We start from the raw sequence: 72,089 nt of genomic DNA on the forward strand, positions 1-72,089 counted from the left end.
TTTTCCATTGAACCAATCAGATGAGAGCTGATATTTGCATCACCAGAGTCAGTTATTCACACTCACTCGCTGAGATGGAGACATCAAGAGTTAGCGCACTTATATGTAAGACAAATTATATTTTTTCAACTGTTATGACTTATTTTAATATTGAAAGAAAGCTATTGTCCTAATATAAATATAAATATGAGAGTAAATAAATCACAGTTTTGTTTTAGTATGACAAAAGATAATTTATATTCTTCCTGCTTTTGTAGATGTTTTATTGTTCAGTCAGACAATAATCTATGGAGATGTCGTCGAGATGAAGGTCAGACCAGGAGACAACATCACTCTTCACTGCGACCGTCTTGTAAATCGTAGTTACATTGTATGGATAAGAAACTGCTCTCATGAACATCAACCCTCTCTCATAATAGATCATACAATAATGTATGAAGATACCTTCCAACGTTTTAGCTTTCTTAAAAACCCCAACATTAATTCTTTTGATCTACATATTACTAACATTACAGTCTCTGATCTGGGACTGTACTACTGTGCTGAATATCAGAAAAAGGTACATAAAGATGATACAGGCTTTGTATACTCTTCTGATGTGTACTATTCCGGAAACAGAACAACACAACTTTCTCTTGCTGGTAAGAAAGCACATTTGACAGATTTTCTGATGTTATTTGTAATTTTTACTTGTAATTTTGCATGTGTGTAAAGTTTACCTTTCTCAGGGAAAAAATCATGCAAAAATTTATTAATTTTTATTATGATGTTTGTCTTTGTTTTTGTTTTGAACAAGTGTCTTCTGGACCCTTCACCACAGTCTCTCCTCCTCCTCCTGTATCAGACTGTTTCCTCCCTTGGATGCTGCTTCTTAGTGTTTGTGTTGTGTGTTTTCTCCTCTGCTTTATCTGTGTCTACGGCCTCTGTCAGAGAAAAACTACAGGTATTTATTTATACAATTTGTTTTATTGCCATCATTTTTACCTTTTTATGTGGAATAATAGCCTTTGACACATTTCCTAGTCATGCTAATATTTGCATAGACCAATTGTTTCGACATCTGTACACAAAATTACGTCTTTAGGCACAATCATGTGTACAAACGTTATATCGTCTGTACATGCATCGTCTAAACAAATATATCTCCCTCCAGCGTTCCATACTTTTTGAACGTAAGCACCAAATCTGATATTTACAGCGGATTGTGATGACTTTGGCATCTTTTCTTCATAGAAATCGATTGTTTGACCTCGGTGCATTTGAAATATTTTAAGTACTTTTTGAAAAACGTGGTGACTGTGTTGTATGCTGTGTTTTATATCATATAATAAATAAATGGGCAGGTTATTTGCCCTAAATGATGCCTGAATAGTGTAATAAAATTTGATTAATCCTTGCGGTTTAAATTGGAAATCATATCCCAGTACATGTTATCACTGCAAAACTACCACACCAATATATAATTTCAGACCTAATATTTTAAGTTTCACCTGCTGCTGGTAGAGGCGCTAATTTAGTAAACGCATCTTTTGGTCGTATTCTGGGGGAATGGACAAAAGATCAAAGCAATTGTATGGGTTGGAGGATAGGTTTTTTCTTGCACCTTTCAAATGCTACAATTATGTAGACATACAGTAACATAATAAAACATATAAAGGTGAACATAAAATTTTACACAAAGCAAACCTAAAGTTTCTGTTTCAGATTTGAATTGTAGATTTTCTCACTGCAGTGTATTTTCACAATTTGTGGATGTTTTAGGTTTTGAGAGTGCAAAGATGCTCACAGCAAATGTTATGAAGGTATTTCAATCATTACTATTAACCTTAAAACTTTATCATGTCAAAATGTCAAGTATGGTTAAACAAACGTATCTGTTATTGACTTCAGATGGATCCAACAGAGAAACATCAATGTGAGATGAGTAAGGCTGGAAAGTTCTGCCTTCATTCTGAAGTCACTTATAGACTCCTGCCATCTGTACATCACCATGAAAAGATGTGAATCTCTCTGATCAGTTTACTGCACTTGATTTGTACTCCGCTATCTCAATTATGAACTTGATTAATCATACAGTCTTGTTATTTCCATAAAAGTATATTTGGGTCTCTAGGTTGTCCGAAGCTTTTTCCACATTTAAATTTTATTTTAATAATAGAATTAATATTTGATGAGATGAAAACAAAGCTGTTTAAATAAACTTTCTGAAGACCAGGATGATGTGTGTTGTATTTTTTATTTTCAATATGTTTAGATGTTTTAGGATAAGCACCCAACAATGACCATTGTGGCCATATATCAGTGACATTCAGATCCTAAATTCCAGATAACATCAAGTTGTATAGCACATAAACTTTGTCATTATTGTTCATTTGGTAGTGGAGATTGACGGTTTAAACAAAACAACAATTGGATTGAAGTGCAGCATAAACCACACTGAGCAAACTTTCCTTCTTGCATTGCATGCATTTTAACCAACACACAAAACCACATATAAGGTAATAATAATGTGACTCTCTTACAAAAGTGTAACTTTCTGTTTGAAACTGCCCTGAGAATTTCTGGTTAATGCAACCTCTGCCTGACACTATTCATGTCTAATACAGACAATGTAAACCTTTTAACGGATACATCTACTTGTAACCTGGCCCAGCCCATGGCGTAGGCTATATAGGCGGGTGCCTAGGGTGCAAAATGACTGAATGGCGCTCGTTTTTGTTTACGTTTTTGTTTTTCAGTTTACACTAAGCATATTAGGATATAAAAATAAATGAAAATAGAAACTTATAAGAAATAGAAACTATATTAAAATGTGATAAAAGGCAGGTAGAATTAATCAGAGAAATATACAGGTAAGAGTATGTCAGTAATTGATGTTTATGTACTATTTTAAAATATGTTAACAGTATTAAATAATTGACAGTGTATTAGAATTAAAATTTACATTTGTATTTACAGCGGTATATTCAAATACAATAATACAGTTACAATTTATTTCAAAACTTGCCTAGGGGACCATCAAAGCCTGGGCCGGCCCTGCATGTAACATCAGACTACAAGTTGTAGTTTTAAGAGATACTTTAGACATCTTGAATCAGGAAACCACAACCTGTGATTGTTCTTGTGCACTAGCAGCTGTTAGCAGAATAGTGGACACAAATGCAATGGAAGATTTTGTGGTTTACACCCGGACTCAAAGCAACACATTTCTCATACAGTACACATTGTTGTATACTTTAGAGTAAACATAAGGTTTAACAAATGAAATTTGTTTCTCAAGTAAGTAATGCTAGAATATATATTTTTTAATTATTATTAGAACACCAAAGTACAGTTCAGTTAATAATTACCAGAAACTTTTCCTGCATGTATAACTAAGAGAGTTTTGGCGACCTCTGTTGGAAACTCTTGTGCCCTCAATGTTAAATACAAGTACACATTTGTGGTAAGTGGTTATACTTCCTGAATCATACATTAGCACACTTAAAATAAATTTAAAATGTACATTCAAATGATTTTAGCTTATATAGCTAAACATAAATTATCTTACATTTCTGAGGATTTCTACATACTGTATCAATCTTACTAACCAATATAATTGTTAGTGTATTCAGGTAGCTTACATTTTAAGGGGTGGACAGAAATGTAATAAATTAGCCTACTTTCATAATTTTCTGTTAAATTTGGCAACACTTTGTACCAGAGATGTTCACAAGTCTCTGAGCTCGAGTCCGAGTCAAGTCTGAAGTCTTTGACCTCGAGTCCAAGTCAAGTCTGAAGTCTTTGAGCTTGAGTCCAAGTCAAGTCTGAAGTCTCTGGGCTCGAGTCCAAGTCAAGTCTCAAGTCTCGTTGTAACAAATAAAACTCTAATAACAAAAAGAAATTATAAACATTTATAAAAAAAACAAAGTTGCACATTAAGTAAGGTCAGTGGTGTAGTCTAGATTTTTGTAGTGAGTATACTGTGATTTTTCCCTCTCACCCTTATGACACTCGTCCCAGCGCAACGCACCACTCACACTCACAGATGCATACTGTATGGATCTTCATGTAACAGAGCATTCTGAAAGTGTACTCATAAACAAATAAACTGAATGTGTTATCAACATGTCAATTTATTATAAGAAAAAAAAAAGAGTTTAACAGCCAATTGGTTTACAGCTGGGGAAACTGGACTGATTTTTAGACTGGTTTAGTGTTAATTAACATCTAACTCGGGGCCAAAACTTACTCAACTGTTAATTAAAATTAAATAAACTGTTTACAATCTTCAATCCGTGGCTAACACACGCATTGAAGAAGAAAAATATCCACTCTTTCAATAGCTATTATCTGACAACTATTGATAACATTACCATGTGTAATTTAATGGTGTAAATGTTTTTAATTAATACACATTTAAGATGACCATGAATTAACTCTAATTTGCATAGTCATTGATATAAAAAGCTTATTTTTTGCATATAATACAAGCATTGTCTAAAAATGAAAATAGGCTTTTACTTTTATTATTACAAGACCATCATGTAGCCTAATATTAGACACCAAAACCAAAGTGAAGAAAATTATCTTTAATTTGCAAGTCTGAACTGAACATCAACGCAGACATGAATTTCCTCACAGAAGTTTAAGATCATATACATCTTGAACGTAGATATATAAATGAACACAGAGAAGGGACGTTTAACACTGTGAAGCACAAGCAAACATGCTGAAGGCAGCTAAAAACCATCAGGATATAATCACGGGCTTATTTTATTGCACTTGAAACCTTATCTATTAAACTGGACTGATGATTTAAATGTTGTTTACTCACATGTGCGTTGTTAACTCTTGGATTTCATGTTGAAGCACTGCTCCACTCGTTCACTTCTCCATATGGACAATTCCTGTTTGTTTACAGTGTCGCGTGAGCAGCTACACTGCAGGTTCGAGTTCATTTGGCGCTAAGCAGACCTCTTGGTGATGTCAAAGTACCGCGAGAGCGATTCAAAGCAGATTTCTCCATGTGATAACTGAAATCGCTCTCGCAGTACTTTGTTGTCACTCGCCTATGGGTTCTTGTGGCGCCACAGCAGTCTGCTCCCCAGTCACTCTAGATCCGCTATAGTATTAATTTGATTTCATACGCCGATCGGATCGCGCAGTTCGGCAAGTACAGTATGACACAAAGTAGCGCAACTCTGGACCTGACTGGAGCCGGACCGGATACACTGAACCGCATGTGCGTACAGAAATCTGCTCACTTGAGCCCCTTTTTGTGGTTAAATTGTTTAACCATTTAAACAATTGCAAGCCTTAGAAACATGTTAATGATAAACTTACCCTATTTAAATTGCATATTAATCTGCAAATCACATGCGAGCTGAACCGCGGATCCGTCACAGCACTACCCATAGCTTCAGATGAATGCCACAGCAGCAGCTGCCTGCAGGTACAGTCGACATGTATGTTCGCGGCCGCGCGCGCGGAGCAAATACGTCACGTGTTACGTCGTGGGCAGGTTGTAGGTAACGGAGGGAGCTATGACAGCGAGCTCATCAGACGTTTCCTAAAAATAAACATTGTTCACGAGTCCCGCGGCTCGAGTCCGAGTCGAGTCTGAAGTCTTTGAGGGTCGAGTCTCAAGTCGAGTCTGAAGTCACTGTGTGTGCGACTTAAGTCGCACTCGAGTCCGAGTCTCAAACTCGAGTCCCCATCTCTGCTTTGTACAGCCATACACTATCATAGCATCAGAATTTTTTGTCTCTGAAATTCTGAGCTGCACTCTAGTGGACTGAGATGAAACTACACCAAAAATCTGCCCTGCTGTGCCGAATCACATTCAATTTAAATGAAGGGAATTTTAGACGCATTAGTGTTTAGGTATGTTTACGTTATATGCTTATATTTAAAAGTAGAGTAATATGTATATGAATATAATTGCAAGGTTATTAGGATAATATTAAAGTTAAACATTCTGGTTTTCATGTTTTGTGGGGACATTCCATAGACATAATGGTTTTTATACTGTAAAATCTGTATATTCAATTCCCTTCCCCAAACCCTAACCCCAATCATCACAGAAAACTTTATTGTACCTTAGATTTTCAAGAAACATCATTCTGTTTGATTTATAAGCTTGTTTCTGTCATGACTTACAGAGAGGAACGGGACCCAAGTGCAGGGAAGGGGAACTCGAAAGGGTTTATTTACAACAGAGCCTACGGGGGGGGGGGGGGGGGGGGGCTTATGGGCAAAAGACAAAACATTAACAAAGTTTCACAAGACTAAGATTAGACAACACACTAAGACAAAACTTCACAGGACTGACTTGACTATGTCAAAAATACCAAACAATACAAAACAATTCAGCACAGGACAAGACACACTGGGGCCTAAAATAGGAAAACTAAACGAGGCAACGAGGGAAGACCAGGTGCGGGGAGTTAACCAATAATGAATAATTAACAAGGAAACAAGGGGGTGGGGACAGAGACAAGACAGCACACAACCCAAACAAAAGGCCATGTGCTGTCACACAAAACATGGGTACCGCCACAATCCTGCCACATGTCCATGAACTACTATGAATAACTATAACAGACTGGCAGGATCATGACAGTACCCACCTTTAAGGGAACGCCTCCAGGCGTTCCTCAAGGGGGTACACAAGACAATGGACAAGACAAGACTATGACACAGACTATGACAAATGACAACAGATACAGTTAAATAACTAGAAAAACAAAGTCCAAAGTGATCAACATAACTAAACACTGAAATTAAAGTTCATAAGGGTGAGCAAAACAGAGGGTCCAGTGGAAAGTCCAAGGAGGCTTGGGCAAAGGCCTACACGGTGGCTGCGCAGGCGGCTGTGGTGGCTGATGCGCAGACGGCTGTTGTGGCTGCTGCGCCGGTGGGTGCACTGCAGACGGCCGTGGTGGCTGAGCAAACTGCTGTGGCTGAGCAAACTGCTGTGGCTGAGCAAACTGCTGGGGCTGGGGCTGTGCAGACTGCTGTAGATGTTGCTTAACAGACGGCTGAGGCTGTGGTAGTGCAGACGGCTGCAGGAGCTGTGGCTGGGCAGACGACTGCAGGAGCTGTGGAGCTCTGGCCCTCCTTAGCAGCTGGTCCATCACAGTCTGATCGGAGTCCGACAAACCCTGCTGGGTCCCTGACTGGCTGAATCGTTCTGACATGACTCACAGAGAGGAACGTGACCCAAGTGCAGGGAAGGGGAACTCAAAAGGGTTTATTTACAACAGAGCCCACGTGGGGGCAAAAAACAAAACATTAACAAAGATTCACAAGACTAAGATTAGATGACACACTAAGACAAAACTTCACAGGACTGACTTGACTATGTCAAAAATACCAAACAATACAAAACGATTCAGCACAGGACAAGACACACTGGGGCCTAAAATAGGAAAACTAAACGAGGCAACGAGGGAAGACCAGGTGCGGGGAGTCAAACAATAATGAATTATTAACAAGGAAACAAGGGGGTGGGGACAGAGACAAGACATGACAGCACACTACCCAAACAAAAGGCCATGTGCTGTCACACAAAACATGGGTACTGCCACGATTCTGCCACATGACCATGAACTACTATGAATATCTATAACAGACTGGCAGGATCAGTTGGAAAGTTTCCTCATGGGGATCTCAAAATCTCCCAACAAGGTAAAAAATTTACTGGTATTCCTATCTGTGTGGGGACAATTCGTCCCCACAACGTAATACATACCAGGTACACACACATACACATACAGGGCCCTATTTTAACGATCTAAGCGCATCGTCTAAAGCGCACAGCGCAACGTCTAAATGGGCGTGTCCGAATCCACTTTTGCTAATTTAACGACGGGAAAAATGTTTGTGCGCCGAGCGCATGGTCGAAAAGGGTTGGTCCTGTTGTAATGGGAGTATTTTGGGCGTAACGTGCAGTAAACCAATGAGAGACTCAGCTCTCATCCCCTTTAACTCTTTCCCCGCCATTGACGAGATATCTCGTCAATTAAGAGAAAACGCTTCCCCGCCAATGACGAGATTTTCCGTCTTTACGCAATACCGCTATTATCCACCAGGTGGCGCCCTTCCGCAACTTTTTAAAACCGGAAGTATTGCCCTATGGCGGTGTTCTTCACTCCCAACCCTGGAGAGCCGGTGTCCTGCAGACTTTAGCTCCAACCTTAATCAAACACACCTGAAAGCTAATCAATGTCTTCATGATCTCTAGAAAATCACAGGTACGTGTGTTTGATTAAGGTTGGAGCTAAGCTCTGCAGGACACCGGCTCTCCAGGATTGGGAGTGAAGAACACTGCCCTATGGCAAGCGGCTGCATGTCCGTGTCTGTTTTAAAGATCGCTCTGAATGGGATCTCTATGAAAAGTCCGTCATAAAAATTGAATTATTTCTGCTTTTTGCTCAAAATATGGTGTTTTTGCAAAAACCTACCCATATTCAAAAGCTGATTGCAAAAGAACCACTAAAGGTAGGATGAAACGTTTTTTTTTTTGTTTGAAAGCAGAGGGTCTGTTCTTTCATTTGGTATATTGTATGTTTATATATTTAAAGAAGAACATTTTCTGGAAGGCATTAAACTTTGGTGAAAATCATGAAAAACGCTGGCGCTGGCTGGCAACTTTTTTTAAAAACGCTGGCGGTGAAAGAGTTAAAGGCAAGTTGCGCTGGCGCTATCTCTTATCCCTATTTAGATGACGGACTTTGTAAACTGAAAAACTAAGCGGAGGAAGAAGATCCCAAGTTTAAGATTAATGTTAAATAATTGTGTTGTTTTTCACTTGTATTGAAATTGTTATTTTTTTATTAAAAACTTTTAAAACCCGTTTTCTTTTAGTCATGGAAGTAAAAAAGCAGGCTTTTAATTGCTTTAAATGTATGGCTATCCAATATCATCAAAACATAATTTACAAGTATGTAAGATAAGGTTTGTACTCTAAAAATACTTTATTTGTAACAAACAGGAGATAAAGAATTTACAAACGGCTCTCCTCACGTTTCAGCACTTTGGACAGCGTTTTTTTAGCAAAGAGTTTTTTTAAGCATTACTTAAAAATGTTTCTCATCTCACCATATCCGCAGGTACAGAGTCATCATATACAATAAATCCGTGAGGTAGCATAAAAAAAAAACATTTAAAAACAGATGCATTTGTTTAAAGCAAAGCATTTATTTACTTACCAGGCTACAGGTGAAGCAGCTTTTTGCGCCTTCTAACGTCTCATAATCGGTCCTCATTTATGTCCAAGAGACTCAATAATAATCTTTTACATTCAATCCTTTAATCTTTCATATTTAAAAGCATTTTTGTGCTGCTGCGCATTCATGTACTTTGTGATAAGCAAACCTGCGTTGTCCTCCCGTTTAAAGGCGCATTTTACTAATGCGCTCTTTAAATAACATAAAACATATTGCGCCATTGACTTTAGACCAGGTTTTTGTTGGTCAATGGCGTAGTCTATTTTAGTTGCCTCAAAATAGCAACCCGCCAACAATGCGCCTGAACACACCTCGTTTTTAGACCAGAACGCCCATGGGCGCAAAAGGGGGCGCAAATGCATTTGCTATTTAAACAACGCTGCGCTAAACGTGAAAATTAGGGTGGAAACTAGCGAAAGACACTTGCGTCGCGCATTGCGCTGCATTGCGCCGGGTGTAAGATAGAGCCCACAATGTTTAAATACTATGATTGGATTTTATACTAACCTTACTGCAGTACCCCATTGTATTAAAAATATATGTATAGACGGTTTTATCGGACGCACATGTCCTGTCATGTTTATGCATGAACTTAACTTCTGGTCTCTGTTTGTTTAATAGTCTGACTAGTGGTTAAAATGAACTCTGGAACAAATACCTCATCAAAAATAACAAATGTTTTGGTTTCCTAAAGACAGGGAGAGACGGCGATCAAGAATCACGAAGGGAGGTTTGGCAGCCAGTTTGTTAACATTGTATACATTATATAGTACACATTTTAGCCTACACATGAAACGTTAGCTCAGTGTCGCTTTATATAATCTTTAGCTATGAAATATGAAGGTTCCACATATGTTCCACGAAAGTCGTCGTTTATGTTGTTGTGCTGAAACCGTCTATAACATTTATTACAAATTGTACAGAATTTTTTAAATATATTTTCATCTAATGCCACATCCACAATATATTTTAAATTAAAAATACTTTGTATTCAAATGAACATAATACAATGAGAAAAAACATAATACGGTTTTTAGAGAATCCATTCATGGGTGTTAAGAATTCTATCACTGGATATAAACAAGAACACTAGTACAGTGGATGGTAAAGCATCATGTATTGTTCCTTCATTACATTATGTAAAGTTTTTTATATAAATGAACACAGATGTCATCAGTTAATTTTCACATCTTGTTCTTTGACTTTCGCTTTGCTTTGTGCAGTTGCTTTGGAATTTGAATGAATTTAATGAGCTTAATAAAATAAAGTGAAGAGCGAAAGCATGCCACCGTTTTCATATGAAATTTAAATGAGACTAAAGCCATCACAAATCCGTGTTCAGAATGGAGCATTAATTACAATCTTTAGTGGGGCTGGGCAGAAATTTCGGCGGACTAAAGCCTACCTAAAGGGCTACTGTATCTGAGATTACACTCTGATATTATACAAACTGTGAAACCTGTTCTCTCTCCAGAGAATACTTGCGGTACACTATCACTGTCTGTGGCCTGGAGAGGGCTGTGTTTGGTGGAAGAGAGGTTGCTGAGAGCAGCGCAGACAGGCTACATTTCTGTGTCAATCATCTTTTCTGCTCCACTGGTGTAGCAATGATTCACTGTTAGATTATTTCCTTGCAGTTTCACTCGTTTGTTAATGTACCACACTCACTCGCGGCAGCTCTGCTTGCTTAAACTTTCAGTTTCCTGGACAGGGATTAGCTCAAATCAGGTCTAGGCCTTGGTTTATTTATTTAAATTAGGATATTTAAGTCATTTTTAAAAGCATAATTCATAAATAAACACTACTGGTGTGCATCAATACTTGCACTTACCTGTAAGATATGTCACAGCAAGTTGTTTTCAATGAAGACAACACTAACATTTACGTTAGTTTTGGACTAGTCTTAAGCCCTTTCTGGGAAACTGCTCCTCAGTGTTGAGCTACGCGCATATGCGGTAATGCATGGAATGATCCACTTTAAACTATAATGGGGGCACATTCGTGCAGATGTAATAATAATGTTAAAACTTTTTATGGGAATATACTGAAATAATTGATTGATTGATTGATTGATTAATTGATTGACTGATTGGTTGATTGATTGATTGAATGATGATTACATTAGACTACCAAATTAAACAAAATAGGCTTCTGGGAATCATGATGATTACCAGGGGCAAAAAGTGCCAGCCCACCAAGTACACCCCTGTTTATTTCCAAGTAATCCTGCAGACTTTGATTAGATTTTTCAGTTGTGTTAATTAGGGTTGGAACTAAAATCTGCTGGACAGTGGCCCTCCAAGACCAGGATTCCCCGCCTAAAGGGTAAGTCGCCCTGTGGATGGGTGTTGATGTGAATTATTTTTACTCCTGAAATGTTAATGTGTAATAGTTGTGCTAAAATATTATGTTTATAATCATTTTATGACATGTTTCAAACAAAGACCTGCCTTAATCTAATTATATTATTATGAACATTATAATATAATATAATATAATATATACAATGAACTATTTTAAGCATTTTAAACTGCCCCAGAGAAATACATACACTCAAACTAACACTCAAACCCACAAAGGCTAATGGAAACATTTGTTCTTGGTGGCCTTTGATAGACTAAGAGATATGAGGTGAGAAATTGATGATGTGACACAGCACCAAAGCAAAGTGTTGAGCTCTAAGTGGTCTCAATGAAATATTTGTGGGTTTCCTGTTTTGACATGCTAAGATTTTGTTGCAGCACCGCTTTGCAGCCTCACACGAACTTGTATTGTTACACAGTAAGAAAAAAATTACAAAACCTGACCCTAGGACAGTATACCCTTTAAAAAGATACGGATATGTGCCTGTGAGGCACCAATATGTACTTTTGGACCATTTTTGATACAAAGGTGTACTTTTTTAAAAGGTACAGTGAAAGCTTTTGTACCTTTTTCTAAGAGTAAATGATATAACAAAACAAAGAAACTCATTCATTTTGGTCCTCCAGATTAACTTTGACTTAGCGGACCAATTTCTTTTTAAACAGGAAGAAAACATGTAACAGGCCTTTAGACATTTTTAAGCTTGTACACATGTTGGAATCAAAGTATACAGCGATGTTAAACATATCAGTTATAAACAAAAGTTAAATGTTGTCTTTCGTGTGTCTGCAGGTTGAGTGATGCCAGTGATGTCCAATTTTGTGAACCAATAAAAACAGAAACGCAGCCAAACAAAACGAAACTGTTCATAAGGACACTGGTGATTGGCTGATAACCCTCTTACACTTCAAATGTTCAACCCTAACCCTAGTTTTCCATTGGCTTAAACCAATCAGATGAGAGCTGATATCTGCATCACCAGAGTCAGTTATTCACACTCACTCGCTGAGATGAAGACATCAAGAGTTTCCGCACTTATATGTAAGACAAATTATATTTTTTCAACTGTTATGACTTATTTTAATATTGAAAGAAAGCTATTGTCCTAATAAATATATAAATATGAGAGTAAATAAATCACATAAAGTTTTAGTATGATAAAAGATATTTTTATATTCTTCCTGCTTTTGTAGATGTTTTATTGTTCAGTCAGACAATTATCTATGGAGATGTCATCGAGATGAAGGTCAGACCAGGAGACAACATCACTCTTCACTGCGACCGTCCTGTAAATCGTTACATTGCATGGATAAGAAACTGCTCTCATGAACATCAACCCTCTCTCATAATAGATTATAACATGATTTACAGAGATACGCTCCAACACTTTAGCTTTCTTAAAAACCCCAACATTAATTCTTTTGATCTACATATTACTAACATTACAGTCTCTGATCTGGGACTGTACTACTGTGCTGAACATGAGAAAAAGGTCAATAAAGATGATAAAGGCATTATATACTCATCTGATGTGTACCATTATGGAAACAAAAAAACGCAACTTTCTCTTGCTGGTAAGAAAGCACATTTGACAGATTTTCTTATTTGTCATTTTTTATTATTATTATTTGCATTTATTATTCTTGTTAAATTTACCTTTCTCATAGTAAAAATATGTTTACAACATTTGGTAAGCAAGATGTTTGTCTTTGTTTTTTTTTTTTGTTTTTTTGATAAAGTGTCTTCTGGACCCTTCACCACCGTCTCTCTTCCTCCTCCTGTATCAGACTGTTTCCTCTGCTGGACGCTACTGGTCAGTGTTTGTGTTGTGTGTTTTCTCCTCTGCTTCATCTGTTTCTACTGCCTCTGTCAAAAGAAACCTACAGGTATCTATTCATACTTTTGTTTCTTGTTATCATTTTGACTTTATAATGTGGACTTATAGCCTTTGACAAATTCATGTTCATATTTGCATTAACTAATTGTTTAAAGAAAGTGCTGTTCTCATTTTAAAAAAATCATTTCAGATGGTGGAACTGATCACAAAGAAAAGATAAAAAGTAGAAACACCTCTGAGGTATGAACATCACAAACATGCTCATGTTTTCCTACCTCATTGAATATTACAATAACTTGGTAGTGGAAGTGGCCAAAAATGTTATGCATAATAAAAATAATGTCTTATTGTAGAAACACTTAACAGAATTGATTCAGAATGAGAATATGTTTCTATAATTCTGTGTATATTTCAGAGTAATGATGATGAAGAGGTGTGTTATGCTTCCTTGGAGGTGAAAACCAGAAGACAGAAACGACCCAAGAAGAAACAACAGCAGAGTTCAGACTTCAGTATTTATGCTCCGGTCAGAACAGACACAATACAAAACTTCTGATGAGGATTCTGATGAACTTTCTGATGGTTAGAAAATATCCAGGTGCCGTTATCATTTAAACCTTTTGACATTATTTTACGTCTACACTTGAAAAAAAAACATTGAAATTTAAAGGATGTCCAACTGAAACGTCACCTATTTGGTCCACTGTGTCTCTACATAATTCTGCTCCAATATTTTACTTTTTTGGCTCTCTTTGATGTTCATTGGCTTTCACTGAATGTTAAGCATGGTGGGCCGTGGCTTCCGGCCCTCTCTCAATACAGAGATAAAATATGGTCAAGAATGAAAATACAATTATTAGAAATAGATAATGTTGTTTTGTATGTGTCTCAGGCCTTTTGTTAAACCACAGTGATGGCCTGAAAATAACAGGATGTTTGGGTTTCCTGTGTGCAGTGGTTTATAGCTATGTAATTATAGTATATTTCTCTTAATTAAAGGACTGAACGTTTTTTCTGGGCGTGCTAAGCATAGCTCAGGTATATGTTAGATTAATGTTACGGACCAAATAACAAAAACAATTGATAAAACTCATGCATGTGGTTCTTCAGTACAGATGTGTACAGAAGTGTTCATCTTAAATAAAAATCGTCTTGAAATGCGTTACACAGTTTTTTTATGGAAGGGTCTTAAAGTCTCCATCATATAGATAATCTTAACCACAAATGTTTCCACTTAACTTCAGCACAAACTGTATGAGACTGAAACAGACATGAAATGTTTGAAGGTGTTAGCGCTTGCTTATGTGGTCAGTTTGTGGTGCATTTGAGACGCATACTGTGTCGGCAGTTTTCCCGTACGCTCTTTGCACTCTTAAAACAAATGTGTTAAAATAATCATGTGTTGTCCTTTACTTAACACATCTCTGTGTTATTTTTGGAACAACATACTTTGCGTTGTTTTAATACATCTTTTGTTGTCCCTTTTATTTATTTGAACTCAAAATCAATGTGAAATGACACATAATGTGTTAAATAGGGTAACACAAAACAATGTGTTAAAATTAACACATCCTTTTTTTAGAGTGTGATAGTATCAGCAGCATAAACCATGTTGTTGGACAAAAGATTAAAAGATGAAAAGGAGGTATTTTGATAAATGATGGTAAGTACACTGTTGACGATACCCACTGACTTCTGTAGTATGTTTTTGTCAATGGGGATGGTCAACTGTATGCTTGTTTACCATCATTTATCATCATTTTGTATTCAACAGAATAAAGAAACTCATTCATGTTTTGAACAACATGAAGGTGAGTAAACAATGACAGAATTGGGTGAACTATCACTTTACAGTTTTTCTTGATTGCTTTGACCTGGTTAAAGAAACTAGGATCCACTCAGTTTTCATCATCACTATCTCAGCAGAGCAGAAGACACGTCATGCCAATGTGTTAACTCTTTCTCAATGGATTGACACATTTTCCTCACCCTTTTGCAAAACAGTTAACATGGATGTCATTCAGCAGTCCAAACTCCATTGTTTTAGCTATGGTAACCAAACAGAAACCATCTATTTCTTACTATTAGAAACTACCTAGATCAGTATGAACTCACTGAAGCACCTGTTTGACACTTCTTCACACAAATCTTCAAATAGCAATCAGGCTGCAGGCCTTGTTGTCTGACCGCTCTAAACCAGATTAGCCTTAACCTCTGGTTATTCCAATATTATTCTTTCAATATAATTTTTGCATATGAAATTATGGCACAATTATATAAAGCTGTCATTGGAGAAGAGGGTCAGTTTTGTTTTATGATAGTGGTCGTGAACCTCTGGCTAGAAATAATTAAGGCTACTAAGGGGACTAAATAAAGTGTGTTTAGAAATGAGCAAGCATAAGGCAGTTTTCTGAGCATAAAGTCCAACCGAGCGACCAAGCCCAGATCAATTATGATCATGGGCCCGCATAATTATTAAATATTAATAAACAGCCGATGCATAAGTACAAAGCGACATGTTTAGCCAAACGAACAGATGCAATTCCAAGCATGGCTAAATCTGAATAAACAGACATCCTGTGTTGACATGGGAGACTTTTGGTAGAATCCAAGTGCAGAAGTTTATCAACAAAGCCAGGCAAACAAGACAAAGGGGCACAAAACAGTAATCCAAAAAACAGGCAAAAAGGTCAGAACAAGAACACAGAACAATGGCTATATGAAAACTCGGTATGCAGATGAACTGACAATACTTATCAACATGAATGAGATAATGGCATGGTTATATACACACACAGATGGTATGAATGGTAACCTATCATTCATTACACATCCACCCACATTCTGTAATTGTTAATCGCCAATCAAAGGGGTTGATTAATTAATAATCAATCCGATTCGTATTATAAACAACAAGATTTATTAAGAGTCCGATAAAACTACTTAAATTACGTAATGTTAAAACGTCATCAGTAAGTGCCGGAAAAGACAGAGTGCGTTAGAATCCTTAGCCATGCTGATTGCTTTCCGAGATTGGGCCAATGGATGGTTATTAATTTTTCCTTACTGGGATGTTAAAGGGTCAAAAATGGTCCTGAAGAATCTCTTGTTGAAGAAAGGAGACTGGATGTGTGGAGCAAAACTGAAAATATGTTTTGTTGCCTTTTATAAACAGTGAGAGGAATTAATATTATCTTAAGTTTAAATGAATGTATACTAAAATATAAGAAAATAAAAATTTGACCCAAATTTGGAAATGCGGTGATGTTTCTTCTACCCTGCGGTGTTAATTTCTATTTCCACATGAGTGGATTCAGACATTCTTTCAGTTTAACAACAAAGTAGTCTAATACAGACAATGTCAATGTCAGTCAGCTGGAGAGCAGACGTTTCCCTGGTTGTGTCAGCTGCTGTCCATGTTACGGTATATTGTATGTGTGTCTGATGTGAATTTGTCATAACTTATAATCTTTGAAATTGCCTAAAGTGTATATTCTGAATCAACTAAATACACATAAATCAAATTATTTGGAAAGAAATTAGTGAACATGGAAATTTGTCAGGTGCAAAAAGCCAGCAGCACAAAACAAAGCAAAGTAAGTCAAAATCTATATATTGTATTTATTTGTTCTGTTTTGAGATGGCTTATTTTGATCCGCTGTACTAGTAACAATGGCATTGTGGCCCATTTTTATTTTATTTTAGGTGAACTTTAAGATAAGTGTATTATATTTACTGCCACTGTGACTAAAGCCCATGTCATGTATTCCACCAGACGAAGATTCATTGGTGAAAAATACAAAAATGTTTTGTTGTGTTTTACAACTAGCATTTTACACTATGTGCATGCTGTGTTAACATAAGAGTAATTGCCTGCCAGTAAAGAGCCTGAATAAGGCCTATTTGATTATTTATATTATTTAAGAGAGTTTTGGCGACCCCTGTTGGAAACTCTTGTGTGGAGGATTTGTAGAATTCAGAACATTGGACAGCGCTCAATGTTAAATACAAGCAGACGTTTGTAATCTGTATATTATATTATCTGTAAAAGAATATTCAGGATGTATTTAAAGAGACATATGCACCTTGCAGACAAAAAGAAGCATATATTTAACATGAACATTCAAATGATTGTTAGCCGATGTAGCTGATGTGTGTGTCTGACAGAAGCAAAAAAAAAATCCAGGACCTTGTGCAGTGCAGGAAACAGTATCAGCTTCTGCCACTTGGGGGCGTATAAAAAATCTGGAAAGCACGGACCTGACGATTTGCTGTGAGATCTCTCTCTCTCTCTCTATCTCTCTCTCTCTCTCTTTCTCTCTCTCACGCACGCACACACGCATGCACGCACGCACGTACAAATATATTGGTTTCCATTTCCAAATATATAATTTTTGGTAGTTGTAGTTCTAATAAAAGAGGGAGGCCTTAATATGCTTAATAATTTGTGTACTGATGTTTAACAAGAAGACAAATACAAACACTCAAGTCAACACCCAAAGCCACAAAGGCTAATGGAAACATTTATTCTTGGTGACCAATGATAATTTAAAAGATTTGGGGTGAGAGTTTTATGACACGATAAGAGTCAATGTGACAAGCTTTGTTAGTGGTCTGAATGAAAGGCTTGTGGGTTTCCTCTTTTGACATGCTTAGATTTTGTTGCAGCGCAGCTTTGCAGTTTCATACAAATTTTTACTGGTTCACTGTCAGAAAAAGGTACAAAATTGACAGTGGGACGGTACCCTTTAAAAAGATATGGATATGACACAATGGTTTTAGATTTTTCTGTCACTACTTAAAATAATCTGTCATAGACTAAAAATGTTTGAATAACGCAACTTCTGCCTGGTACTATTTATAACACAAACAATGTAAACCTTTTAGGGCATACATTTATCAGTATCCCAGGCCAGCCCGTGGCATAGACAAGATTATTGGGTGCCATGTGATTTCGAACTAATATAAATTTAGCATTTGTCAATTAAATTAATGAAAATAGATACTTTTAATTATAAGGTGTAAAAGTCAGGTAGCATCAAACAGAGAACTACAGGTAAGAGTAATGACAATCATTGCACCATCAAAGCCTGGGCCGGCTCTGCCGGTAACATCGGACAAGTTTGTAATTCTTGAGAGACGATTTAGACATCTTGAAATAGGAAACCACAACCTGTGTTTGTTTTTGTGCACTAGTAGGTGTTAGCAAATGCTTGTTTAGTGGACACAAATACAAAGGAAGATTTTGTGGCTATGTGAATTACTGTAGTTGTGCTATAATATTATGTTTATTATAATTCTTTATGACATGTTTCAAACAAAGACCTGCCTATTTTCCTATATAAACACACATATATATATATATATATATAAAATGAACAAAGAGTCAAAGAAATAACAAAAGAATAAAATAAACCACATTACTATTTTAAGCATTTAAACTGCCCTAGTGAAATACATAGACTCAACTAACACCCAGACCCACAAAGGCTAATGGAAACATTTGTTCTTGGTGGCCTCTGATCGACTAAGGGATATGAGGTGAGAAATTAATGACGTAATACACCACTAAATGTGTTGAGCTTTGGTCTAAATAAAATGTTTGGGGGTTTCCTGTTTTGCATGCTTAGATTTTGTTGCAGTGCAGCTTCATACAAATTTGTATTGGTACACTGTCAAAAATTTTTTTAATAAATATATGAATATGTAACATTTAGGAGATTCACTTTTGAAGTACTAATGTGCACCCTTTAAAAACAAAGGTGTACTTTTTAAAAGAGTACAGTGACACATTTTGTACCATTTTCTAAGAGTATATGACATGACATAAAACAAGGAGACTCATTCATTATGGTCCTTGAGATTAACTTTGACTTAATGGACCATTTTTTTTTTTAAACATTTTTGACAATTTTATTCTTATACACATGTTAGAATCAAATATGTTAAACATGTCAGTCATAAAAAAGTCAAATTTTGTCTTTCATGTGTATCTGCTGGTTTTAAGTCTTAAACTTTTATGAACCAATAAAAAGCAAAACAGCCAAACAGAAACTGTTCATAAGGACACTGCTGATTGGCTGGTAACCCTCTCACACTTCAAATGTCCAACTCAGTTTAATTTTCCACTGGCGTGAACCAATCAGATGAGGGCTGATATCTGCATCACCAGAGTCAGTTATTCACACTCACTCGCTGAGATGGAGACATCAAGAGTTACCGCACTTATATGTAAGACAAATTATATTTTTTTATCTGTGATTTATTTTAATTTTGTAAGAAAACTATTGTCTTAACAGAAACAGAAATATGAGTAAAAAAAAAATGTTGGTCTGACAAAATTGCACTTTTACCTTTTTTATCTGCTTTTGTAGATATACTGTTCAGTCAGACAATAATCTACGGAGAAGAAGTTGAGATAAAGGTCAGACCAGGAGACAACATCACTCTTCACTGTGACCGTCCTATAACTAATGGCACCTACATTGTCTGGATAAGAAACTGCTCTCATGAACATCAACCCTTTCTCATAATAGATTATACAAAAATGTACCAAGATACCTTTCAACGTTTTACCTTTCCTAAAAACCCCAACATTAATTCATTTGATCTACATATAACTAACATTACAGTCTCTGATCTGGGACTGTATTACTGTGCTGAATTTGAGAGAAAGGTAAATAAAGATAAAAATGGCATTATATACTCATCTGATGTGTACCATCATGGAAACCAAACAACACGTCTTTCTCTTGCTGGTAGGAAAGCACTTTTAATATATTTTCTGATGTTCTTTTTTTAAATTTTACTTGTAATTCAGCATGTGTCATTCTTATAAAGTTTACCTTTCTCAGAGAAAAAAAATAGTTTACAATACAAAATAATTATTTGTTTTATTTAGATGTTTATCTTTATTTTGAACAAGTGTCTTCTGGACTCCTCACCACCGTCTCTCCTCCTCCTCCTGTATCAGACTGTTTCCTCTGCTGGATGCTGCTGGTCAGTGTTTGTGTTGTGTGTTTTCTCCTCTGCTTCATCTGTGTGTACTGCCTCTGTCAGAGGAAAACTACAGGTACTATTTATACTTTTTTCATTTTTCATTTATTATGTGGACTAATAGCCTTTGACAAATTTGCTGATCATGTTTTTGCATAAACCAATTTTTATAAAAGAAGTGGTCTTCTCATTTTAACAACTCATTTCAGATGGTGGAACTGATCACAAGAAAAAGATAAAAAGTAGAAATACTTCAGAGGTATGAACAACACAAATTAAGCTCATGTTTTCCTACCTCATTGAAGATTGCAGACACCAAAGGCACTGACTTGCTAGTACAAGTTGCCAAATATGTTATGCATAATTTTAAATAATGTCTTATTATATAAACAAAACACATAACAGAATTGATTTCGAAAGAAAATGTGTTTCTATAATTCTGTGTATATTTCAGGGTGATGGTGAAGAGGTGTGTTATGCGTCCTTGGACGTAAAAGCTAGAAGACAGAAACGACCCAAGAAGAAACAACAGCCGAGTTCAGACTTCAGTATTTATGCTCCGGTCAGAACAGACACAGTACAAAACTTCTGATGAGGATTCTGATGAACTTTCTCATGGTTACAAAAGTTCAGGTGCCGTTATCATTGTAACTTTTTCACTAAGTATTTTATGTATACATCTGAAAAAGCATTGCAATTTAAAGAATTTCCAACTCAAAAAGTCACTTATTTGGTCCACTGTGTCTCTACATAATTCTGCTCAAATATTTCGCATTTTTGCTTCTCTTTGATGTTTAATGGCTTTCACTGAATGTTTGGTGTGTTGGGCCGTAGCATCTGGCCCTCTCAATACAGAGATAAATTGTGGTCAAGAATGAAAATAAAATTATTATAATTAAATAATGTTGTTTTGTATGTGTCTCAGGCCTTTTGTTAAAGCTAATCATGCATAGTGATGGCCTGAAAATAACAGGATGTTGTACTGGGTTTCCTGTGCAGTGGTTTATTGTTATGTATATTTATCTTAAGTAAAGGACTGGGCATTTTAAGAGATGTAAGGATTTTGGGCCTGCTTAGCTCAAGTATATGTTAGATTTATGTTACAGTAGATGGACCAAATAACAATAACAATTGATAAAACTGCATGTGGTTCTTTAGTACAGATAAAAGTGAAATGCGTTGTTCTTCATTTTTTTTTTTTTTTTTGGTTGAAGGGTCTTTCAGTCTCCATCATATAGATAATCTTAACCACAAATGTTTCCACTTAACTTCAGCACAAACTGTATGAGACTGAAACAGACATGAAATGTGTGAAGGTGTTAGTGCTTGTTTATGTGGTCAGTTTGTGGTGCATTTGAGACGCATACTGTGTCGGCAGTTTTCCTGTACACTCTCTGATAGTATCAGCACATAGACCATGTTGTTGGACAAAAGATGAATACAAAAGAAGATATTTTGATAAATGATGGTAAGTACACAGTTGACGATACCCATTGACTTCCGTAGTATGTTTTTCTACTGTGCAAGTCAATTAGTACCATCAACTGTGTGCTTGCTTACCATCATTTTGTATTCAACAGAATAAAGAAACTTATGCAGATTTAGAACAAGCGTGACGCACAAGCCCTGAACTCGACCCCTCCCCCCACTGAATGGTCCCAGTATAGATCATAAACCCCGCCTCCCCCATGTTATTCAGTGGGACTTGAGACCAATTAAACAATTTAATTACACTTCAATTATCTTTTTTCCGAAGCTGGTTCCTGTCATTTACTGTAGTTTTTATCACACTGATGTAAATTCAAGTGTTTGTTTTTAAAATAAGTTTATTTTTAGTTAGTTATTTAAAGGGGCCATGGCATGAAAATCTGACTTTTTCCATGTTTAAGTGCTATTATTGGGTCCCTAGTGCTGCTATCAACCTAGAAAATTTGAAAAAGATCTACCCAGTAACTTAGTTTTGGTAAACCATTCTCTACAAGCACATGAAAAAATAGGTCGTTTAAATTTGGCTCTCCTTATCATGTCATAAGGAGCTCTTATTATAATATAACCACCCCTTAATCCAACCACAGCACTGCCATTTAGTGCAGAGAGAAAATAATTCACAGAACAATTGAGTTTCAATTTCAACAAACCAACATCATTGTGATCAGTGTTTGCACTTCATCCGCTCATGTGCATTTTAAAGGACACACCCAAAACGGCACATTTTTGCACACACCTACAAAGTGGCAATTTTAACATGCTATAATAAATTATTTATAAGGTATTTTGAGCTTAAACTTCACATATGTGCTCTGGGGACACCAAAGGTCATCATGATAATGCCGTAAATTCTTTACTCCCAGCCTCGGACTCTTCTAGTCCGGATCAGCTACTTGAATGTTTCAATTCATCCTGCACTTCCATTCTGGACTCTGTTGCTCCTGTTAAGTTTAGGGTTCCTAAACTTAAATCTCAGCCATGGATGAATGAGTCTGTCCGTCATCTCAGACAAGACTGCCGGAAGGCTGAGAGAAAGTGGAAGAAAGACCATCTCACCGTCTCCTTTGACATTTTTAAATTCTATTTAGATAAATTCCAAAAGGCAGCAAAAACAGCAAGATACAATTTTTTCTCTGATGTTATTACCAGTCATCATAATTCCCCAAAAACTCTTTTTAGCACTATAAACTCTATTATTAATCCTAGTAATATACTCAAAATTGAGTCATCGAATACTGTCTGTGAAGACTTTTTAAAATTCTTTCTTGACAAAATTGATGTGATCCATTCCTCTTTTAATGCACCTGATCTCTGTGAATTTCCGCCTGTGTCATCTAGAACAATGATGTTAAATAATTTTCAACCTGTTTCCATTTCTGAACTAAGAGATGTGGTTATGGAGATAAAAAACACCTCCTCCCCTCATGATGTTATACCATCTATTATCATTAAGGAGGCCTTTGATATTTTTGGTCATATAATTGCGGCTATCATTAACTCATCGCTAGTTTCTGGTATTGTGCCGGCATCTTTTAAACATGCTGTTGTTCAACCATTATTAAAGAAACCTAATCTTGATATTTCTTCCTACAACAATTATCGACCCATTTCAAAATTGCCATTTATTTCCAAGGTATTGGAGAAGGTGGTTTTTTCTCAAGTGTATACTTTTCTTAATTGTAATAATATTCTGGAACCTTTTCAATCGGGTTTCCGAAAACATCATAGCACTGAGACTGCCTTAATAAGAGTTACAAATGACCTTCTGACAGCTGTTGATTCAGGTGAAAATGCAATTCTGATTCTATTAGATCTTACAGCGGCCTTTGACACAGTGAACCACGACATTTTGCTATCTCGTTTAGAGAACTGGGTGGGCATTAGAGATTCAGCTCTTGATTGGTTCCGTTCATATCTCCAATCTAGGACTTTCTCAGTATCGATAGGTCAGTATTCCTCTTCTACTGCTTCTCTTGCTCACGGGGTTCCACAGGGATCAATTTTAGCCCCACTTCTTTTCAATTTGTATATGCTACCTTTGGGGAATATCATTCGAAGTTTTAATATCTATTTTCACCTGTACGCTGATGACTCACAATTGTATATCCCATTAAAATCCAATGTCTCTTTACAGCCCCTATTAAATTGCCTGGACAGCATTAAGACCTGGATGGCAAATAACTTCCTCCAAATGAACCGTGATAAAACTGAGGTCATTATTTTTGGTCCACAAAAAAACCGCACCGGTCTGAGAAATAATTTGGGCCCTTATTCATCTTATGTAAAGCCTTCTGTAAAAAATTTGGGGGTCATCTTTGATTCTGAGCTCAATTTTGAGAAACAAATTAGTACTGTTGTCAAGAGCAGTTTTTATCAATTACGAACTATCTCCAAATTGAAACCAATGCTAAGCTTTAAGGATCTAGAAAAGGTAATACATGTGTTTATCTCATCTCGATTAGATTATTGTAATTCTCTTTATGTTGGTCTTCCACACTCCTCTTTAAATCGTCTACAGTTAGTTCAAAATGCAGCCGCTAGGCTCTTGTCAGGTAAGAAAAAGTTTGATCACATATCGCCAGTGCTAGCCTCTCTACACTGGCTTCCAGTTAATTTTAGAATACAGTTTAAAATTCTTTTAACTGTTTTTAAAGCTCTAAATGGTAAAACACCCAATTATATTTCTGAAATCATCCACCCTTATACAGCACCCAGATCTCTTAGGTCTAATGATCTATCTCTTCTCTGTGTCCCTCGCTCAAGGCTTAAATCTAAAGGGGATAGAGCTTTTTCTACAGTTGCGCCCGTTCTTTGGAACCAGCTTCCCCTCAATATAAAAAACGCGTCATCTATTGGGGTTTTTAAAAAACAACTAAAAACTCATCTGTATCTTAAGGCCTTTCCTGCTGAGTTTTAATTATTTTTTTTCTTTCTTTGTTTCTTCTCTGTTTTTATGGTTTTATTTTACTTATTATGATGTGCTTTTTTATTATTTATTGTGTATTGACTTCCTGTTAGGTACAGCACTTTGGTCAGCTAGAGCTGAATTTAAATGTGCTTTATAAATAAACTTACTTTACTTTACTTACAAAGATTTATTAGACATCTTAAAAAAGTCTTGTGACATGGCCCCTTTATTTAATGCTATAAAAACAGTGGTGTCACGTCATGATTGACAGCTGTGATATGCGCATTCTTCGAGAGCGAGGATGGGGCCTTGATTTCGCGGCTTAACTTCCTGCTCACTACTGCGCAGGACTGGTCCTGTAATCGCTACTGCGCAGACTCAAGACCCAAGATGTCAGCGCCATATCAGAACACTGGCGGCTTTACTTATCACCAATGGAAGAGAGCGAACGGGCGTCGTCCATCTTTTTTACAATCTATGGTTTAGAACAATATGAAGGTGAGTAAACAATGACAGAATTTAAATTTTTGGGTGAACTATCCCTTTAACAACATCATGAGTCAAACTGGGTATATTTTTTCATACCTGTTGCATCTTTATGTGGCCTACAGGAATGGATAGCCAAGTACAAAGCTTAAAGTCTAGCGATTTTTTTACAGTACTTATTCTGTTTTGTGCATTTTATGTGACGGTTACATAGCAAGTAAAACATTACAGTTAATTAGTTTGTATTAATTAGGTTGAATCTAGATAGAGGGACCCTGGATGGATGTCAGTGTGGTTAAATGTGTTATTCATATAACTTAAGAGAGTTTTGATTTAGGTCTGCATGTGTTTTTTTTTTTTTTTGTGTGTGTGTGTGTGTGTGTGTGTGTGTGTGTGTGTGTGTGTGTGCGTGTGTGCGGCCGTGCGTGCGTGCGTGTGTGTGTGTGTGTGTGTGACTGCAATATGAAAATGCAATACTTAAAAAAGCAATGCATGCTCTCTGTGTAACCAGTAGGTGGAGCTCTCACAATTTGTCTTTCACTAAGCACAAACTGCTTCCCTTACTTTGCAGAAAAAAGAAACTCATATTAAAACTGGTTTATTAGGTTTATTATAGTCAGTAAAACTGCATCAAAAAGTACAATTAGTCATGTGATTAAAGCAGTCAAAAGATTTTAACATGAATGCCTATTTTAAATCTACACTGTAAAAAAATAGCTGGTTGCCAGTAACTTACTGTAGAAGATAAATACTGAAAATGTTTTATGTTCACATAACTTTGAACAAACTGTTAAATAACAGTAAATAACATGTAAAATCTACAGTAAATTACTGGCAGCTGGTTGCCAGTAATACCCAGTAATACTGTAATTTCTACAGACATTTTTTACACGTATTAAATCAAACTGCATTTAAAATATAGATATAATCTACAAGCACCCCATAACTAACTCACTTTCGACAGCTGATAGCACATAGATTTCATTGCGCTTCTTGAAATCCACTCGAGACATCTATCTTTCAGAATGGATGCTGAGATGCTAAAGGGTCAAACATGGTCCTGAAGAAACTCTTGCTGAAGAAAGCAGAAAAGATGTCTCTTCAAATGTGAATGTGGGCACCAAAATATTTTTGTAGCCTTTTATGAACAGTGAGAGGAATTAACATCATCTTCAATTTAAAATCAATACATATATGTATACTAAAAATATAAGAATTTTTTTTTTTACCTTAATTTGAAAATGCACTGATGTTTCTTCTACCCTGCAGTGTTAATTTCTATTTCCACACGAGTGGATTCAGACATTCTTTCAGTTTAACAACAAAGTAGTCAAACACAGACAATGTCAATGTCAGTCAGCTGGAAAACAGCAGATATCCTTGCTGGTTGTGCCAGCTGCTGTCCATGTTACAGTATATGTGTGTGTGTGTGATGGGGCGTCCATGTTAATTGCATCGCATCACTGTCATATTCAATATTTACCGATATAGGGCATTTTAACATCATAATACATCATGTTTTTGTTTATCAAGCCAATAAAGAGAAACAGACTGATTGATTGTTTAAATAAGTTTAAATAGACTATACAGCTAATGCCAAACAGTTGTTTTAAAATATACACACACCTTTTCTTTTAAATGCACTAAAACTGACCCAATCTGAAAATCTATGATTGAGTCTGTAATACAGATTTTGTAAACAGATGCTCCAAAGCTCCCAAAAAGAGAGCAGAAGACATTGAGCTACACATGTGATGCTGGAGGGGCTGAAGGGCTGCTGTCAAAACAGAGGCAGCATTTTTATTCCTCCTTATAAATTAGATATACAAACTGTTTCTTATATATGCTTCTGTAAAAATAACAACATGTTTGTTGAACAATCTTACAGATTTTTTTTATGTATAGCCACAACCATACAAAGTGCGTTTTTGAAAATTGGTGAACCTGCCTGTGAAAACTCGGCTAAAGGCTTTTTTGGGATTTTCTGTTTTGTACTACCTTCTGTATTTTAAAGAACATTTTGTGAAAATACAACAACAATGACTGCCAAGAATAAAATCAATGAGTAAAATCAAACTTCGATGCTCCAAATCTCATAATTAGATTATCTTAATGACCTGCCTGGGAGGCAAGACTTGAACCATATTAGCACCCTTCCAGAGACACCCATAGCCTGGAAGGTTAACCAAACTTTAAAAAGCTTTTTAGAAGACTAATAAAAAAATGATTGTTTAAAGTTGCCAATTAACAAAAGTTCAATAAAATCTCTTTTAAATGACTTGATAGATTATCATTTTGCAAATCTTAAAAGAAAACCATATTTTAATAATATATCTATAATTAGAAGAAAAAAAATATTTTGCAAGATTACACAAATTTGTACAATTACGAAGGCAGACATAATGTTTTTTGTGATTCTGCATCAAGTAATTTTTCATCTGGCTAGAAAGGCCACTGAATAGTAAAATTATAATCAATAAATGCCTAAATCAAGAATTCTTGGTGACCCCTATATAGAGTTTTGGCGACCCCTGGTGGAAACTGTTGGGTAGTAGAGGTTCACTAGAAATTCAGCACATTGGACAGCGCCCAATGTTAAATACAAGCAAACGTTTGTAGTCAGTGTATCATTTCTGACAGATGCAGAATAAATGTAGTTGTACGTCTTTTTCTTACATTAATTTGTAAATATATGTGGATTTATGAACAACCATCCTACTAACTAACCAACAGATTTGTTAAACAGCTGTTTGTGTATTTAAGAGGTGGGCAGAAATGCAGGATCTCAAGAACTGTCATCATTTCCTGTCAAATTTGACTATGAGAGTAATAAGACATCATAGTTAAGCTCTTCTGTAACATAACTATAACAGTGCTTGCTTTTAATGCACACAAATGCAATGGAAAGTTTTCTGGCATGTTTACACCCAGATTTAGAGCAACACAGTTCTCATACAGTACACATTCTTGAATTCTTTAGGACATAAGTGAACATCAGAGTAAAAACAATGCAATTTTTTTCTTTGTAATAAATGCTAAGGCTATATAAAAAAGAAAAAGCTAAATTTTGGATTATAAACAAGCCAACGTACAGTTCATTTCATATTTACCAGAACCTTCTCATGCTTTTTTTACGTAAGAAATGTTCTGACCAAAGAACCATTTAGAAAAAGTTTACACAGCATCTGAAAGTTGTCACAGACAATTACAAGACAAGGCGGACATAACACCTTTTTTCACTTTTTCTTAATTACAGTTATTGTGTATTGGCTAAGAGTGAAATCATATTCGGTTTACACCTAAAACATAAAAGGAGTTTAGGCGACCCTTGTTGGGACTTCTTGTGTAGAGGTTCAGTAAATATTTACAGTGGTACATTGAACAATGCCAAGTGTTAAATATTATTTGTCCTACACATTTGCAATCTGTAGGATTGTATTAGGATAGGACTATGAGAGCAATAATACATGAGAGTAAAGCTCTCTGCCACATACTATATCAACATAATCTTAAAGAACTAGGCAACAGCAAATAACAGTTGGTGTCTCTGAATTTTTGAACTGCCCTCCAGTGGACTGAGATGAAACCACACCCAAAATCAGAACTGCTAGCAGCTTATAAGTAATTTCAGCTTCGGCCAGTGGGAGGCAGTTCAAAGAAGTTGCTCTTTTTGAAGTTGCACACACGCACGCACGCACGCACGCACACACACACACACACACACACACACACACATTTTATCACATTGGTCAAAGCCTGCTGGCTATCACAGACACCCAACAAAACACACTATTTAATAAAAATTAGGCATACTCTTTCAAATAACATTTAATATTGTGACTGATCTAATGTGTATGGAGCATGTATATAACTGTATTTTGTACTTATGTTTTTACATAACTGTTTAGTAATACAATAAGGTCAGATGGGTACAGATGTCAAATTCAAACAAATCTGGATGTTGATGTGGACAATTTTAACTCTTGATAAAGTTATTATGTGCTAGTTATAAAATTAAAAAAAGATAACTTTAAAATATAAAAGTGTATAAATAACATATTCCAAACAAAGACTTGCATTAATGTAATTATATTATTTAAATTTTTATGCAATTTATTACATGAAGGAACACACAATTAACAAATAAATAAATTAATAAAATAAACAACAGAGAAAGCTATTTTGAGCATTCTACACTGCCCTAGTGAAATACAAACACAATCTACACACCTAAACCCACAGTGGTTAGTGAAAACATTTTTTTCTTGATGCTAAGATATGTGGTGAGAATTTGATAACGTGATACAACACTAAATGTGAAGAGCTTTGTAAGTGGTCTGAATAAAATGTCTGTGGGTTTCCTGTAAACCAATAAATAACAGAACACAGCCAAACAGAACGAATGTGTTCATAAGGACACTGGTGATTGGCTGATAAACCTCTCACACTTCAAATGTCAAACTTAATTTTCCATTGGCTTGAATCTGTATTGCTGGTCTGTGTGTATTAAATAAACAAACTGTTGTTATGAGCTTTTGTGTCTTTACCTTGGCTAGACGACTTTTGCTGTACTTCACAAATATCAGTCTGCGCAGTGCTGCATTTAGTCAAGTACGCACTTGCCACCCACTGGACAGGGCTGGAAATTTTACGGTCTATGGCATTGACTGACAAATCTGAAACCAATTTGTCATTTTGACGCATTTCACTTACAACTTGTAAATGTAAATTTGTAAATGTATTGTCAATACTAAAAATAATCCATCCACTGCAAATTTTTGGTGAACTCAACCTCTGCCCTGACACTATTCATGTCTAACACAATGAATGTAAACCTTTAAGGGCATACATCTACCTGTAACCCGGCCCATAGCATAGGCTAGATACAGTAGGCGAGTGCCTAGGGCACAAAATGACTGAAGGGCGCCACACAAAAGGATTTTTTGTCAAAAGTGCAACCTCTCGGAAAGTGTATATATTTCAAATCATTGGCATCGATCCATGATTTGATGCGTTTGACTAATGCAATATTTGGTTACAACTAATGTTATAAACTTAAGAGTTGACAACGTGTCATTTTAGACTTTATAAATGTCGCATTTGTCAGTTTACACTAAGCATATTAGGATCTTTTTCATAAAAAAATTTAATTAAATGAAAATAGAAACTTATAATTATAAGGTGTATAAGGCAGCAAAAGAGAAATATACAGGTAATTTTAGTCATTGATGTTTATGTATTACTTTGAAATATGCTAACAGAGTTAAATAATTTACAGTGTATTACAATTAGTCTTTACAATAGAATTTACAGTGTACATTAATATTTACAGCGTAATATTCAAATACAGTAATACAGTTTTACAGTTTTTTTTCAAATCTTGCCTAGGGCATCAACTAAGACTGGGGGGCCCTGCCTGTAACATCGAACAAGTTGTGGCTCTAAGACACAATTTAGACATCTTGAAAGAGGAAACCACAACCTTTGTTTGTTCTTGTGCAAAAGTAGCTGCTAGCGAATGCTTGTTTAGTGGACACAAATGCAAAGGAAGATTTTGTGGTTAAAAGCAATAGGTTTACACCCAGACGCAAAGCAACACATTTCTCATACAGACACATTGTTTTATACTTTAGGGCAGAAGTAAACATAAGGTTAAGGAATGCAATTTGATTCTAAAGTAATAAATGCTAATATAAAAAAGAATTTACCAGAAATTTACCAGAAACTTTTCCTGCAATTTTTAAATAAAAAAATGTTTTGGCTAATGTACTATTTAAAAAAATATATATATTATTTTGCAAGTTTACACAAATGTGGACACAGACAATTATAAGACATAATGACTCTTGTTCTTATTTACATACAGTTATTTATCTTTTGGCATAGATGAGATCATAAAATAATAATCTGTTAACAACTAAAATCATGTAGGCTTGGTGACACTTAAGAGAATTTTGGCGACCCCTACTGGAAACTTTTGTGTATAGGACCCTGGATTGGTATAAAATCAGTCCCCAATGTTAAATACGAGCACACAAATTGTAAGTGGTTAACTTCCTGAATGATACTTTAGCACACTGAATATATAAATTTAAAATATTCTAGCTTATATAGCTGAAATACATTATTTTAAATTTGTAAATATCTGAGGATTTCTAAATAGCATGTTCTGTTAACCAACATAATTGTTAAGCAGCTGCTTGTGTATTCGGGTACATCGTAAGGAGTGGACAGAAATGTAGTAAATTAGACTACTTTCATAATTGTCTGTCAAATTTGACAACGAAAGCCAATAAACATGAGAGTTAAGCACTTTTGTACAGCCACAAACTGACACAGCCTCGGCAACCGCAGGTCACATTTTTGTCTCTGCTCTGAAATTCTGGCCTGCGCTCTAGTGGACTGAGATGAACCTAAACCAAAAATCTACCCTACTGTGCCCCACATCACAATTGTTTATAAAACTCTCTTTCTATGCCTTCTATGTTGACAGATAGAATTTCATCACAGTGGTCAATGTCAATTTGACAAGCACAGAAGCCAAACAAAATACAGATTTTGACCAAATAATATTAAATATGACCTCATATCTTCATCATAATCTGTATGGAGCACATTTGTTTATTCTAGTTAAGTTAGTCTGAGTAATAGACCTAGTAATAGGTTTGAGTATGATGTGTAGGCCTACTGATGTTAGTTGTAAATGCCTGTTGAGGTGAATTCTTTTAACTCTGAAAAAAAAGTTCATGTGAACTCGTTGTGCTATAATATCATGTTTATTATACTTTTTACATGTTTCAAACAAATACCTGCCTTAATCTAATTATATTACTATATAAGTATTATAATTTAATATAATATATAAAATGAATAAAAGAGTCAAACAAATAAAACAACAAAATTATAAAATAAACCGCAGAACTATTTTAAGCATTTTAAACTGCCCCAGTGAAATACATAAAATCAAACTAACACCCAAACCCACAAAGGCTAATGGAAACATTTGTTCTTTGTGGCCTCTGATCGACCAAGAAATATGAGGTGAGAATTTGATGACGTAATACACCACTAAATGTGTTGAGCTTCGTAAGTGGTCTAAATAAAATGTTTGTGGGTTTCCTGTTTTGCATGCTTAGATTTGTTGCAGCCCGGCACTGCAGTTTCATAAAAAAATCTATACACTGTCAGAAAAAGCTGACACTGGGATGGTAACCTTAAAAATATGGATATGTACCATTTAGGTATAAATATGTACCTCTGAGGCAACAATATGTATTTTTGAGATTCTAATATGCACCCAGATACAAAGCTGTAATTTTTGAAAGGGTACAGTGACAGCTTTTGTACATTTTTCTGAGACGTTAAACATATCAGTCATAAACAAAAGTTACATTTTGTCTTTTGTGTGTGTGCTGGTCAAAGGTTTTAAGACTGAGTGATATCCAATTTTATTAACCAAAAAAACAAAACACAGTAAAAAAGAAACTAAACTGTTCATAAGGAGACCGGTGATTGGCTGATAAACCTCTCACACTTCAAATCTCCAACTCAGTTTAATTTTCCATTGGCGTGAACCAATCAGATGAGAGCCGATATCTGCATCACCAGAGTCAGTTATTCACACTCACTCGCTGAGATGGAGACATCAAGAGTTACCGCACTTATATGTAAGACAAATTATATTTTTTATTATGTTATTCATTTTAATGTTGTAAGAAAGGTATTGTCTTAACAGAAATAAGGATTTTGTTTTCATATGACAAAAGTTCACTTTTTACCTTTTATTTTTCTGCTTTTGTAGATGTTTTACTGTTTAGTCAGACAATAATCTACGGAGTAGAAGTTGAGATGAAGGTCAGACCAGGAGACAACATCACTCTTCAATGCGACCGTCCTTTAACTCATGGTTACATCGTATGGATAAGAAATTGCTCTCATGAACATCAACCCTCTCTCATATTAGATAATAAAAAAATATACAAAGATACTTTCCAACGTTTTAGTTTTCCTAAAAACACCAACATTAATTCTTTTGATCTAAATATTACTAACATTAAAGTCTCTGATCTGGGACTGTACTACTGTGCTGAACATGAGGTAAAGGTAAATAAAGACGAAAAGGGCATTATATACTCTTCTGATGTGTACTATTATGGAAACCAAACAACACGTCTTTCTCTTGCTGGTAAGAAAGCACTTTTGACAGATTTTATAATGTTCTTTGTAAATTTTAATTGTAATTTTGCATGTGCTAGTCTTGTTAAGTTTACCTTTCTCAGAGAAAATTTATTTATAATAAATTTTTTTAGACTATATTTATTTATTTTATCATGATGTTTGTTTTTCATTTTGAAGAAGTGTCTTCTGGACCCTTCACCGCCGTCTCTCCTCCTCCTCCTGTATCAGACTGTTTCCTCTGCTGGACCCTGTTGGTCAGTGTTTGTGTTGTGTGTTTTCTCCTCTGCTTCATCTGTGTCTACTGCTTCTGTCAGAGGAAAACTACAGGTAGTTTTTCATACTTTTTCTTTTATTGTTATCATTTTAACGTTGTTATGTGGACTAATAGCCTTTGGCAAATTTGATATTATGCTCATATTTTTATAAACGAATTGTTTCAAAAGAATTGGTGTTCTGATTTTAACAACTCATTTCAGATGGTGGAACTGATCACAAGGAACAGATAAAAAGTAGAAATACTTCTGAGGTAGTCAAGTTCTCAAGTTTTCCTACCTTATTGAATATTACAGGCACTGAAGGCACTGACTTGTTAGTGAAAGTTGGCAAATGTGGTATTCGTTGTTTAGAAATAATCTTATTTTATAAACAAAACACTTAACAGAATTGATTTAGAATGAGAATATGTGTCTAAAAGTCTGTGTATTTTTCAGGGTGAGGTGTGTGAAGAGGGTGAAGAGGTGTGTTATGCTTCCTTGGATGTGAAAATCAGAAGACAGAAACAACTCAAGAAGAAACAACAGCAAAGTTCTGACTTCAGTATTTATGCTCCGGTCAGAACAGACACAATACAAAACTTCTGATGGGGATACCAGTTGCGGTTCTAGAGAAATTTTACTAGGTAGGCCAAGGAGGGGCCAGTGTATAATCAGAGGGGCACATTAAAAAAGGGCAACAAACAATGGTTAAAGATTATAACGTTTATTTTACTTTACAATTATAAACATTTATTTTGTACAAGAGTGAGTGCAGGTGCAAAAGAGGAAGAGCCATAAAAAATACAGTACAGGGTACAAAAAAAGGTGTTAAAACATTTCCTATTTATGGAAGCCCATCTACTGTGGACAGTTGAGTCCACACTTAAGTAATTAAATTGGCACAACAATTCTGGATCAACTGAATTTGAATAAACGCAGGAAGGTTTTTAATAAGGATGCATCGAAATTAAAATTTTGGTCCGAAATCGAAAAAGAGGAAACCAAAGCCGAAAACCGAAACACCAAAATAAATTATTCCAATTATAAGTACCATTGCATTTATGGCTATGACTGTGTTATAACTTTACTAGGGGTGTGACGGATCACAATACTCACGGTTCAAATCACATTACAGTTTTTGAGGCACATCTGATTATTTTCAGAAATCGAATTAAATGAATCATTACACTTTTATACACTTTTATTTATATATATATATATATATATATATATATATATATATATATATATATATATATATATATATATTTATATTTATTGTATAAATAAAATATAATTATTATGTATTTTTTAGAGCTACAGAAGTGATTTCTCTTTGTCTGGGTTGTTTGATTAACATTAATGACATAGACTTAGGTAGGTTAATTGAGGTTACTGTCTCTTTAAGACCAAATAAGCACAGACTGGTTTCTGACTAAAATCTATACATACATATAAACAAATGTTTTTATTAGAAAAGAACATTGTGTAGATCATTTTGTTTGTATGTGCCCTGTCAAGAACAGAAAGATTTTATGTTCGCTCGCTTTTTGAAACGCGTCTCTCCCTGTATGCACTACTGAGTGCGCTTAAACGCGCGCACACACACACAGACAGAGGGTGAATTCCAAACGGTGCAACATAAACAGTCGCTCCACATAAAAACATTATGTTGTTTATAATTGCTCTATTTGCCAAATTTATGTGATCACAGTACGCTTAAGCAGCAACGTCACAGAATAATTCTTGCGACCTTCTGAGTTTGTTCTTCCAAGGTCGCCACGCAAAACCGATCTCCACGAGAACATAAGTCTGTTCTTTGCATTCTTGGAATTGAGAAATAGCCATGTGAAGTGAGCTAAAGTCCTTACCTGCATACACGATATATTGATTCACAACCTTGGGAGCTTGTGAACGAATTAAGACACTCACCGAGCATCGGCAGGCGGCTCAGTGATTGGGTGCGCTGCTCTAATTTGCCTGTGTAGAACGTTGCGTCGCATTAGTACCACTTTTGGCGCTCGCGTCTAAAATCATAATAAATTCATTATTTTTAAAGTTTGTCAGCACGGGGGGGGGGGGGGGGGGCGTGGGTGGCCAGGGGCATGTCTACAGAGGCATGGGCCTCCCTAGGCCTTCGTGTACAACTGCCACTGGAGCATACTTATGAACTTTCTGAAAAATCCAGGTGTCGTTATCACTGTAACATTTTGACAAATTATTTTATGTCTACATTTAAAAAAGTTTGCAATTTTAAGGATATCAAACTTAAAAAGTCACTTATATGGTCTTCTGTGTCTCTACATAATTCTACTCCAATATTTTGCACTTTCAGCTCTTTTTGATGTTTAATGGCTTTCACTGAATGTTTGGTGTGGTGGGCCGTATCTGGCTCTCTCTCAATACAGAGATAAAATGTGGTCAAGAATGAGAATAAAATTCTTAGAATTAAATAATGTTGTTTTGTATGTGTCTCAGGCCTTTTGTTAAACCACAGTGATGGCCTGAAAATAACAGGATGTTTGGGTTTCCTGTGCAGTGGTTTATAGTTATTATATGTATTTACATTTCTCTTAAATAATGGTCTGGGCGTTTTTTTTAAGATATGTAAGCATTTTGGGCCTGCTAAGTACAGCTCAAGTATATTTTATATTAATGTTACAGTCGATGGACCAAATAACAATAACAATTGATACAACTTATGCATTTGTTTCTTTAGTACAGATAAACGTGTACAAAAAGTTGTTCTTTTTGGAGGAAGGGTCTTTCAGTCTCCATCATACATAATCTTAACCACAAATGTTTCCACTTAACTTCAGCACATACTGTATGAGACTGACACAGAAATGAAATGTGTGAAGGTGTTAATGTGTGAGTGCTTGTTTATGTGGTCAGTTTGTGGTGCATTTGAGACGCATATGTGTGGGCCGTTTTCCTGTACACTCTTTGATAGTATCAGCACATAGATCATGTTGTTAGACAAAAGATGAAAAGAAGATATTTTGATAAATGATGGTGAGTACACAGTTGACGATACCCATTGACTTCCGTAGTATGTTTTTCTACTGTGAAAGTCAATTAGTACAGCCAACTGTGTGCTTGCTTACCATCATTTTGTATTCAACAGAATAAAGAGACTCATGGATGTTTCGAACAACATTAAGGTGAGTAAACAATGACAGAATTTTTATTTTTGGGTGAACTATCCCTTTAACAACATCATGAGTCATGAGTCAAACTGGGTATATTTCATACCTGTTGCATCTTTATGTGGCCTATTGTAATGGATAGCCATTTGTACTTAGCTTAAAGTATGATATAAAGTACAGATATTTCCTATTGTCCATGTTGTTTTCATGTATAAAAGAGAAATGTCTCATTTCAGCAGTACCAGTTGTTGACAGTTTTAGTACTGGCCTGAAGGAGACACTGTTGCTTTTCTAAAATATTTATAGTGAAAAACCTTTGCAATTTCTTTTTTGCATTTTATGTTAAGGTCACAGAGCAAATAAAACATTACAGTTAATTAGTTTGGATTAATTAGATTGAATCTAAATAGATTGACCCTGAATGATATGTCAGTGTGGTTAAACGTGTTATTCATACACAACTTAAGAGAGTTGTGGTTTAGGTCTGCATATCTTGGTCCTTCTTGGATCATAAAAGTCCAAATGCACACATCTGTTTAACTTGAAAGTCAAAATGTGAGAGTCACTTAGATACCAAAGAACTAGCCCCGGTCTCCCCTAGAACTTTCTCTCTGTGTGTGTGTGTGTGGGGGGGGGGGGGGGTGCGTGCGTGCATGGGCGGGAGTGTGTGTGTGTGACTGCAATATAAAAATGCAATCCTTAAAAAAGCAATGCATGCTCTCTGTGTAAACAGTAGGTGGAGCTCTTACAATTTGTCTTTCACTTAGCACAAACTGCTTCCCTTACTTTGCAGAAAATAGAAACCCATAATATAACTGGTTTATTGGGTTTATTATAGTCAGTAAAACTGCATCAAAAAGTACAATTAGTCATGTGAGTAAAGCAGTCAAAAGAATTTAATATGAATTTTTTTTTAAATCTATTCAATCAAATTACTTAAATACTTTAAATACTTAAAATATAGATATTATCTACAAGCACCCCAACTAAGCGAACTTACTTTCGATAGCTGATAGCGCATATATTTCATTGCACTACCTGAAATCCACTCAAGACATCTATCTTTCAGACTGGATGCTGAGATGCTAGGGACAAAAATGGTCCTGAAGAAACTCTTGCTGAAGAAAGCAGAAAATATGTCTCTTCAAATTTAGCGTCGAAGTGTGGACCAAAATATTTTTTGTGGCATTTTATGAACAGTGAGAGGAATTAACATCATCTTCAGTTTAAATCAATACACACATGTATACTAAAAATATACGAAAATAAAAATCTGACCTTAATTTGGAAATGCACTGATGTTTCTTCCACCCTGCGGTGTTAATTTCTATTTCCACATGAGTGGATTCAGACATTCTTTCAGTTTAACAACAAAGTAGTCAAACACAGACAATGTCAATGTCAGTCAGCTGGAGAACAGAAGATTTCCTTGCTGGTTGTGCCAGCTGCTGTCCATGTTACAGTATATTGTATGTGTGTGTGATGGGGCGTCAATGTTAATTGCATCACATCACTGTCATCTTCAATATTTACCAATATAGGGTGGCATTCTAACATCATAATACATCATGTTTTTGTTTATCAAGCCAATAAAGGGAAACAAACCCCAATTAATAAATTTTAGTATGGGGTCTCTTTTATAATTTCCATGACTGTGATTTACCAGAAAACAATACTGTAAAGTGTTTTTGAGACCTTCATGGTCTGTAATTGTAGCCAGTTGTGGTTTATGCTATTTTGGAGGACGAACTGACCAAACATTCACATCCTGCATGCTTTGCACTCTTTGCAAATGTTGAAGTTGGCACTTTTATGACACTGTTGCAAACTATAGGTTTACAACACAAAACAAGAACAAGTGAATGAACAAGTAAATACGTGCTGTCAACAAAAACTGTCATTTAATCCTCCTCAATCACATTTACAAAAGTTAAAGCAACTTGCCTTAATGCTGCTAACACCAAGCTCAGTTTTTCTGCTACAGGAACGCACACAGTCATGTTGGACTACAACTAATGCCAAACAGCTTTTATAAAGTATACATACATTTTCTTTTAAACGCACTAAAACTGACTCAGTCTGAGAATCTATGATCGAGTCTGTAATACAGATATAGTGAAACAGATGTTTAAAAGAGACAACATTGAGCTACACATGCAATGCTGGAGGGGCTGAAGGGCTGCTGTCAAAACAGAAGCAAAATGTTCACTTCACCTATAAAGTAGATACACACTACTTTTCCACTGTATATGATTCTGTAAAAAATAAAAAGTTTGTTGAACAATCAGATATTTTAATGTGTACCTGCAATCATACAAATAGCCTTTGGAACATTGGTGAACTTTCATGTTCCAAATCTCATAAGACATTATTACCCTTGATTTCACAGACAGGGTCACATTTGTGAATTTTTGATCTTAAGTAGTTTTAAGAATACTTATTTAAGCTGCACAGTCACAATAGTGCAATAAAACCCTCTTTAAATATGACTTACAGACAATCATGTTGCAAATGACTGCGTCACAGCAGTATTAAATATAAGAAAGCCATATCTTAATAATATATTCTAATCTATAATTACAGTAGGCACCATTTCATGGCTAGAGGACATTTGTGCTAGTTTTGCAGAGTTTCACTTTATTTAATGAAAACTACCATGTGATCTAAAATCTTTTTTTTAAATAAAACATCAGATTTTTAACCTAAAATAACACATTTTTTAATTAAAAGATTATTACTTTTAAATCTTTTGAATCTTTAATCAAGAATTTGTCCCTTCAAAATGTATGCATGTAGGACAACTCGGAGGTATCGTACACCGAAAGTGCACAGTAAATAGCACAAGCTTAGTCAAATAGCGTCTACTTTAAAATGCAAAATATACGTTAGCAGCCAATGTAAATCGCTTACAATTTTGGACAAATATGATGTTATTTAATTTTAACTGTGTGAGTGGCACTTAGTAGCGCGACAGGGATTTGAGCAACTTCCTGAGTCGTAGCTGGGCGCGGCGGAAAGGCGCCACCTTTCGGCGCCGGTGTGCATATACTCACAGAAACTATGTGTTTGATTTTTTTAGAACGACGCGGCGCTAAGCGGAATCCGTGTGCGGCCCCGTTTACACATATGAACATTTTTTGTAAAACTGTACCTTTCTGTCTCTGGGGTGGTACCCTGAGGTTCCATTTTGTATTTTTATGTGTATATAAAACATAATACAATTTTGTACCTTTTTAGATACAATACTATGAGGACCTATTGTATTTCTTTAAAGGTACAGTTAAGTTTTTTGTATCCCTAACATTTAAATAGTACAAAATTGTTCCTAAAATGTACACAATAGGTCCTTATGGTATAATATTGTACCGCAAAAGGTTCAACATTTCAATGTGTTGTACACCTACATGTATAGAAAAAATATGGAAATTTAAAAAGTTACCCCTTTAAAAAGTTTTTAAAAATTACCTTATGAGCTGTGACGGTTCGTGGCTTCTTTTTTGAGGAGGCATGAATGCGAAATGTCAAACATGGTCATGTGTGTTGCTCGTCAATATGTGTTCTGCATCACGCGTCATGTCAAAATATGTGCCTGCTATGACACTTTGTAAGGGTTTAAGATTAAAGAGATGCTTGCGTTTGCTTTACTCGCGAGCCACACAAATTAAACCCCGAACACATATTTAGCTAGTTTCCGAGAAGGCACCGGCCACCAATTCTTACGAGTGTAAATTGGTACCTCACAGATCAGGGCCGCTCCAGTGCATCTCTCACAATCTGTGTCCGGTCTTTGGAGAGTGGAGAAGACAGTTCCCTAAGTTTGTTGCATTCACAGGTAAATTCATTACATGACCTCAGTTGTTGATCAGCTGAATTAGTAATTTGTTAGTTTGTTTTTGTATTTCTGTCTGTAATGATTTGCTCTCTGTCTTCTAAAATCGCTAACAACTTAGCAAGCAAACAGGTTCGTCTGTAAGATATCTGCTAAAGAGTTTTTTTTACATACATTCTAAATCAAAGACTTCTTCAATATGTCTATATAAAATCTTTTAGGAAACATCTCAAAGACGTGTTGCAGACGTGCAAACAATCAAAAAACAACATTTTGCAGATGTAAATGCAGATATCAAATAGACATCTCCGAGATGTATGTGTGCTTTGAAAAACAACAAAATATTCACATTCTTAGAATTACAATGCTTGTCTTATCAAATTAAAATACCCAATCATAAATATCACAAAATTTTTGATTGTTGGCACACTTTGTAGACAAAAAATAAAAAAATTATGCCTTCACAAAACATAAGACAGTTCAAAATTGCAAACATGGATTCAAAGCTCCAGCAAGCCAGCAGGTAAATCATACAGAATATTGTCTACGTCTATGTCTGTCACAATTTAATTCTTGTTATTAATTATATTATAATCACTTGTTTTAGTTGCTACTAGTAATCTATAATAACAATCATATTTGATTAAAACCATCTTAATAGTACCACCCCCCTTAGTGCCCCACATTTTTTTTGGTTTGGGCCACTGCCCCTCAAAATGTCTGTGCATGACCCTGGTCTTAATTCACCTTGACATCTGGAATTGACATGAAAAAACATGGGCCTGATGTCAAAATCTAATGTTGATCCAACGTTGATCTGACGTCAAAATCCAGCGCTGATCCGACGTCAAATCCAACATTGATCCGACTTTAAAATCTAAAATTGAACTGATGTAAAAATCCAATGTTGATCTAAATTCAAAATCCAACGTTAATCTGAATTCAAAATCTAGCACAAGTGGATACATCAATCTGACAACATAAATGTTTTGTTTTTTTTACAGTATAAGTCTGTGGACATTTTTTTATGAAATATTAGTTTACAACCTTAAGGGTTGCTGCAGATATTTAAATAGTCTTAATTCACTGTGGCATCTGCTCAAAATTGGGTATTGACATCAAAATCCAACGTTGGTCCGACATCAAAATCTAACATTGGTCCGATGTCAAAATCTAATATTGATTCGAATTCAAAATCCAAAGTTGAGCCGACGTCAAAATCCAACGTTGATCGGATTCAAAATCCAACATTGATCCGGTATCAAGATCAAACGTTTATCCAACGTCAGGATCCAATGTTGATCTGACGTCAAAATCCAACGTTGATCTGAATTCAAAATCCAACGTTGATCTGATCTCAAAATCCAACGTTGATCTGAATTCAAAATCCAACGTTGATCTGACGTCAAGATCAAATGCTCATCTGACGTCAAAATCCAACATTGTAAAATGTTTTTTTTCCAGATTAAGTCTGTGGCCATTTATTATTAAATATTAGCTTACAAGCTAAAGGGTTTCTGCAGGTCTTAAATAGTCTTAATCAGGCTTGACTAGAGCCACTTCCTTTCTGACTTCATCGGCTGAGGTGCCCTTCTCATCAACCGACAACCCCCCTTAAAGTGTTCTTTTACTACTCTGCTAAAGATCCACTGATTCGATAATCCACCTTGTCTTTTCCCGGCCGCTCCAGTGCATCTCTCACAATCTGTGTCCGGTCTTTGGAGAGTGGAGAAGACAGTTCCCTAAGTTTGTTGCATTCACAGGTAGATTCATTACATGACCTCAGTTGTTGATCAGCTGAATTAGTAATTTGGTAGTTTGTTTTTGTATTTCGGTCTGTAATGATTTGCTCTCTGTCTTCTAAAATTGCTAGCAATTAGTAAGCAAACAAGTACGTCTGTAAGATGTCTGCTAAAGAGCTGTTTACATACATTCTAAATCAAAGACTTCTTCAATATGTCTATATAACATATTTTAGGAAACGAATCAGAGACGTATTGCAGATGAGCAAACAATCAAAAAACAGATATCAAATAGACATCTCCGAGATGTATGTGTGCTATCAGTAACAAAAAAATATTCACATTCTTAGAATAACAATGCTTGTCTTATCAAATTAAAATACACTTTGTAGACAAAAATACAAAAAACAATGCATTTACAAAAAAAGAAGACAGAGTGGAAAGGGAGGCTGCTAAAGGCACTTCAACATGGCAAACATGGATTCAAAGCTCCAGCAAGCCAGCAGATAAATCATATAGAATATTTAGCAGTTTGTCACACTTTAATTCTTGTTATTAAGTATAATCACTTGTCTTAGTTGCTACTAGTAATCTATAATAATAATAATCATATTTTATTAAAAGCATTTTCATAGTACCGCCCCCCTTAGTGCCCCTTTTTTTGGTTCATGCCACTGCCCCTCGAAATTTCTGTGCACGTCCCTGGTCTTAATTCACCTTAACATCTGAAAAAACGTTGGCCTGATGTCAAAATCCAACAGTAGCCCTGATGTCAAAATCAGACGTTGATTCGATGTCAAGACCCAACGTTGATCTGACGTCAGGATCCAACATTGATCCGACATCAAAATTTAAAGTTAATCCAACGTCAAAATCCGACGTTGACCCGATGTCAGGATCCAATATTGATTTGACATCAAAATCCAACGTTGATCCGACGTCAGGATCCATTGTTGATTTGAAGTCAGGATCCAACGTTGATTTTACATCAGGATCAAACTTTGATTTTACGTCTGGATTCAACGTTGATCCGATGTCAAAATCCAACATTGATCCGACATCAGGATCCAATGTTGATCCAACGTCAAGACCCAACGTTGATCTGACATCAGGATCCAACGTTGATCTGACATCAGGATCCAACGTTGATCTGACATCAGGATCCAACGTTAGTCAAACGTAAGGATCCAACGTTGATCCGACATCAAGACCCAACGTTGATCTTATGTCAAGACCCAACGTTAATCTGACGTCAAAATCCAACATTGATCCGACGTAAGGATCCAACGTTGATCCGTCATCAAAACCCAATGTTGATCCGACATCAAGACCAAACTTTAATCTGACGTCAGGATCCAACGCTGATCCGACGTCAACATCCAACGTTGATCCGATGTCAAAATTGTACGTAAATCCAACGTTAAAATCCATCTTTGATCCGACGTCAGGATCCAATGTTGATTTGATGTCAGAATCCAACGTTGAACCGATTTCAAAATCCAATGTTGATCTGACGTCAGGATCCAATGTCAAATTCCAACATTGATCCGAGATCAGGATCCAACGTTGATACGACATCAAAATCCAACACTGATCTGATTTCAAAATCCAACACCCCCTTGGTGCCCCTTTTTTTGGGGTTTGGGCCACTGCCCTTCAAAATGTCTGTGCACGGCCCTGTCACAGATACATATCTGTACCTAAATGGTACGTATTAGGACCTTATAAAATGGTATAGTATCATCCTAGTGACAGCATTTGCTTTTTTTCTGAGAGTGTTTACTTCTTAACTCTAGATCTTTTAAAAGTATTTTTTTGGCAGCGATCAAATTTGAACTCACGTTTAATTTGCTCTTTGAGAAAAACTGACAATCAAACCCGAGGTGTTAAAAGAAGCCTGTTTTCACACCGAGCAGATGTTTTTCCGAACAATGGAAATGTTTCAGCTTGCTTGAGAATAGATGTTTGTTTATCAGTAATTAAGCAAGTCTTACAATGTGTCCCACATTTTGAAATATTCGCAAGGTGAAAACACTCATTAGATACCTTTTTTGGTGCGCTGACATTACATCCGAAAAAGACTCGGTGTGGGTGTAATGTTTTTCATTTGGCTTCAAACAAAGAAGCCGTGTAATATGAGGGATGCAAGCATTGTGTGTAGGGGGAAATAAGTGGGAGACTTAAGTGTAAAGGATCTATAATGAGGACTAAATTGCACAACATAGGCGCCACTGATGTAGGAACGCACCGGGTCATTCACATTAAATTACCCACGAATGGGAACTCCATTGAACGGATTGCACATTCTAAATCCTATTTGCTTTACCTCTTTTCTTTTTAAATAGTCTGGGAAAACGTTTATAGGCACATTTCATTCAAAGTGACTTTCAATACCTTAATTGAATTAAAGCAGTCTGGGATTTAACGCCATGCTCAAGTACACATAGTTAAATACAGAATCTCAGTAACCATTACCTGACATTAACCCAGTACTGTTTAGCTCTGCAGTTTAAAATTTGAGCTTTTACAGCAAAACAGTAAGCATACACTGCTCCATTAGCTGAAGATGCTTTTGGTTTTCTAGGTCAGCCTGGAGGTAACACAAACCAGTTGCTTCATGCTATTGAAATGCTGAAAACGAAATACAGCAGTTCAATTTAATTATATGTCTACTTAATTTGTAGCTGGCAAACTACCAACCGCCTGCCTCTATTGTTTCATTTGGTTACAGTCGCTCTGTATTTTCTTTATTCTTCATTAGCTATCGCAATTATTTATGACCTCTTGAAGCACCCCTGAATGCATATCAATTTACGTATGTGCATGCACCACAAGCATGTAGTCACAATGCACAATGTTTCTTATATACTGTAGCACATTATACATGCACAAACACATGGCTATAAAAGAAAAGAAATAAATTTATGCATTTAGTAAACACTGCATTAACGGAGACCGAACCCGTGACCTTACCGCTGCTTGCGCATGCTCTACCAATTGAGCTGCAGGGAGCATAAAAGAAGAAAGTGATAATTAGAGGAACAAAAAGTAAAGATGAAAAACACTATATAAAAAAGGAACCGCAGGGTGTGGTGGTATAAAGATAAAGGCAGCTCTTAAATAAAAGACAAAATGAGCCTCTTATCCTCCTCCTAATCATCATTTTCATTTTTTATATTTCAGGCTCCCTGCGGTGTCTCCTTATTCTCGTTCGATTGCCCTTTTTCCTCGCTACCAAAATTAGAGCGTTCTCTCTCGTTCATGTCTTTAAGGTCGGGATTCACAAGTGTAGACACTCTGCGCATAAGAGAGATGTTCAGAGAGATAATGTACGGATGTGCGTGTGTGCATACTTGTGGGCATGTTAGACATGAATCCAATTTGATGTGCAATTTTGCATTCTGATAATTTAATTAAGAACGGCCACGTCACATTATGTCTTAACGACGGAGGGGAGAGAAACGGCTGAGTTATATGTGAATGAAGGGGGGTATGAGAGAGAGAGCAGGGAATAAAGAATGAGAAGGGTGCATATGAACAAAGGAGAAAGATGTAAGGAAGAGAATAAGGAGCGTTAGAGGTGTGAACAGTTCCTCGGGCAGTGAATCAGTTATTGGCCCGTGCATATCTCAACATCTCCAGAGGCTCTGCTCTGTGTGTGTGCTTGCACGCAACTGGACCTCTGAACATAGCTTTGGGGTAAATCTGTGAGACGGGCAGAGATAATTAATAATAGGAGAGTTATTGTGACAACTCCCTGTGCTGTTGTCCAGACATGTTATTGAAAAAAATACATTTTATTTTATGCATGTGATCATTTCATGCCTTTTTAATGAACTAGGAGATCTTCACAGGTTTATACAGACTACATTAAGAAGGGCTGGGAAATATATGTAAAAATAATGTATGCCAATTTTTACAGTTTTTAATCATTTTTTTTACAATATATCTTATTATAGCATTTATGTACACTCGAAAAATGCTGTGTCATTTTAACCGAGTGTCGGGACAAAAAAGGGACAAAACTACACTGTATAAAACCTTACATTTTTAAGTTAGGATTTTAAGTTAGGAATTCATTTCAACTATCTTGACAAGAAATGAGCTGTAACTTAATAAATCAAGTTGAATTACAGTAACTCATCACTAGTCAATACAGTTAAAATTGCTTGTTAATCTAAGTTGATTAAACTTAAAAATGTAAGAGCAAAACGATTTTTACAGTGTATTCGTTGAGCTAAATTACCCCAAAAAGGGGGTTAAAACAACTCATTCAAGTTGGGTTGATACAACCCAGCAAGTTGGGTTTGTCCCTTCTTTACCAAGGCCTGGGTTAAAAATAGCCAAGTATTTTTAAAGAGTATGTCTATTTGCTTTGAAAATATATATTGCATATATATATATATATATATATATATATATATATATAAATGTATATTGTTGGAAAGTTCTAAGATTTATATTTCTATTATAGATTTCTATTATATTTTTATATTTCATACCATAGGGATTTATATAATGATGAGAGTAATTTTGTTAAATCTAATGGGCCCTAATGTGGGCTCACTTGTTATTATATATTTATATATTTATAACACTAATATCTTATTATAAATCTTTAAGAATCTTGACAATATAAACATCATTGGAATATTTCATAACAATTTTGAGAAAAGAATGAGATACTTTTTCAATTTTCTGAAATGTCATGGGCCCTAAGATGGGCTTACTTGTTATTACATATTTATAACACTAATATCCTTGTATAAATCTTAAAAAATCTTGACAACCTATTTATTATTGTGAAAGTTCTAAGAATGTAGTTTTCATATTTCAAAACCATTTTGCATTTTAATAATAATGCAGTGAAAGTAATTTATGAATTTGTGACAATGGTATGCAGCAAACCAATGACACCTAGTGGCCTTTGTTGGTAAAACCGCTAAAAGTGTGACAATAAAATATTTTCTTTTTCTTTGTGATTTTAACTTGAAATTTGGATCAAAACTAGTTAAGAGTTCTAGCTTTATTTTGTTTACATTTTGGACCTGAAACATTTTTCATAATTGTTATAGTTTTTTAAATTTAATATAAAAAACTACAGACACTTCCGTAAACCGTCATTGTTTTCTTAAAAAAAAAAAAAAAAAAAAAAAACATTAGGCCTCTAAGCCAAATAATGCCTAATTAAATTATATTAATTTGAAGGTAAGGGGAGTGACAGTTAAGGTCCTATAAAGCAGTGATAATGTGGTTTAAATAACCAACAAATACAGAATCTGATATACATATAGGCTACATAATTAAGTTATATGAGATCATATATGTATTTTTTATCACATTGTCTGTTGCACTATTTGATACAGTACATACAGTATAGGCCCAGTTTCACAGACAAGACTTAAAGGTGCAGTGTGTACTTTTAAAATAATCTCTTGACCGAAATACAATATAATATACATAACTATATGATCAGTGGTGTATAATGTACCGTTATGTTTTTATTACCTTAGAATACGACATTCCTTTACATGGAAGTTGCCCTTGTGCCGCCATGTTTCTACAGAAGCCCTTAACGGACAAACTTTGTTTACTTGGTTGTCTCCGACGATGACATGGTTGTCCTGTGGCGGCTACCGTAGCTTCTCTATGCGTTTCAGAAGCGAGGGGTGAGCCATGGACTGAGCCGTTGGTTGCAATCTGCAACCTTACCACTAGATGCCGCTAAAATGTACACACTGCACCTTTAAACCTAATCCCAGACTAAAATGCATGTTTGAGTTGTTCTATCTGAAATCAACTTATCACAACCTATCGTAAAATGTTAAAATCAAAAAGTGCCATTGTTTTGTCTTAAGTTTCACACTAGTATTGTTTTTCACATTTATAAAAGCTATTTAAATGTCCTTATTTAAACAAAGCCTAATCTAAGCCTTGTTTGTAAACCGGGCATCCTGTTAAAAAATGTTTATGTGCAGAAATGAAAATTAAACATTGGTAACAATCTAATATATAGTCTTTTATGCTGTATGTACCCTTACTTATGCCATAGAAATTCCATAGAATTAGTTTATAATGTATGCTATGTTATTTATTAGTTATACAGTGCCTGCATGTGAAAACCTAGCAAAAGTTATGTTTTGTGACTACTGATTTTTAACTCTAAATCATGTCCTACATTATATAAAGAACATTTTTGAAAAATAACCTTTTAATATTGACTGAGCAAGGTCATGTTAAAGATCGAAATCATGGTAAAATCAATGATTGAAATCAAACTTTAATGTTCATAATCTCATTATTAGGTTATGAGATTTTAGCCTGGATTTCACAGACAAGGTCACATATATGCAAACAGAAATGTCACATGAAAATATATAATATATATGAACCAAAATATGTGTGCATCCATATGTATTAAATGTCTGTATAGGAATGTTTTTTTTTTTGTTCATCACTAAATTTCTCTGCCAGCCCGCAGTCTAACCGCAATGTGGCGCAGGGCTTGTATTCACAGACAACTCTATTAAAGCAAGAAAACAAAGCATTCACAGAACATTGTGCTTGTTTGTATCTGCCTCACTGGATCTCACATCTAATTAGTGGATTTTCAGCCCACATGTGCTGGTGTTCCTGCGGTCAGAGCTCTGGACTGAAAACTAAAGTCAGGGCCAAATAATGTGAAGTGCTTAACAAAGGGAAAAGCAAACATGTCCTATTTCCTTTCAAGGATAGTGAGGGAATTGTTCAAATACAAAGCCAGAACTAAAATGGAAAGGAAGAAATGATGCGTGCAATTACTGTGTGTAAGAAGTTAATGTTGTTTCAAAAGTCCCTAAAAGTCTCCTTTTCACTAACAAGATGTGGCGGTGTGTGTGTGTAATGTATAAGTGTCATAGCGTTCAGTCAGACCCACATCAGGACATGAAGCACGGTTTTCTCTAACAGTTAGCAAAGAGCCATTCAGGCCCGCTGGCTGCTGTAGACAAAAAGATATGCATAAAAAATGAATGAATGAAATCTACTCTCTTTTTCCCCCTTCCAGTCTCTCGTTCTCTAAATCACTGTTGGGTTAAATGAAAGGGGGATCTAAGATGAGAGTACGTGAGAGGCAGAGGTTTTATTTATTCATTGTCTTAAGTAGTTGAGTGGGTGAACCCGGTGTAAAATCCCGCTGGCACAACACCCCTCCCCTTGCCGCACAGACATAGACGTGCTCACGCTAAGAGACTGGTGTCAAAAATCCCTCAGGGAGTGGGTCATTGAAGGGCCGTTTAATATGTGATACGCCATGCTATAAAAATCACGCACATTTGGGGTTAGGGTGATTAGGTGTGTCTGTAAATGCATGCCAAAGCCCCCTTAGCCCTAGAATAAATGCATTAAAGGGTCAATACTCTTAAGATCTAAAACCTTAGCATGCTTGCTAACTGAAGAGAGGTAAAGTGTTGTTGGGAATAATTTAAAGATATAGCTCGGCCAGTACAATGCAATGGAACTAACACACAACACAACGCAACACAATATAAGTCAATGCAACCCAATACAATACAATATACAGTAGCTTGATGTGGGGAATAGGAAGATTCTTTAAGTTCTTCATTTACAAAAAAAATTACATAAACATTTATTTGAGCACTGGTTGAAATAATTTAAAGGTGAAGCGTGTAAATTTTAGCGACATCTAGTGGTAAGGTTGCAAACTGCAACCAACGGCTTAGTCCACGGTTCACCCCTAGATTCTGAAACGCATAGAGAAGCTACGGTAGCCACCATAGGACAAACATGTTATCGTCGAAGACAAACAAGTAAACAAAGTTTTCCGTTAAGGGCTTCTGTAAAAACATGGCGGCACAAAATGGCAACTTCCATGTAAGGGGACCCTTGTATATGTAGATGAAAATGTCTCATTCTAAGGTAATAAAAACATTATGGTTCATTATAAAAGGTCTTTATACACCACTGATAATATAGTTATGTATATGATATTGTATTTCGGTCAAGAAATCCTTTTAAAAGTTACAAACTGCACCTTTAAATAGATAAGTTGGCAAAATGGTTGTTTTTTTGCCTGTTTTATTTGTGTTTAATGCTATGTCTCACTTTGATGTGCTGTATAGCCTACAGACAAAGTTAATACACACTTCCAAGTCCTGTTTTAAACACTTGGTGTTTTTCAATTTCGAGGATGAACCCTTGGTCGTCCATTTCTGGCCTCCTGCCATAGATATTGTGATGTGAAATACGAGTCAGAGTCTGCACAGGGTGTTGAGTTTTATTTTGTATTTGAACTGCATGACTTGCATTAAAAATCTATCTTTAGCAAACCCTTATAGAAAAATCGCATGAATTTGGAAATTCATGTTATAGTCATATTATAGTCTTTTCGTGGCACACAGCACAAATTTCTATTTTTTTTCTGTATCATGTAATTTTATATTTTGTTTTCTCATTGTTTTGTCCTTTTTTTTACCATTGTCGCTTGGGGTTAGGGTTAGAATCACTTTCTGCGACATCCTAACCCAAACCCCAACTCTAACCCCAACTTCAGGCAAGAATAGTTTTAAAAGCAGACAAAAAAATGTAGAAACCAATGCATAAAATTACATCCTAACGCAAACCCTGAATCTGACCCTAACCCCAAGCGACAATGATTTTAAAATAGGAAAAAAAATGACAAAAATAAATAAATAAATATAATGACACAATACAGAAAGTCGTGCCCCAGGCACAAAAAACTGTTTCTAGAAATTTGTGCAAAATCGTGTGAATAGCACGAATAAAAATTTTGTGACTATGCTGTAAGACAGGGTAGGACTTTCTATAAGGAAAGCTTTGGGATACTTCTGAAAGTGTGGCAACGCGGCTGGTATTAACCCGTGCATTGACTAAAGTGGCCATGATCAGCTCCGGTGCCCATGTCGGAGCGTAATGAGAGGTTACGATTTGGTTTGTGTATATTTTACCCAACCATGGGTTGAAACAACTGAATATTGAGCCCTGAATGTATAGTGTAGGCTTATATTAACCCAACAGTTTGGTTTATCCAATTTTTACCCAACCATGGGTTGAAGCAACCTATCATTTTTACAGCGTAAAAAAAATACGAGCATGTGTGTTTGAAACGTCATGACGGTGAGTAAAGGATGACAGAATTTTCTTATTTTGGTGAACTATCCCTTTAAGCCTTTCTTTGGATCTGTGTGCCAGGGAGTGTGCGATATGCTTTTTCTCTTTGTATCCGAGCGGTTGAGTGTGCCTGTGTGATAGGGAATCTCTCTCTCTCTGCACGGTCTTTTGATGAAGCTGGAACATTCTGTTAATCCGGTGTATGGTGTCCTGCATAAATATTGCACAGAAGGGTTTTCGTGCATGTGTAGGAAGGCGTTTGGTGGGTGTGCTGGCAATGTTCGATGTGTTGAGACTCACAAGGTCGTCCGCTCAACCGTAATGTTTAGGCCACACAATTGGGTGTAGAGAAAGAGAGGTAGAGACTTTTTCTAGTAGAGCTATGGTATAGTGGTCTGGTTTGCTGCTGCGTGACAGGATAAATGGATGGCTCGGCTTAGGTCAGCATTGTGCTTTCTGTATCTACAACGTCCTGGTGGCCTCACATATACTAAGATTATCAGAGAGAAAAAAGAGAGAGAGAGAAAGAGAGGGGGAGAGAGTAAGTGAATGTAAAAGAGAGATGAAGAAAAGGGAAAATAAAAGGTAAAACAGATATATTTGGTGGGAACCTTAGGGTGAACAAGCAACATTGACATTTAAGTGGTGAAATTTGTAATGCTGTTTTTCATCCAAGGCTACAGATAGTAGTATAAATATCCTCTAGTTTTAAAGCCTTGAATGCTACATTTGCCCCAACATTTCGGGAATACCTGCCAGCCGCTATCTTCTGCTGACCTTTGGGTATAGTGCGTGACCATATGAAACTAATGATGGTGTCAATAAGAACATCTACTTCTTGTCTTACTTGCACTGTAGCTGGTTAAACAAAGAGGTTAAGGTTTGGCTAGTTAACATGTCCAAGCTAGCCCCTGCTGGTATATGCCACGATTACACCATCTGGTTCCATCATTACATGCATGATGTCATGACAAATATTTTACAATTTGTTGCCAAAGCATGTATGTACAAATACACAAATGAAGCTTTGTGAAAGCAAAATTGTAAAAAAAAAAATTTAAAGAGTAACTAAACACTAAACCAAATTTTTTTAGTTAATGATCTGTAAGAATGGGGCTTTATTAGTGCTGTTCATTGATTTAAGTAACTTTTTTGACATTTGGGTATAAAGTGTTTTAATGCTACAATATGGTGTAAAAACCTCAGAGTGCTGCCCTCTTCATGTTGAACGGTGGCTACTGGAGTTGAATTTCCCTGTTGGATGTTGCAGTACCACGTGATGAAAGCGGTACAACCCCATGTAAGCAGGTTCAAGCTCACCACGCCCTTGTTACGATCTCACCACACCCTTGGTACGAGCACAGTTCGTCCCCTCTATCTCCATTGGGGTCAGCCCACTTTTCTTGCATTTTTCAAAAATTGCCAGTAGGTGGGGTCAGGATCTGACCAGGGGTTTCTTTAAATGTTGAAATGGATTCGTAAAGACGACTGAATCCGCTGTATGTGTGCCAGGTCAATGTTGACATTTTAACTCATTCCCCGCCAGCCATTTTTTGAAAAGTTGCCCGATAGCATTTTTTGTGATTTTTAGAAAAGCAATTTCACAAAAAGCCTTCCAGGAAAATTTTCTTTAAAAAATATATAAACATACAAATATATCAAATGAAAAAAACAGACCCTCTGCTTTCAAATAAACAATTAACTCTTTCACTGCCAGCGTTTTAAAAAAAAGTTGCCAGCCACCACCAGTATTTTTCATGATTTTCACCAAAGTTTAATGCCTTCCAGAAAATGTTCTTTTTTAAATATATAAACATACAATATACCAAATGAAAGAACAGACCCGCTGCTTTCAAAAAAAAAAAGCGTCTCATCCTACCTTCAGTGGTTGTTTTGTAATCAGCTTTTGAATATGGGTAGGTTTCTGCAAAAACACCACATTTTGAGCAAAAAGCAGAGATAATACAATTTTTGTGAAGAACTTTTCATAGAGATCCCATTCAGAGTGATCTTTAAAACAGACACGGACATGCAGCCGCTTGCCATATAGGGCAATACTTCCGGGTTTAAAAAGTTCCCACCTGGTGGATAATAGCGGTATTGCGGAAAGACGGAAAATCTTGTCATTGGCGGGGAAGCGTTTTCTCTTAATTGACGAGATATCTCGTCAATGGCGGTGAAAGAGTTAACAAACAAACAAAGCGGGGAAAAAACTTTCATCCTATCTATATTTTTTCTCTGCTTATAAACTCTTAAATATGGTTATTTTTCTTTGAAAATATTTTTTTTTAGCAAAAAGCTTAAAATAATTGCATTTTTGTGTAGGAATTTGATTAGAGATCAGGTTCAGAATGATTATCAAAACACACACAGAGTTTAAAATTAGTAAATAATTATTGCTTTAGTTTTTTTTATAAATTAGTTTATGCTTCACTTTTTTGTAATCTAGTGGATAATCGTGGTATTGCAGATTAACAAAAAAATTCATCAGGAACACTTTTTTAATGCAAATGTTTTCTCTTAATTGACAAGATAACTCATCAATGACGGTGATAGAGTTAATAGTTCAATAGTTCATTTTCAAAAACATGCAATTTGAAACTCATTTCATAAGTTTGCTTTTTCAGGCCCGAAAACGTCTCGGGTTACGAATGTAACCATTGTTCCCCGAGAAGGGAACGAGACGCTGCGTCGCCGAAGCTACGCTATGGGAACGCCCTCTGCGTGATTGCGTCTGAAGCACGTATGTAAAATCAGTCCAATGGTCAAGTGACACGTCATAGGCGGGTGACGTGGGAACCAGGAAGCTATAAAAAGAGCACCCAGCAAGCCAACTTCAGCTAAATTGTGCCGAAGCAAGGCGAGACAGGGATGCAGGGAGTATGGCAGGGAGACGCAGCGTCTCGTTCCCTTCTCGGGGAACAATGGTTACATTCGTAACCCGAGACGTTCCCCTTCGAGGGAACTCGAGCTGCGTCGCCGAAGCTACGCTATGGGAACGATGTACCAAAACACCATACTACCAAATGCCTGTCTGTGTGTAAAAACGCGCACAGCTTAAGACATGAGCACCTGGGCTCCAGGCGTAGCACCAACATCTAACTCGTAAAACCGAACGAATGTGAGCGGAGAGGACCAGCCTGCCGCATCACAGACATCCTGCATTGAAGCCCCTAGCCACAAGGCCTTAGAGGCTGCCATACCCCGGGTAGAATGAGCCCTGACGGCGATAGGTGAAGGCCGTCCAGTGGTCTCATAAGCCAGAGAGATAGTCTCAACTATCCACTTACTGAGTGTCTGCTTGGTCGCCGGCAGGCCTTTCTTGGGCGAGCCAAAGCACACAAACAGTTGCTCAGACCTCCTCCACAAAGAAGATCTGTGCACATAGGCATCCAGTGCTCGCACTGGACACACCAAGTTAAGCTTTTCCTGATTCCTATCCCTAAATGGGGGAGGACAGAGGGCCTGAAGTACGACAGGTCGTGGCACATTAGTCGGTACCCTAGGCACATAGCTGGGCCTTGGGTACAAGAAAGCCTTAACCATCCCCGGTGCGAATTCAAGGCACGTAGGGGAAACCGACAGGGCCTGAAGGTCACCCACTCTCCTCAGAGAAGTGACTGCCAACAGAAGTACTGTCTTAAGTGCCACAAACTTGACTGGAACGGTCTCAATGGGCTCAAACGGAGCCATGGACAGACCTTCCAGCACAACGGCCAGGTCCCAAGCTGGGACCCTGGGTCGGACTACAGGCCTCAGCCTCCGAGTGCCACGAAGGAAGCGAACCACCAGCGGGTCTCTCCCAAGGGATTGCCCGACCAAAGGAACATGGTAAGCCGAGATGGCCGCCACATACACCTTCAGTGTGGAAGGAGATAACCCTGCGGTGAACTTTTCCTGCAGAAACTCCAAGACTGTACCAATTGGGCAGTTCACAGGGTCATGCAGGTGTTTGCTGCACCAGGAAGTAAAGACTCTCCATTTAAAGGCATAAAGCTTCCTCGTGGAGGGAGCTCTGGAGTGAAGAATGGTCTCAGCAGCCTCAGCTGAGAGACCAGATTCTATGAGTCTGGCCCCCTCAGAGGCCAGACCCACAGTTTCCATAACTCTGGGCGGGGGTGAAGAATCGAGCCACCCGCCAGAGAGAGGAGATCCCTCCTGACGGGTATTTCCCAAGGTGAGCCGTCGAGGAGGGACACCAGGTCCGAGAACCATATCCGGTTCGGCCAGAGTGGGGCTACCAACAACAAGCGGACGTTGTTGCGACGAACCCTCTCCAGAACTCCCGGGAGCAGAGCGATCGGGGGAAAAGCGTACAGCCGTAGCCTCGGCCACGGCTGAACCATGGCATCCAGTCCCAGCGGTGCTGGAAGTGTGAGAGAAAACCATAGCGGACAGTGTGTCGTCTCTCTGGACGCAAACAGATCCACTTCCGCCTGGTAAAATCTCGCCCAGATGGACTCCACCACCTGAGGGTGGAGCCTCCACTCCCCGGGCCTCAGCCCCTGTCTCGACAGGACGTCTGCTCCCTGATTCAGACACCCGGGAATGTACACTGCTCTGAGGGACAGCAACTTCCCCTGTGTCCACAGAAGGATATGGCGCGCCAATTTGTACAAAGGGCGTGAACGCAAACCCCCCTGGTGGTTGATGTACGCGACTACCGACGTGTTGTCTGTCCGGACTAACACGTGATGGCCCCGCAGGTGAGGGATGAAACATCTCAGGGCGTAGAACACTGCCATCATCTCTAGGCAATTTATGTGCCAGCTGAGCTGTCTGGCCCCCCATAATCCATGAGCCAGATGGCTCCCCATAGTTGCTCCCCAGCCTGTGAGGGAAGCATCCGTTGTCAGCGTAACTCGACGGAACTGAGCCCCCAACATCAGTCCTTGGGAGAGAAACCATGGTCTCTTCCAAAGATCTAAGGCACGAAGACATCTGCGCGTGACCTTGATCAGACGGAACGGGTTGCCCCTCGGGGAAAACCCTTTGGTTTTGAGCCACCACTGTAGCGGTCTCATGTGAAGCAGCCCAAGGGGTATCACATTGGATGCTGCTGCCATGAGGCCCAACAACCTCTGAAATTGTTTTACAGTGTGTGACTGGCCTAACTTCACTCTGCCTACAGCCAAAAGAATGGATTCCACACGAGCAGGGGACAGATGTGCCTGCATTGTCGTTGAATCCCATATAACGCCAAGAAAAGCTGTCCTCTGTACTGGAGAGAGCATGCTTTTCTTTGCATTTAGCCTTAACCCCAGTTCTCTCATATGGGTCAGCACAGCATCTCGATGCTGCGCTGCCATACTCTCTGATTGGGCTAAAATTAGCCAATCGTCTATGTAGTTTAAGACACGGATGCCCCGGAGTCGTAATGGAGCCAGCGCTGCATCCATGCACTTTGTAAATGTACGGGGTGACAGAGATAGACCGAAAGGGAGAACCCGATATTGGTAAGCCACGCCCCCGAAGGCGAACCTCAGGAATCTCCTGTGCTGCGGGAGGATAGATATGTGGAAATACGCGTCTTTTAGATCTATCGTCACAAACCAGTCCTCGGATCTGATTTGTGTGACGATCTGCTTTATAGTTAACATCTTGAACTTTAGTTTTGCAACAGACCGGTTCAGATGACGTAGATCTAAAATCGGACGTAACCCCCCGTCTTTCTTTGGAACTATGAAATAGCGGGTGTAAAACCCTGACTCCCTGTTGTGAGGAGGAACACATTCTATGGCTTCCTTGCACAAGAGAGTTTCTACTTCTTGTTCCATTATTAGAGCCTGCCCAGCACCCACTATGGTAGATAACACGCCGTTGAAATGGGGTGGCTGGTTGCAAAACTGAATTTTGTAGCCCTTTTTTATTATTTGCAAAACCCACTGAGACACGTTTGGCAGGAGTTTCCACGCTGCCAAATTTTCTATAAGGGGGACCAGCCTCTCGAGACTGGCTTTTTGTGTACTGCTTAAACTTTCCCCGGTGCCCTGAACCAAACTGGCAGGGTTCAACCTGGGTGATATTAATGCCTCCCTCCTCGGAGAGAGGTCTTGCGTGCCCCGCGCACGAGGCACACAAGAATATGAAGCCGCTGTGCCCCGAAACACACACTGCGGCGGGGTTAACACACTGACATCCCGAGGGCATCGAGGAGAGACGGGCACCGTGTTGTGAGGTGACTGCCGGCTCTCCCCGATTGGGGGCTGCCCTCGGAAACATGACACTACGTCCCTCAGGACTTCTTTTTAGCCGACGCCTTCCTCGCCATAATAACAGCCCTCAGGTCTGGTTTCTGTTTAGAAGATGTCTGAGTACGACCGCCCGAACCCCAGTTCTTTTGAGGGGGACCACGAGTGGCAACACTACGCTTCTGCGATGCTCTATACGATGGCTGCTCCCGCCCAGCAGCCCTAGAATCAAGAGCACGGCGGGGGAGATAGCGTTCGAACGCCGCCGACTGCTTACGAGCCTCCGCAAATCTCTCGACGACAGTATTAACGGCATCGCCAAAAAGACCGGAGGGCGCAACGGGCGCGTCTAAAAGGAATGCCCTATCTGAGGATTTAAGCTCAGACAGATTAAGCCATAAATGGCGTTCCGTGGCTACGAGAGCTCCCATCGATCTACCCACGGCTTTAGCAGTTTCTTTAATTGCCCTGAGTGACACATCAGTGACTCGACGAAGCTCTTTAAAAACATCAGACGTACCCCCCGCCTCGGTATCCAAATCTTTAAGTAGTTCTGCTTGGTATGCCTGTAAGACAGCTAGGGTATGCAGTGAAGCCCCAGCCTGCCCTGCAGACTTATACGCTTTACCCACTAAAGATGAAGTCAACCTAACCGGTTTCGTGGGAAGCGAAGGCGATTTTAAAGATGACGCCGCAGCGGGGGAGAGATAGCTCGCAAGCGTCTGCTCCACCCGGGGCATCGTTAAATACCCGTGCTCACCCATCCCCACAATGTTGGAATACATGGTGGCGTGAGGGGTATGAACACGGGCCGAATACGGGGCTTTCCATGATCTCGACAGCTCGCTGTGGAGATCAGGGAAAAAAGGCATGTTGCGCCGCGAAGGTTGAGATTTTTGCTTTAAAAAACGCTCGTCTAACATGCTCTGAGGACGAGCGCTCTGTGTCTCCGCCGGCCAGTCTAACTTTAAGCGAGCCACAGCGTTAGTGACAACCTCCATCAAATCATCGAACGCGGGGGACGAATGAGAAGGCTCCTCAGCGTCCACCACGTCCACAGACATAATATCGACTTCCTCGGACGACGATACATGCAAAACTGGGCTCCCGCCCTGGGCGGAAGAAACCGCAGCGCGTGCTTCCGAATCCAGAGACGGGGCGCTAGATCCCGCGGGTGAAGGCTGAGAAAGGGGAAGACCCGTCTCAAGCTCGTCCGCGAGATCTAGTTGTGATCCCCACGATCGCAGCTTCCGCCCTGCCTCGGCAGCAGCGGGGCCAGAACCGTGGGGAACACGCGGCTCACCACCCTCCTCGAAGAGAGCGAGCCGCGAGCGCAACGTACGGAGCGGCATCCTTTCACAATGTGCACAACCACCCCTCTCAAGAGATGATCGTGCGTGTTGTGCCCCAAGGCACATAACACAAAGACGATGCGAGTCCTCGCTCGTAATGAAACGAGGACACGGGGAAGCACACTCCTTAAAACTTTGTTTGGACATGATAATGACACACACTCGCTTGCTGAGGCACAAAGAGCTGAAGTTGGCTTGCTGGGTGCTCTTTTTATAGCTTCCTGGTTCCCACGTCACCCGCCTATGACGTGTCACTTGACCATTGGACTGATTTTACATACGTGCTTCAGACGCAATCACGCAGAGGGCGTTCCCATAGCGTAGCTTCGGCGACGCAGCTCGAGTTCCCTCGAAGGGGAACGCAGATGACATCTAAACGAACAGCCAAACCGCATAAAAATTTTCCAGTTTACTATTAAAACTGTTGTCATGTAAACAGCCCCTAAAATATGATCAGTTATTTGATGAAACAAGGGTTAAAACAACACTTGTTTTAACCATGTAAAATATCTGCATTTGGGTTCTAAAGAACAAAGGAATTTTGGGGTACAAACAACATGAGCGTGCATAAATAATGAAAAAGTTTTTGTATTTTGGTGAACAATTCCGACGTAAAGGCACACAAATGTATTAAGTAAATATACCTGTAAAAAAACTGCATAATAAAGAGGAGCAATAGCAATAATAATATTGTTATTAATAATTATCAAAAAATATAGCTACAGTATAAAGAATACAGAGGGATTTCATCAAAACTCATATCAGAGCAGAGTGGGATGTAGGAATGAATGATGAAGCTACACATTCAGCAAATAATGTGAGGCAGCCAAAGAAGAAATTGTTGGTTCCACCTAATAACAGCTGAAGCTTGAGAAGCAAATCCCGAACAAATCATCTTTCAACAACTAGCAGAGGTGGTGAGGCAGTTATCTACTGGTTTCTCCCCATTGACAAATACATCTCCAGAAGGCTTGAGAAATATTGGGTATAGATTTTATGACCTGCCACTAGAATGCTTCAAAAAACAGTTATTTATAATCAGCAAACTGGATGCCATTTGTTACTGATTTAACCACGTTTGTTGTCCTTAGTACATTTTGATCAGATGGCCTGTGCATTTTATAGGCCTTCAATATGATTCAGGCCATCAATTAAACGAGAATGAGTTTGCTGTATCATTTAACATTTGACATCAGTGACATAAAAAACATGACAAGCCATCCTAGCTGAAACGCCAATAAAATTATTGTAAGGAATTTACATTTTCGAACTCATGATGTGGCTGGAATTAAAAAAGCTCCTACCAATGATTACTTTTAAATGAAAATCAATCTTTCTTTCCTTTCTTTTTCTTTAACGAAATGCATTCAATTACGCACTCATGCATAACATTTCCGGCTTTCAAATCCATAAGGAGGACCTTTCTTAGTGATCACAGCCAACTCTGGTTTTGTTCCTGTAGTACGGTTTGATCATTTTTAATGCAGATAAATATCTTTATAATGGGGTAGAATTGTAATCTACTATGAATGTATTGCAAAGGACCTTTGGTGTTGAGAAGTCTCCGGTGACTCTGTAACTCAAGGTCAGCTACTCTATGTGATATAATATCTGAAAGACCCAATGTGCCAGGCACAAATGAAACAAGTTGATAGGCTCAATCTAGATTTATTTGTACTATTAAGGGACTTACTAAGGAGTGAAGCTTAGACTCTTGCTTTGCTTGTAAACACTTAGGCATAAATTCTGATTTTATTTATTTTATTGTTCCACTGCATCAAGAGCGAAAACGGTCTAAAAATACACAAATGAATAAAGAAAATAAGGGGAAAATGTACATAAATAATCTTGACTGTAAGTTTTGTTTTCCTAATTTCTAGCTTGTCAACTTAAATATTTTACTCATGTTGACATGTTGTCTTCTTGCCAAGGTAATTACTTTAGTCTGATCTTTTCAGAGCTTAATAATTACGACCATGGCATTTTCTTTGCAGAAAAATAAAGTATTTTATTAGGAGACCTCCTTAATGTTTTTTTTTTATGTAATTGTCAAAGGTTTGGTGGTAATAAATGTACAGTAATAGATAAAAGATAATATGATATATAGTAGTGTAATGCGCAATGTGTAATTACAAAAGTCATTTTATTTCTACTAATATACTGTAATATATTGGTATTGAATAAATATTAAATATTTAGTTTTCATAGGCTTTTACATACATGACACATAAAATGATTAAAATACAGCAAGTTGAAATAACCGCAAAATCACAAATGTCTTACTAGTATTTTTGTATTGTTTTCCAGTCTAATATCTAGGAATATTTAAATTGAGATATATTTACTTGGAAAGCAAAGTGGCTTAAGATATTAAGTCTTGTTTTTACTTAAATAAATTATAAAAATCAAGAGGTTTATATTTAAAACAAATAAAAATTTCTGTCAATGTGGTAATAAAAATAAACTTAAATTGAGTTTATTGAATTAAGTTGAAACTGAAATTTTTCTTACCCCATTAATTGGCAGATATTTTTAGTTGTTTTAAGCATAAACCTCTTAAATATCATAATTTATTTCAGTAAACAAGACTTACATTTTTAAGCCACTTTGCTTATCAAGTAAATGTATCTCAATTTAAGAATAGTTTAATTAGAATATTTGTATGAAACAGTTTTTTGCAGTGTACCAGTTAGTTCCCTTTCAATACGGTTCACTTCGCATTGCGTCAGTTAGCTGACGCTATGGGGGAAACTCCTGTTTACTCCGTGACTGAAGCCTATTGGTTAACGTCTGTACAAAGTACAGACCAATGACGTTTGAACCCGCGCGCGGGAGGAACGCGTCCTTATATAAGCGCGGTTCAATCGTCAGGAGCTCATTATTTTCTCCTTCAGCGCGAACCTCTCGCTGCTCCGAAGAAAAAGAAGAAGCCTTACCTCGCCGTTGACAAAAGCCCTGCAGCGGAGTCCAGGCCTAGCGTCTTCTCCTGCCGTTTTCCGGCTGAGAACCGAAGATAGCAGAGTCCAGGTCTAGCGTCTTCCCCTGCCGCTTTCCGGCCGAGAACCGAAGATAGCCTTCGCTTGCCGTGGTACGAGCCCTGTGCAGCGGACACGCCTGACGAGGTCTCCCCTGCGGCCGCCCGGTAAGATCAATATTTTTAATATAAAGCTATAAGCTAAAAGAGCAGGCGCTGTTGTAATAGCGTCCAGCACAGCGGCTCGGTGAGCCTCTCTGCTATGAATTTCCTCCGAGCGCGTTACCGGTCTGGCACCTCCCACGCCGGGACCGCGCTTATGCTTTGGTTGTCTTATCCATGTTTCGTGCTCCCCCTGCTGTTCCTCTCTCGCCGGGATGAACACACGGCGAGCCATGAGACTAGATGGATGCATAGACAAGCACACACGGACTAACCTGTGTTCTGTCACACCGCAACCGTTCATGCTTACAGAGTCCCTTCGCTCCTCTCAAATTCAGTGGCGAGATCTCTGGCACATATATTAATCCCCCGAGTGCATCGGGTGATACCGTCACGACGCATGGCTGTTCTGTCTGTTGCTGCTCCCCTCTGCCGTTCCTCTCTTGTTGAGATGAACAAGCGGGGAACCGTAGACCTGGATAGATGCATACGACAAGCAAACACGGGCGGTCTGCCCCTGTCTCTGTCATAGCACAGCCACTCGTGCTCCACGCTCGCGGAGTCCCTCGCTCCTTTCCCCACAGTGGTGAGGTCTCTTAACGGCTTAGCTAGCACGCGGTATTACGGCTCGCTGCCTCTAAATGCAGCTGTCCAGTGTTCAACGATTACAGAGCTTCATGCCCCTCCCCTCCTGGAGCGGCGCGATCTCATTCGTCTGCTCGATAGGGCCGATTCGCCGCTATTGGAGCACCAAGAACACTCATTATAAGAGAGCTTCATGCCCCTCCCCTCCTGGAGCGGCACGATCTAATTCGTCTGCTCGATAAGGCGGACACGCCTCTATTGGAGCGCTAAAACACTTATTATAGAGCTTTACTGGCCTGAGCCGATCTCACTTCAGATAGCTCATTTTTCGTCTGCCTGGTAATTTCTCTCTGGTTTAGACGGAATCAGAGGCAGAACGAATTTGTTTATAATATACTGAGGCCCGAATACCTCCCTTTATTCAGTCCCGTCCTATATCAGTGCGCTGAATATTGGTACATTCTTATATATATATATACCCGGTTTTTCTGCCCTTTTAATAAACGGCAAAACCGCGGGCCTCGCGGCAGACTTCCTCTCTGCGATGGGTTCAGTCTGACATTAAACTACCTAGACATACTACCCTGCTCCGTGAGCCGTTCGGTCACCGTCACTACTGAGGCTTGTGCACCTGAACGGCTGAGCTCTGGTCTCCGCAGCATAGCTGCATCAACAGAGAACGAAACTATCTGGGAAAAAGGGGTTATGTCGCGCCTCGGCTGGACTGCCCTGAAATGTTTTCTGTGTGCTGTTTATCCAAACATACTGTGTAATACTGTCGGCTATGCGACCTCACTATAGTGGCGAACGGTATTTAATTCCTCTAAAAAGAGTAATTTCCGTGCTTACTATACTGTGTATTGACACCCACGGTTGTACGGTGTCTCTAAACACTTTATCGCCTTACTGACAAGCAATCAGTAATACGCACACACGGCCCGCTGTCCATAATTCTATCGACGCTAGCCGAAAAAACCCCGGTTTGGCCATATACTGTGTATTGACACCCCACGACTGTACGGTGTCTCTAACACCTTTCTGCCAAATTCGCTCGCAGCCCACCTCAGTTTCTCCGCTACGATGCTGATGGCGCAAACGAGCACGGTCTTACGGCTGTTATTCTCTCTTCCTAGAGGAAGGACAGCCTCAGACTTTTGCATGGCTCCAAGCGTTTGAATCGCGCCCTCTCCGGACGGCCACTCAAAGGCTTACAGCCAAGCGGTTTATGACGTTTTTCGGCCATATAGCTGATTTATATTAGCGGATCCGAAGACGCTCACACCTCCGCTCCAATACTCGGAGATATTAAGGGTAATATCAACCTCAAGTGAGCTTGCTACCCGCCACAATAAGTTTCAAAGCTTTAAGCGCGCGCACAGTCAGACGCGCGCGGCATCTCGTTTAAGACGGGCGCACGTACCCCTCTAACGAGCCTCAGAAAGCTGAATATCGTGGCATTGTTCATAAGTCCACTTCAGTTTGACTAAGCAAAGGTCCCGCCCCGAGCTGACGGCCGGGAAGCTTGCTTAAGTTACACACTGCTGCATGGAGTGCTGTCATTACGAGCTAGCCCAGCATTTGCTGTGGGTTGAACACGCTTTACGACGGCAATCAGCCTTCGGCGCGTGGAACGCCGTTTGTCTCATATAAATCACCTTGTACTGTGAATACGGTACATTAAGAGGATGATTTAGCACTGCAGCACTCTCGACCGTGTTATTGTGATAATGCGGTCGGGCAATCTACGGTGGTTTCATTATTTACCGAACCAGACTGAGATCTCGCCCCCTGAACAAGCTGACGAGTCATCTCCTTTATAAACTCATTGCATCGCTTTATAAGCTATGTTCAATCAGAGTGATACGCATCTCATGCTAAAACTACCAATATTAACCCATTACGATGGGCGTGCGGAGATGGCATCCGTGGGACACGACCTACATTACGTGCCTTATGACACATTGACACAAGCTGCTAGGACCCCTTTCACGAGGCGTCCTTATGCAAAGTCTGATCCATTCTGTCTAGTGACATTTGAAAGTCAATACCCCCCGCGAATCGTGGGTGGAACACTTTTCTCCTCACTACAGAGGCACGGCGGCTCTCTCCCCTACCTATATCCATGTGGCCGTGATAAAAGCGAACTACGCTTTTAAGACCGACCATTCATTTAATTCACAAGCCTGTCATCTCTCAGATGCGGACGGCGGCGGTAACAGCGAACCATGCTTTTACGGCTGGCCATTCACTTTATTCATAAGCCTGTCATTTCTCAGATGCGGACGGTGCCCGAGGCACAGCGCTCTGGAACTGTCCAAGGTCCTGGATGACACATACGTCTGACGTACATCAGACGATCAGCTGTTCATCTGCGTCACAGATCACTCACTAGAGCACCTGTCAATACAGGCTATTTATGGATCGTTGACGTTATCACCTCCCGTGACAATCATGCTCACTTGTCTTAGAGCATGGGCATGGTCTTAGAGGTTTCTCATTTGACAATTGTGACACGGCCGGCTGGTCCCCGCCGTCCACGTTGTCAGTTTACAGCTTCGACATCCCTGCTTCGCACTACTGAGGTTTGTTGCATTAAAGGTGCGCCCATTAGCTCACCTGTATGCACGATATGGTTTTTAATTATATGCGTCCACCGTGCGCTTAGAGAAGCTCACATGTACACGCTATAACATTTTGGTATACAATAAGATGCGCTTGGGAAAGCTCACCTGTATACACAGCTGTGTTATGATTTGTGACACATACATTGTTGTTCATCTGTGTACGTTCACGGTGCGTTGGGTGCCCACCGTTACGTTCATCAATCATATTTGTACACATTCACGGCGCGTTCTGTGCACTGATTTATCTATACGCATTCACGGTGCACTGAAGAGTTCACCCGTGTGCGCACAATTTATTATCAGAACACATGACGGCGCGCTCGAGAATCTTGCCGGCCTGTGCATTATAACACTCTGATTCATCTATATGCATTCACGATGTATTCAAGTGTTCACCTGTGCCCGTGCAATTTATAGTCAATACACATTTACGGCGCGCTTGGAAAGCTCACCGATCTGTGCACTATAATACTACCTATATGCATCCCGATGCGCTCGAGGGTGCACCTGGGTTCACACTATTGTGGTATCTGTATAATCCCACGCTACGAACCGTTCTGCCGCATATTATAGTCAGAACGGCCGTTCGTGAGCTTCGCAGATCACTCACTACGTATGTCTGTTGCTAACAGTGGTTATTTAGATGGATCGTTGAAACCATCGCACTGGCTCACGCCCCTCTATGAGCTATGTCCTATATAGAGCCCACTCTCTGCGAGTTTGGCTTCTTCATGAACTTGGTCTACAGGGGTATCTATATCTATATTTGATATCTGCTACGCGGCCGGCTGGTCTTCGCCGTCTACGTTGTCAGATTGTACAGCTTAGACGTCCCTGCCCTACGAGCGCAGGTTCTCTCGGCTCAATCATGCACGCTCATGCGTTTTATGTGTACACCACGGTGCGCTCAGCGAGCTCACCAACGTGACTCTGAATTTACTTATCTCGCACAGCCGCGGCGCGCTCGGTACCTCGCCGTCTTGTGCTATGTTATGTGCCCCCGGTGCGTTTAAAACCCCACCGTGTGCGCGTCAACAATTATATGGTGCTTACACATTTGCTTTTTAAGCTGTGAATATGCCGGGTATAGGGCCACACGCAGTGTCTCTCCGGTAAGGCACTTCAGTACGTTGTGTATGCACGGCGTGATGGGATTACGTTCCCCCATAGCGTCAGCTAACTGACGCAATGCGAAGTGAACCGTATTGAAAGGGAACGCTTAGGTTACTCACGTAACCCCGGTTCCCTGAAATAACGGGAACGAAGCATTGCGTCTCTTGCCGTGCTACAAACGTCTACGTAGCGAGTGTTATTCGGCTGCGCGCTTCAGTCGAATATAATGAGCTCCTGACGATTGAACCGCGCTTATATAAGGACGCGTTCCTCCCGCGCGCGGGTTCAAACGTCATTGGTCTGTACTTTGTACAGACGTTAACCAATAGGCTTCAGTCACGGAGTAAACAGGAGTTTCCCCCATAGCGTCAGCTAACTGACGCAATGCTTCGTTCCCGTTATTTCAGGGAACCGGGGTTACGTGAGTAACCTAAGCGTTTTACAAAGAAAATCGACACGCCAATTCGACGTCACAACTCGGCAATCGTGTATCATTTTTAATTTTGAGTTTCCCCACTGTTAAATACGACTTACCTTGATCGTTCTTGTGTTGAAACTCGTAATTACATAATTTTCCCGAGCCACTTTAAGGCAACTTATGACACTTATCCCTGTTTAGATAAACGTACATACAATCATTCGTTTTGAGACACATACAGGTTTTTCATTCATTGCTATGGAAGCCAAACGCTGCGCCCTCGAAGTGAATCATGGGACTGACAGCGGGAAGAGTGTTGAAGTGTTCAAGTTCAAATCCATCTCTTTAAAAGCAACGAGCATCGCTAAGTGCCCACCAGTTCCTGTGAACTAAAGGTACAGTCAGCTTGACAACTGTTATAGAACATAATTACAGAATGAATCATCTTATACTACGATAAAATTACTCTTGTCTAGCAATTCTATTGAATATTCTTTATTCCTGCTGTTTATATGCTTTTCATCCGAGCACCATGTCATCCCTCGCCATGTGCAACACACATTTGAGACCAATGTTGGTATAAAATGGTCATAAACAGTACATCACTACTCTCTATCCCTCTCTACTGGGGTTGCCAACTTTCTCACTCTGAAATACAGGACAAAAAATGGCCTGCTGCAGAATTGAATGATTATTGCATATTTTATTAGATACATTATAAGATTATGATCACATATGTGCAAAATCTGTGATCAGCTTTACCTAGGACTTTTATTTTAGAAAGATCTGCTTGATCAGCTTCATATACCTGTACTTTGATTTGCTGGTTTATTAAGCATCATATTTAGGGATTTCAGGTATTTACGTATAACTGTTTTAGGATCCCTCACTGTCTCTGTTTCATTAAAATTACAGTATAGAGTAAACATTAGAACCTTGCATATAGTAAACATAAGCTCATTTGTCCAAATATTTACCTAGGTAGCCAGATGGGGATTTCTTGTTGGCTTCAACTGTTTCTTCTTTAGACAGAAAACAATGAGACAGTAGACAGAAAATAATAAGAAAATAACAATAATATGACACAAGATAGATCTGAATTTGGGTCAATAACCTGAGTGGTACTGCACAACATGTCTGCGCTACCCACAAGGCCACATCTGGTATTGTATTGTTCGTACTGTTGGTGGGGGGTCATCATAATGACCAGGGTCATCATTTAGGAGAGACGATTTTCAGTGTTGTACATTTCTGCACATGCCACCACAATATGGCAATGCTTCATGTAGGGGGCAAAGTACTGGGCCAATAGACCTTTCTGCAGCTCGTTGGTCCGTTCAATCACAGAGCGTCTCCCGCAGTGACTGTCATTGTACCGTCTTTGTTGCCAGGCATTTCGCAGCTAGGTGCGAAATCACAGATTGTGTGTTTATCCTCTGAAAATGCTTTTGTTAAGTTGACAAACAATTTCTACATTTCAAAACATATTTTCAAATAGATAACTCTTAGGAATTAAAATTGAAAAATAACTCCGGTTTCACCATGTTTACCAAATAACAAGGTTGTAGAAGCACAAATATGATAAAAGACCTGACACAGTTTTTGAGTTTTCCAAAGTGCGTGCATGCCTTATGTGGCTCAAAAACAGCCGAGGTACAGTAGGAGCAACAAAATTAATCCAAAAAAGTGAATTTGAAATAAACAACTTATTTTTTAGTAACCCAATCTTTCTATAAACACTTAAGTCCCGTGAGTGATGATTCAGATCTTTTTTCAATTAAAAAGAACCAGTTTTCCATGCTGTTTTTTTGTTGGGATGATGTCAGTTCAGACTGCAAAGTTTTAGCATAGATTTTACCTTGCCGACAGGTTTTGAGAAATCACCAAAAATGCTGAAAAAAAAATCACAGACAAATCGGTGCTGGTTCTGCTGTAAGATATCTGGCATGCTAAATATCAGGAACTGTCAGCGATTCAAAATCATGGCTTGTGAAATGTGTTCTGACTTCTGAAAATTAACATCGGTGATGACCTACAGCCAATGAGACAGCAACCATTTCCTCCTTCATAATCTTCTTTTTTTTTTTTTTTTTTTTGCTGCAAATGAGCGCACATGCAATTTGTTTGGCAAGCTACTTGCAGGCTACTTTTTCCAATAATAATAATCCCAGTCTCACGTGAGTACTCCGGTCTTGCATCATTTCCTTGTCACTTCTCGCGTGCATGGTTGTGAGATGTAGTTTGCGGTCCTGGACAAAGTTGTCTGCAATTCAAAATGTCCCATTTTGAGATCGTCTTATCGACAGCCTGTGAGATTGCCGATGCACGATAGTATCGGGGGATGGGGCAATAGTTTACTCATTTATTTATTTGCTCTTTTTTACTTGATTTTATTTTTTAAGTCACAAAAAAAAGAAGCAAGGGCAACACTGTCATGACCGCAACATTTTTAAAACAGATGCCATTAATCCGAGTGCGTCATTAAATCCCAGGCGATCTAAAATTTCCCGCGTGCCAGGGAGCGAGAACAACACACTCGCTGGTTTTAAACAACCCTATCATGCCATGTGAAACCCTCCGTCGCCAATCCATCGCGCAGTGTCAACACAGCAGCGACTGAACGCTACCTCGATAGTCATGCAGTGTGAAAAGATCTGTGACTCGTCTGAATTCGGCATTAGGCCAGTAAGGTACCACTTTGAACACCCTAGTAACCACCCAACCGCGTGCATAAAAAGTTTTTTACGAAAGCAGATAAAGTTATTACTGTCGCACAACTGATATCTCGCCTTTTAACTGCACTGTGGCGTGATTTGCGCTCACACTGTGCGTTACGCGCCTGAGCCCAAGCCCACCTCTGAAAGTGTGCCAAGGTGCAATTAACCAAACCGCACCTGCGCATGGATACTGTGAGTAGGTCTTAAAACACCCAAAACCGTTTCAACTGTATCCAACAACTAAACAAGGAAAAAGAAATCGTAATATGTTGGATTTTGAATTCTTGCAACTCTAAGTCCACCAGTTTTTATTGTTGTTTAAATGTCTATGTGGTGTTTTTAATACGTTTTAAGACAAGCCATGTACAAATTCATCATTTAACACCATTGCTGAGTATTTTCTACATAAACTTGGATTTAGGCCTTGGTTTTTAAGCCAAACACACAACATGTAACCAATCATATCAACACAGTTGGACGTGTGGAGTAGTAGTTCAAGTCAGTCATAGATATACGTTTGGATGCCTCATAGACCCAGAGCTGAAATGATTACAGCACTACTGCATGAGCTCTGCTTCTGAGGTGCTGTTCACACATGCAGTGTGAGTGCTGTAACCTGTCAACATCAGCGCTTAAAGATTAGTGCAAACCGAACCTAGCAGTTATGTGTCTGAAACTGATGTATGTAGTATCTATTAACATTTATAACTATGGTCCGAGGTGGTGTGAGGAGTGGATGCGGGAACTAATTTGCATATTTATATCTATGATCTGAGCTGTGCTATTGAGTAGAGGCGGGGACTAATAAACATATTCATAAATCTTTGTAGATAAAGGAGGCAAGTGTACAGTTACATTCAAGCTATTTTAAAGCATGAAGAAATTACTGTGATAGGGAAAACTTTTACATGATGCTAAAAGATGAGTGTTAACTGATACGATTCTTGACCACAGGGAGACTTTAACATTTGATCCTGCTTTAGAGTCTTTTAGACAACTTTTATCTTTGTGAATTATAGTATAGTTAAATCAGCAATGGTAAAATTCATTTTAATGATTTTCTTTGTCTCACGGAGACATAAATAAAGGCTAAAATAATGGTTGCAATTTGAAGTACTTACCATGGCTGCCCAGAAAGAGTCCCCTGAGAAAGCTCCAGGTATGGACAGATTAATGATAGAAGTCTACAAGGAGCCATATGACCTTTGGTTTTGAAGAGATTTATATTTACTGTTCATATCCGAGACACATTGCGAGTTTGTTTCAAATGAACAATGAGCTTTGTACTAAAAAGGATGACCGGAGGGACATGAAAAAATGATGAAAAATTGCCTACATTCCGTGTGTTTGTTGTAGTCCAAGAAAAGAGATTTACGTTGTAAACAATAATTTGCGTCATTGTTTACTTTTTGCATATCGTTAACATGTACTAATACACACTTACACACCAAAGGAAGTGTAAAATCGTGAATCAGACTATACAGGTAGGTGCCCTTTAAAAAGCAATGCTGTTCCATACATTTTGGATCCGGACAGAATGGCGCAGCAATCTTATGTGAGTAAAACACTTTAGTACTACATGTCACTATTGCTTTGTTAGTGATCGCTTGATATGTCCTGATTGTGTGTAACATCCATGTCTAAAACATAGTTACTGATAAGGACCTACCCTGCTGTCACATGCTGAAGCACCAATGGTATTTCTTTGCATTGTCGAACATATTGTGGCTCGAACATATATGGGTTAATCCCTCCAGCTGCCATTTTTCCACATCTGAAGTTTTCAAAACAATTCCTCAAATGTATTGATGGAGACATTAAGCTAGTTTTATTAGGCTGTTTCCTGGACAGGGATTAGACTAGTCCTAGACTAAACTTTTTTTAAAAGCTGTCCAAACTGAAAACATCTTGCCCTGACATATCTTAAAATACAACAGTGCCCTTTTTTTTACCTTGCACACCAGTGATGTTTTTAGTAAGGTTTGTTTGTTAAAACTAGCTATATTTCCATATTAAACTAAGGCTTAAGCTGTTCTTTGAAAGCCAGTGTTGAAATCACCTAAACAAACACGCACCTACCCCAATAGAATCTGCACCTTCTTTTGATAGACCCGCCCCACACTTACGCAACCCAGGCAATGATGTTGATTAGTAGACACGCCCCTTACTGCTGATTGGCTACAAATGTGTTTTGGTATTTGGCCCAGTCTGTCAGACAGTAAAATATTGGCCTATCACAAATGTATGGTTACTTGAAAGAATAAGGATTCTCTCTTACACGCCTACGCAAGCAAATACCCTTGATGGCAAAACAGCCTGATCGTGCTGATACAGATCTAATACTTTGTAGATACATGGCTGATAGTGTAAGGAGGAGATAA

The 72,089-nt window shown here is 38.2% G+C and overlaps 3 protein-coding genes across 3 annotated transcripts; all 3 read left to right on the forward strand.

The window, feature by feature from the left end:
• Positions 1-260: 260 nt before the first annotated feature.
• Positions 261-2,016, forward strand: LOC135735515 (uncharacterized). Its single transcript, XM_065253939.1, has 4 exons — positions 261-641; positions 797-943; positions 1,762-1,802; positions 1,891-2,016. Exons 1-4 carry the CDS (start codon positions 305-307, stop codon positions 2,002-2,004), a joined length of 639 nt encoding a protein of 212 aa, XP_065110011.1. The 5' UTR covers positions 261-304; the 3' UTR covers positions 2,005-2,016.
• Positions 2,017-12,387: 10,371 nt separating this feature from the next.
• On the forward strand, positions 12,388-14,506 carry LOC135735516 (uncharacterized). Its single transcript, XM_065253941.2, has 5 exons — positions 12,388-12,617; positions 12,770-13,150; positions 13,316-13,462; positions 13,604-13,653; positions 13,829-14,506. The coding sequence occupies exons 1-5, from the start codon at positions 12,533-12,535 to the stop codon at positions 13,967-13,969; spliced, it is 804 nt and encodes a 267-aa protein (XP_065110013.1). The 5' UTR covers positions 12,388-12,532; the 3' UTR covers positions 13,970-14,506.
• Positions 14,507-33,100: 18,594 nt separating this feature from the next.
• LOC135735517 (uncharacterized) lies at positions 33,101-34,864 on the forward strand. Its single transcript, XM_065253942.1, has 4 exons — positions 33,101-33,476; positions 33,647-33,796; positions 33,946-33,995; positions 34,180-34,864. Exons 1-4 carry the CDS (start codon positions 33,140-33,142, stop codon positions 34,327-34,329), a joined length of 687 nt encoding a protein of 228 aa, XP_065110014.1. The 5' UTR covers positions 33,101-33,139; the 3' UTR covers positions 34,330-34,864.
• Positions 34,865-72,089: the final 37,225 nt, after the last annotated feature.

The sequence above is a fragment of the Paramisgurnus dabryanus genome, chromosome 4 (assembly GCF_030506205.2).
Source record: "Paramisgurnus dabryanus chromosome 4, PD_genome_1.1, whole genome shotgun sequence".
Taxonomy (NCBI): Eukaryota; Metazoa; Chordata; class Actinopteri; order Cypriniformes; family Cobitidae; genus Paramisgurnus; species Paramisgurnus dabryanus.

Excerpts from the sequence above, each read along its gene's own strand:
- LOC135735515 (XM_065253939.1), top strand. The coding sequence starts at position 305 with ATGAAGGTCAGACCAGGAGACAACATCACTCTTCACTGCGACCGTCTT. Across the intron at positions 642-796 it reads AACACAACTTTCTCTTGCTG|TGTCTTCTGGACCCTTCACC; the intron begins GTAAGAAAGCAC and ends GTTTTGAACAAG. Across the intron at positions 944-1,761 it reads CTGTCAGAGAAAAACTACAG|GTTTTGAGAGTGCAAAGATG; the intron begins GTATTTATTTAT and ends TGGATGTTTTAG.
- LOC135735516 (XM_065253941.2), top strand. The coding sequence starts at position 12,533 with ATGAGAGCTGATATCTGCATCACCAGAGTCAGTTATTCACACTCACTC. Across the intron at positions 13,151-13,315 it reads AACGCAACTTTCTCTTGCTG|TGTCTTCTGGACCCTTCACC; the intron begins GTAAGAAAGCAC and ends TTTTTGATAAAG. Across the intron at positions 13,463-13,603 it reads CTGTCAAAAGAAACCTACAG|ATGGTGGAACTGATCACAAA; the intron begins GTATCTATTCAT and ends AAATCATTTCAG.
- LOC135735517 (XM_065253942.1), top strand. The coding sequence starts at position 33,140 with ATGAAGGTCAGACCAGGAGACAACATCACTCTTCAATGCGACCGTCCT. Across the intron at positions 33,797-33,945 it reads CTGTCAGAGGAAAACTACAG|ATGGTGGAACTGATCACAAG; the intron begins GTAGTTTTTCAT and ends AACTCATTTCAG. Across the intron at positions 33,996-34,179 it reads AAAGTAGAAATACTTCTGAG|GGTGAGGTGTGTGAAGAGGG; the intron begins GTAGTCAAGTTC and ends TGTATTTTTCAG.